General features: G+C 40.0%; 1 pseudogene; it reads left to right on the top strand.

The window, feature by feature from the left end:
• Nucleotides 1-44,245: 44,245 nt before the first annotated feature.
• On the top strand, nucleotides 44,246-67,049 carry LOC142180836 (photosystem II protein D1-like; annotated as a pseudogene).
• Nucleotides 67,050-72,089: the final 5,040 nt, after the last annotated feature.

Raw genomic sequence — 72,089 nt, 5'->3', positions numbered from 1 at the left:
TACAAAGATTTGTGTCTATTCCCGATATTCAACTGCAGGTGGGATTCAAGATACCTAAATTCGATCTATATGACGGGCACGGAGACCCAGTGGCCCATTTGAGGGGATTCTGCAGTAAAATGAGATGAGCCGGTGGGAAAAAGGAGCTATTGATGGCATACTTTAGCCTAAGTCTGAGCGGCGCATTGTTGGAGTGGTACACTCATCAGGATCACAATAGATGGTATACATGGGATGACTTGGCCCAAGCATTCGCTTGTTATTTCCAATACAACCTCGAGATTGTTCCAGATCGTTTGTCTCTGACTAAGATTGAGAAGAAGCCTAGTGAAAGTTTCAGGGAGTACGGTTTTCGTTGGAGAGAACAAGCGGCAAGAGTTGACCCTCCGATGAAGGAGAGCAAAATGGTGGATTATTGTCTGCAGGCTCTGAGCCTACTTACTTCGGCCATCTGGTATCGCCCATAGGCAAGTCCTTCAACGAGGTAGTGAAGATGGGTGGCATGGTGGAAGAAGTGCTTAAATCAAACAAAATCATGAGTTACTCGGCGATTAAGGCAACTACCCAAGCCATTCAGAATAGCACTGGGGGAGTGATCAGAAAGAAGAAGAAAGAAGATGTGGCAACAATTGATTCAGGATCATGGTTTGGACCCAGGGGCCTGTCACACCATTATACTCAGCCTCGACCCCACCACCAAACCTACGCCCAAACCCCATATAATTCACCCCAACACTACTTCCTATCACCAGACCCTCATATTTCTGTCCACCACGCCCAAACATATATTCAACCTTCTGCATACTCACAATGGCGTGCCCCAGCCCCACAAAACACCTACCCAGCTCCACAAAATGCTTACCCACACCCGTGAGCCTACCGAAACCCTGCCGGCCTAGGTTTCTGACCCAACCAAGCATTCAAAAATGAGAGGTTGTAGCGAAAGAAAATCTTCACCCCATTGGGGGAGTCTTATACCAGCTTATTCCATAGATTGAGGCAGTTAGATATGCTGATGCCAATTGAGTCGAAATTGCCAAACCCTCCTCTAAAGAATCTTGATTACTCCGTAAGCTGTGAATATTGTTCTGGTACCCTGAGGCATGATACTAAGAAGTGCTGGCACCTGAAAAATGCTATCTAGGAGCTCATTGACACAAACCGGATTGAAGTCCAAGCTCCAGAGGCACCCAACATCAACCAGAACCCATTATCAACCCATCAGGAAACAAACATGATTGAGATAGTACATAAGGGAGGAGAGCCCAAGAAGCCTTCACAGACCGTCATGATAATTCGATCCAGTGAGGTCAAGCCAGTTAAAAACCCAACAGTTGAAGGATCAGTGAACAAGTTGAGTAGGGCAAACAATGAATCATATGTGGTAGTCAAGAAAGGATCCCTAAGTGATGTTGCGACAAAGCAAGAAAAGTCAAAAGTGGTTGTGCTAGGAGTGGCAAACAAGCCTATCATAATTGTAGAAGGTGCCCGTGTGGATTCTATCATCATCAAGCCTGTAACCCAGTTGCCTATAATCAACACCAAGGCTATCCCGTGGAAATATGAACGGGTGATAGTGACCTACAAGGGAAAGGAAGTGAAAGAAAAAGTCAATGAGACCCAGGGATTAACTCGTTCGGGGAGATGTTTTGCCCCGAAAGAGTTAAGGAAAGCGAAAACATCCAAAGATAACCCAGTTTAGTGAAGAAAGTAGTAACTGAAGAAGAGGCGGAGAAGTTTCTGAGAAAAATGAAGGTACAAGATTATTCCATCGTAGAGCAGTTGAGAAAGACGTCTGCTCAGATTTCATTGTTGCCATTGTTAATCCACTCAGACAAGCATTGTCGGGCCTTGATAAAAATTTTGAACGAGGCTCATGTTCCCGAAAAAATTTCAGTGAACCATCTGGAAAAGATCGCCAATAAAATATTTGAAGTGAATAGGGTCACCTTCTCTGATGATGAGTTGCCTATGGAAGGTACTGAACACAACAGAGCTCTCTATCTTATGGTAAAATGTGAAGATTCTATGGTTACCAGGGTATTAGTTGACAATGGGTCCAGTGCAAACATCTTCCCACTCTCTACTCTGAACAAGTTGAAAGTGGATGATGAGAGGATTCACAAGAACAACATTTGCGTTAGGTGATTTGACGATGGAGGGAAAGATTCAGTTGGTGATATATTGCTTGAATTAACAATAGGGCCAGTGGAATTCACCATGGAGTTCCAGGTACTGGACGTGGCCATCTCCTATAATTTGCTATTAGGTCGACCTTGGATTCATGCCGCCAAAGCAGTCCCGTCCACCCTGCATCAGATGGTCAAGTTAGAATGGGATAGGTAGGAGATCGTCGTGCATGGCGAAGATAATTTGTGCGCTCACAGTGATGCCTCTCTCCCGTTCATTGAGGTTGAAGATGACAAAGGGCCTTGGGTCTATCAAGTTTTTGAAACAGTGCTGGTCGAGAAGGTTCCAGAGGGAAAATGTGTTCCAACTCCAAAGATAACCTCTGCATCAGTCATGGTGGCCTTTGAAATGCTGAAAAATGATTTTGTGCCCAGTAAAGGTCTGGGTGCATCTCTGCAGGGTATCATACAGCCAGTGTCCCTCCCTGAAAATTTGGGTACGTTCGGTCTTGGATTTAAACCTACAACGGCAGATGTGAAAAGGGCTAAAAGGTTGAAACAGAAGGCGTGGGCACTTCCAAAGCCTGTTTCGCGTCTCTCCTGGTCTTTTGTCAAGCACGGTGCCAGGAAACGCCCAGTGACAACAGTTCCAAGTTCTATGGTTGACGTTGATGAGGAGTTAGTTGAAAGGTTCCAGAGGTTGTTTGATAATGTGAACATGGTGGAAGGTGGACAAGGTTCTAGCAAAGCAGACGTGCAGTTCGTCTGGTCGAATGCAAAGCTTAACAATTGGAAGGCTACTCCTCTCCCTACCCGGAAGGAGTCTTGGTAGTTTGTTTTATTTTCCTTTCTATCTGGGTCATTCCAGTGTTGTGACCCAGACTTTTATTTTTCCGCTTATTTATGTACAAACCCTGTTGTCCTTTATTTTAATGAAATGCAATTTCCCTTTCCATCACTCCTGATAGTTTTATTTTTGTTTTCTTTTCTTCTCTGTACAGTTCTTTTTATGCTGATTTCACTGATATGACATGCATGAGGAATCTTCGACCCAGTCTTAAAAGTCAATCTAATTCTAAAATAATAATCCAAGTAATAGAGTGCGATGATGAATCAGAATATGATTAGGATGAGGCCTTTAAAGAGATTAGTAAGGAACTGAGTCATTTTGAAGAAAAACCCAAGCCTAATCTGAATGATATGGAAGCAATCAATCTAGGGGACCCAAATAATATCAGAGAAACTAAGATAAGTGTCCATCTTGAACCAAAAATCATGGAAGAAATAATTAAAGCATTGTTTGAGTATAAGGATATTTTTGCATGGTCGTATGATGACATGCCAAGCTTAAGTACCGATTTGGTGGTCCATAAATTGCCAATTGATCCAGCATTCCCTCCCGTCAAATAGAAGTTGAGAAAATTCAAAACTAATATAAGTGTGAAGATTAAAGAAGAGGTCACAAAGAAGTTTGATGCAAAGGTCATTCGGGTCACGCGGTATCCCACATGGTTAGCCAATGTTGTGCCTGTACCAAAGAAGGATGGCAAGACCAGAGTGTGTGTTGATTACCATGATCTCAACAAAGCAAGTCCAATGGACAACTTTCCACTGCCAAATATCCACATTTTGATCGATAATTGTGCCAAGCATGAGATTGGGTCTTTCATGGATTGCTATGCGGGCTATTATCAGATTTTAATGGATGAGAAAGATGCGGAAAATATGGCATTCATCACACCATAGGGAACATACTACTACCGGGTCATGCCTTTTGGTTTGAAAAATGTGGGGGCAACTTATATGAGGGCAATGACGACCATATTCCATGATATGATACACAAAGAGATTGAGGTTTACGTGGATGATGTGATCATAAAGTCCAGGAAGCAGTCTGACCACGTTAGAGATTTGAGAAAGTTCTTCTAAAGGCTCCGTAGGTACAATCTTAAACTCAACCCTACAAAGTGTGCATTTGGTGTCCCATCCGGAAAACTGTTGGGATTCATAGTCAACCGGCGGGGCATTGAATTGGATCCGTCAAAGATTAAAACTATTCAGGAATTGCCACCGCCAAAGAGCAAGACCGAGGTGATGAGTCTGTTAGGGAGGTTGAACTACATTAACAGGTTTATTGCTCAGCTCACAATAACTTGTGAGCCCATCTTTAAGCTGCTAAAGAAAGATGCTGCAGTCAAGTAGACTGATGAGTGTTAGGAAGCATTTGATAAGATAAAGGGGTATTTGTCAAAGCCACCTGTGTTGGTCCCACCAGAACCAGGAAGACCTTTGATTCTTTATTTGTCAGTCTTGGATAATTCATTTGGATGTGTATTGGGTCAACATGACATCACTGGAAGGAAAGAGCAAGCCATCTACTATCTCAACAAGAAGTTCACATCTTATGAGGTTAAGTATACTCCCCTTGAGAGGACGTGTTGTGCCCTGACTTGGGTGGTGCAGAAGTTGAAACATTACTTGTCATCCTACACTACTTACCTCATCTCTCATCTTGATCCTTTGAAGTATATCGTTCAGAAGCCCATGCCCACAGGAAGGCTCGCAAAGTGGCAAATCTTGCTCACAGAGTTTGACATCGTATATGTGACTCGGACTGCAATGAAAGCCCAAGCTTTGGCTGATCACTTGGCCGAGAACCCGGTGGATGAAGAATATGAACCTTTGAAGGCTTATTTTCCTGATGAATAGGTAATACACATTGTTGAGGTCGAGAAGTAGGAAAAACTCGGTTGGAAACTCTTCTTTGATGGGGACGGTAACATGAAAGGCGTTGGAATAGGAGATGTACTCATTTCTGAAACAAGGCATCACTACCCTGTCACTGCTCAGCTTCGTTTCTATTGTACCAACAACATGGCTGAGTACAAGGCATGCATTTTGGGTTTAAGGCTAGCTGTAGATATAGGAATCCAGGAGGTTTTGGTATTGGGAGACTCGAACCTTCTGGTGCACCAGATTCAAGGAGAATGGGAGACACGAGATTTAAAGCTTATACTGTATCGACAATGTCTACATGATCTTTGTCAACAGTTTCGATCTATAGAATTCAGGTACATTCCAAGGATCCATAATGAGGTTGCTGATGCCTTGGCTACTCTAGCGTCGATGTTACATAATCCAGATAAGGCTTATGTTGACCTTTTGCGTATTCAGGTCCGTGATCAGCATGCTTACTGCAATATTATTGAAGAGGAACTTGATGGTAAACCATGGTTCCACGATATTAAGGAGTACATCAGAATGGGGGTATATCCGGTACAGGCCACAGGGGATAAAAAAAGAACAATTCGTCGATTGGCAAGTGGATTTTTTTTCAGTGGGGAAGTTTTGTACAAAAGAACTCCAGATCTTGGATTGTTAAGATGCATAGATGCTAAACAAGCCACGACCATCATGACCGAAGTACATTCCGCGGTTTGCGGGACACATATTAGCGGGTATGTTCTGGCAAAGAAAATTCTCCGAGCAGGTTATTATTGGCTCACCATGGAGACAGATTGTATTAGTTTTGTGCGCAAGTGTCATCAATGCCAAGTACACAGAGATTTGATTCATTCTCCGCCATCTGAATTGCACACAATGTCTGCACCCTGGCCCTTTGTTGCTTGGGGTATGGATGTCATCGGACCAATTGAGCCAGTAGCATCGAAAGGACACAGGTTCATTCTGGTGGCCATTGACTATTTCACTAAGTGGGTGGAAGCTAAAACTTTCAAGTCTGTGACCAAGAAAGTAGTGGTTGATTTTGTTCATTCAAATATCATTTGTAGGTTCGGGATCCCAAAGGTGATCATCACAAATAATGGTGTCAATCTTAACAGTCATTTGATGAAAGAAATGTGTCAACAGTTTAAGATTACACATCAAAATTCCACCCCATACCGCCCTGAGGCGAATGGAGCAGTTGAGGCAGACTACAAGAACATAAAGAAGATACTTCAGAAAATGGTACAAGGTTCCAGGCAATGGCATGAGAAGTTGCTTTTTGCATTGTTGGGTTATCGCACTACTGTTCGCACTTCAGTAGGTGCAACTCCTTACTTGTTGGTATATGTCACAGAAGTAGTGATACCCGCGGAAGTTGAAATTCTATACCTTCGGATTGTTGCTGAGGCCGAAATTGATGATGATGAGTGGGTCAAAACTCGTTTGGAGCAGTTAAATTTGACTGATGAAAAAATATTGGTAGCAGTGTGTCATGGCCAGTTGTATCAAAAGAGAATGGCGAGAGCATACAATAAGAAGGTGTGTCCCCAGAAATTTGAAGTGGGTCAGCACGTATTGAAACGCATCCTTCCACATCAGGCTGCAGCAAAAGGCAAGTTCGCCCTAAATTGGTAGGGGCCGTTCATCGTAACGAGAGTGTTGTCCAATGGTGCTTTGTATTTAACAGATATAGAAGGAAAATGTGTAGACATGACTATTAATTCTGATGCAGTCAAAAGAATTTTTGTATGATTTCTGTGGTTTAAATTGTGTTTGTTTGTACTTGGCATGTTTTGAAGATTGGAATGACGAAAGCATTTTATTCTGCTATCTAAACACTTCATCCTTTGTTACCCCATTGAGCCTTATTTATTTCCTTCAGTAGTGAAATTCAGTAAAGAAGAAAAGAGAAAAAAAAGAAGAGAAAAGAGAAAAAAAAGAATGGAAAAGAGAAAGAAAAAGAAAAAGAAAGAAGAAAAGAAAGGAAAAAGAAGAAAGAAAAAGAAGAGAAAGAAAAAGAATCACAACAACAAAGTAATTCCTATGTCATGAACTACGTTCTACCTGATTCCTTTTAAGGATACGTAGGCAGCCTCACGGTTCGGTCCCATCAAAATAAAAATTCGAAAGTCCCTAGGCAAAGAAACTGGGGTAGAGTTGTAATTTTGAACCCATTCAAGTTGTTTTGAGCCTTCGTGATACCCTTTATTTCTAACCCTATCCAAAAGCCCACATTACGGTCCAAAGAAAGACCTTCCGACCAGTCTTCGAGAAATTCCAAGTCAAGCAACTAGAGTTGATTCATATTAGGAGCAACACTCCGTTCTGAACAAGAAAATAAAAAATGATAGAGTCTTATTGGTGAAAACCCTTACGGGCACCGTAAGGTGATGGAAAGCTGAGAGAAATTTAAAAATGAGAGAGTCTTATTGGTGAAAACCCTCATGGTCATAGTAAGGCGACGGTGAGTTGAGAAATGAACAAATGAGAGAGGTTTGTTGGTGAAAACCCTTCAGGGCACCGCAAGCCGAACAAGGTCAGTGATTTGGCGAAGAAATTGGGTTATGGAAATCCTAGGGCATAAAGTATGATAATTGAAAGGCGATTGGTTGAACAGGCTAGGCTGATTAATCCGAAATGCATGTCATGATCATTGGTGCCAGTTGTTCCGCTCAGATAAGTCTATTTTCTTTTTCCCCTCAAACAGTCATCCAGTTTTGGATTTTCTTCTTTATTCCTAACTCTCGAAGTCATTGCATTTTATTTCTTTTGGGTTTATTTCTCTAAGATTTTTCCAATATCAGTTTTGTTTGAGCAAGTGAGAAGGGATTTCAAAGCTTACTACCAATTTCCAAAATTACACAAAGCAAAGTGCGGCCAAAGCATACCAAAGATAGCATGGTGTAAAGTGGGAAATAAGGTGTCAGTGAAAGTTCCATTGGTCGAATGGTTTAGTAATCTTGTGGGAAATACAGAAGTTCAGGAAGAAAGGTCAGAAATGCAAACCAACGGTTTGGGTGTAGAACACTCAGGTCATCCAAGGTTCTGCGATTTAGAGTCAGTCAGAAAGTCAAACGGTTCTTAGCCAGTTCAAGGCAACCAGTTAAAGAAAAACACAGCATGGGAGAGGCCACCTTCATCAAGAATGCCACAAACTAACCACCACATTTTAAATTGACAAGATTTTTCTTTGATTTGAAACAGGGGCAGAAAATTCCATTTGTTTCGGAGAAACCTTCCGTAAAGAAAGCAAGTACCAGACATGTTCGACCGTAAATCCTTAGGACCCTCCTGGACAATGGGACCTAGTTAAAATGAAAAATATTCATGCGTAACAAGATATAGCATAAGTTTTACCTTGAGGAAATATAAGTTGGCCTTAAAGTTTCATGCTTAGGATAGGATTCAATTAGAAATTTTCAGGACCCTCCTGAATAATGGGACTTAGCTTTAAGACCTCCATTAGATAACAAGATTTAGCGTAAGTTCTGCCGTAGGGAAATATAATTTAGCCTTAAAGTTGTCACTCTTAAGATGAGATTTGATTTTAATTTTCAGGATCCTCCTAAACAATGGGACTTAGCTTTAAGACCTCTATTAGATAACAAGATTTAGCATAAGTTCTGCCATAGAAAAAAATAACTTAGCCTTAAAGTTGTCACTCTTAAGATGAGATTTGATTTTAATTTTCAGGACCCTCCTGGATAATGGGATCTAGTTTTTTAATTCTTAGAGATATTAGGTAACATTATTCAATTAACACTCACAGATGTGCCCAGCTACCAAACTGGGGTAGAAAAATTTCTTTGTTTTGCCTATTTTGTTGTAATTAGGCGCCCACCTGGAGAGCAAAGGAAAATAACACGAGTTTCGAGAATAGAAAGCAGTCCAGGTTCAAGCAATCAGGCACTCACTTGTAGAAACAAGGGAGGACAGTTCAAAGAAAAAGCAGTTTTAAGAAACAGACAATTCAGGTTCAAGCAATCAGGTACCCACCTGTAGAAACAAGAGAAGGTAGTTCAAAGGAAAAGGAATCGTAAGAGGAAGTAGTTCAAGTTCGGCAATCAGGAGCCCACCTGGAGAACAAAGGGAAAAACAAATCAACTTCCGAGGGAATACGATTAGAGTGTAGGTAATCAGGATCCCACCTAGAGAACAAAGGGAGAGCGATTCAAGTGTTGGGAATCAGGAGCCCACCTGGAGAACAAAGGGAGAAGCAATTCAAGTGTCGGTAATCAGGAGCCCACCTAGAGAACAAAGGGAAGCAACAATTCAAGTGTCGATAATCAGGAGCCCACCTGGAGAACAAAGGGAAGCATCAGTTCAAGTTCGGCAATCAGGCGCCCACCTGGAAAATAAAGGGAAAACAAGTCAAGTGTCGGAGGAAAGGAAGATAATTCAAATGTTGGTAGTCAGGCACCCACCTGGAGAACAAAGGGAAAGCAGCAATGTTCGAAGGAAGATGATTCAAGTTCAGCAATCAGGTGCCCGCCTGAAAAACAAAGGGAAAGAACCTCAGAATTCAATTCAAGTCAGCAACAAAGGAATTTCACCTAGAGAGTACGAGCCAACAGAGCAACAAGAACTGCAAGATCAAGTGTGAAGATGTAGATAGGATTTTTATAATTCATAGATCATAGTTTAGTCTAGCTTCTTTTATTTTGGCTTGGTGTAATAAGGGGTTCAACAAGCAGTAGCAGCAACAACAACAGTGAAATCACAACTTTTTGGTAGTCCCAACTACTGTTGATACCCAATTTTTCCTATATATTTTTTATGCTCAAAATACTTTCAAAATAGCATGTGTATGCATATATAAGAATGCCCAAGTATTTTGGTATTTTTCCCAAATTTTTAAAGATTTTCAAAACCAATTTATTGTCTATTTTAACAGTACAAAATCCAATAATTATTTTTGAAATTATCATTTTGGTGAATAATTTATTTCCATCCTCATAGTTACACCAAAACATAATTAACGTGGTTTTTGCATATTTTTACAAATTCATTTGATATTTTTAAGCTAAATTACATAAAATTGCAATTATGGCCTATATTACGATTAATAGCGTTTTGCAATCATAAAATCATTTCCAGCATTTTTAGATTAATGTTTATATATTATTAATTAGCTAGGTTCATTTAATTTGTTTTTTAAATCATTTTACTATTTTTTATAAATAAAAAAGGGTAAAACTGGTTATTTAACATGTAGCCTCAGTTCATTTCAATTATAGCCCCATTACATTTCAATTTTAGCCTAAAAGGTACCCAATTTCAAACTCAAATTCGGACGACCCAGTTCTTATTTTTACCCGACCCCTTAACCCGTTTTCAAACCCGTTCGGATTTCCTTTTAAATCCTGGCCGTTGATCATTTTGATCAACGACCCTGGTTCACCCTTTCCTTTTTTAATCCCCTAACCCCTCTAACCCTAACCCCATTTGCACTATGACGCCGCCTCAGAATCCCAAAACTCTCTCAAGACTCTCAAGGTCCTTCGGAACCCTATCCTCCTCCTACCTTGTTCCACCGTGTTTTCACTGGAGTCCATGGCTTCTCAGGCCATGGACAGCTTACACTCACCTCCTCCGGCTATGGCATGCCTGATGCTCGAAGGTTCGAGGCCAGACCTCGAAGGTCTTCACTCAGACCTTCACCGATTCGAAGATTCTGGCCATCTCCGGCCTTGCTCCGGCATACCATGGTGTTTTGAGCCTGATTCTGACCTCTCTGACTCAGATCGGTGACCTTTTCAAAGCTTTTTCTAGGGTTCTTCTGAAATCCTAACCCGTCAAGGTTTTCCCCGATTTTTCTTTTAGATCTGTTGTGTATCTATGCTCTACTTGAGTGTTCAAATGATTTCCCTAACTTTTCTTTCAAAAATTACTTTCCGAAGCCTCTTTTACCATCTAGGGTTTTCTGAAAATGCATAAGTGTTTATCTAACTTTCTTCTCCTTTTCTTTTGTATGTATTTGCCTCTACTGTGTTCTTATGTTTTCCTTCTACCACGTATGTTCCTATACCGTGCTTTCTATATTCCGTTCTTGTATGTTCTGCTATTGTGTTTTCTACACTAAGTCCTTGTATGATTTTCTACTATGTTCTACTATTTTCTTCTACTATGTTCTGGTATGTTTCACCTACTGTATTTTTATATCGTGTTCTTAAGTGCTCTTAGTATTTTTCCCTTCTACTGAACATTGTTTAAGCCTATTCTAAAAGGATCTTATTAAGCATGCTTCCTTCTACTGTTCTTATCAGTTTCTCATCACGTTTCGAATTAGTTTCTTTACTCTGTTGCTTTGAACTCTTCTAAACTCTGTTACTGGATTTTCCACTGATTTTGCGATGGCATGATAATTTTTCTTTCATACTTAACGTGTCTGTATGCTCTTTATATGTGATGAACCTTTCTGTAAAAGGGCTTTCCAACTTGTGATTGATTCGGAATCCCTTTTAATAGGCCTAATTGATTGCTACTAATTTTCCTTAAGTTAAAATCTTTCCTCTCTTTCTGACTTGGTTCATTGGTAATGTCGAATCCCTGATTCCTTGATTTACTAGGTACTAATTGATTTACTGTGTTCTTGCCTTATTTGGGCTAACCGTATATTTTAAAATTTTCTTTCCTTAGTTAAACCCCTATGTATTTACCCCTAATTTCCTACTTTACACAAGATGTTTACTTGATTCTCTTTCCTTAACTTATTGTTGTCCATTACCGTTTGAGTTTGAACTCCTTAATTAAAGGAAGTTCTTATGTTGATTGATTATAATTAATACATAGTTCCATAATTACTATGATTCTTCCCTTACTCTCTACCTGTTTTCCAAGCTATAAATACTCGACTCTTTTTCTTTTCACGACGGAATACATTTTCTGAGCTTCACTTAATTCTCACAACCCCTTCTAAAACTTTATGCACTTTGGCTTTCTCAAGACTTCTGCTTTCATTTGTTTTTCCTAAAACTGGCATGTCCTAGTTTTGATTCTAGCATCAACCCCAATGTGTTTACTTACCCGTTTTTATGTCCATGCCTACTTTACTGCTTTGTAGAGATCAACTTCAATGATAGTATGCTTATGTCTTGCTATCTGTTACTGCAATGAATACCATTCCCCATACCCCTTTATGTGCTTGAGCTGTGGTTTAAGACATGACAATACACAAAGTTATTGTCCATGTAATAAAGCTGGATCCTATGGATCCTAGGCTCTTTCAATTTCCCATACCCCATTCCCTCAGGTGTGTTGAGTTGAGGTATAGCCTGGCAGCATCCAAGTTGCTGTCCAGGGCTAAACCTGACCTTCAATAGGTCCTAACTCTCTAATTTTTAGCTGACAGGCTGGTCAGGGGTGTGCCAGCACTCCTAATTGTTGGGCATGACCACCAGCCTGCATTGGCATTCCCTAGTTCCCCTCTATTGCACCTACACCTATTCCTAGAACCTTAAGTTCTGCCCCTCTCTTTTGAGCCTTGCTTTGGGACCTTGAGTTTCCTCTGAACTTGGACATTTGAGGGCTGCCCCTTCCACACTGCACTATAATCTAAATCTGCAACATATTTGGGGTGTAAGCACTGCCTGGAGTTCCTGAAACTCCTTGGATCTCTGAAACACCCCAGATAAGAGAAGGCTTTGGAATCTGATCTTTGGAAGTTGGTTTATTTCATATTTTTCAGACCTGGGGTCTGAATTAGGCTCTCCATGGTTGGAATCTTTAATTTCTAATATATTTTTTCTTGTTCATTCTGGTCTGTAATAATCTTGTAATAAACACTTGGGGTCAGCTAGTGGAAAAGGGTAGGGAACTATGCATGCAATGGGTAGATACCATGTTCATAGGGAATTACTATACTTCTGAAATGCTGCACTCATATAGATACCATGTTCATAGGGAATTACTATACTTCTGAAATTCTACACTCATGTAGATACCATGTTCATAGGGATTACTTTTTTTTTCTAAAGTTCTGCAAATCACTGAAACTCTGCATTCTCATATAGATACCAGGTTCATAGGGAATTACTATACTTCTGAAATTCTGCATCTTCATATAGACACCATGCCTATAGGACTTTCTGCATTCTGCATCTGTCATTAGGCAAACCTATTATAGGATTTAAATACCTAATCAATTGCATGTAGACAACCTGCCTATAAGATTCCTGCATAAGCAATAACAGTGCTCAAATCAGAAACACCTAGAAAGCATGTCTATAGGAGTTGTTAAATTAACCTGAATCATCAACTCGCTTATAAGCCTAAAATCAGTAGCAATAATGTTTAACGCCTGCAGATCTTATGTCTCTGTAATTGACAATTCTTTTTCTGCAATCAGTTTACTTCTTTATTTCTGAAACTAATAGATATCATGCATATAGGTTCTGTTTAACGCCTAGGCAAGCCTTAGGGTAAAATTTTATAATTGCATCAGTTTTGATAATTACAACCAGCAGGAAGGCCTAATTCGGACTTCTTATCTAAAAAATATGTGATAAATTAGCCACCCTTCCAACGTTAAGTTTAATACAGACCAAACCAGTATTTGTAAGTCATACTAAATAATCTGCTGCTTTGAATGAGGACACCGACTTGAGCATTAACTGCTATTTGTTTCCTTTTTAACTACTATCTGTTATTGCTTGTCGCCTAGATTTTTATCCTTTTGAAAACTCCGCAAAAGCCCCAACTCCCTTCCCTTTAGTATTAGTAGTCTCATATGCCTCCAGGACTGATAGGATTGGGACGGGTAATAGCATTCAATAAGTAACGATACCATTTTGCGCTTTAACACCTTAATAGGGTGGGAAGGGTAGATATGGATATGATGACCGATGCGCTAATATCACGTGCGACCTCTCTTATGAGGAGTGATTGCTGGGTATTTCATTGAAGTGATCCATACTAATCATAAACTTAGGACCCCCCTCCCTTAATGTGCTTTCATCTTTTCTTGTAAAATTATTCAAATCTTTTTTTAAAAATTTCCGCACTCTCTACTTACCTTCGAAAGTTTTCAACCTGATTGCAATGTTATATGCGAATCCTTATTTGAGCCTTGATTGTTTACTTGTAAAGTCACAATTGTAACATGGCCGGGAACCACACTAGTGGATCTTGAGGGGTGCCTAACACCTTCCCCTCAAGATAATTTCTAGCCCTTACCCGAACACTGGTTTTCCAACTCAAACTCTTCTAATAAAAAAGTGTCCTAATGCACTATAATCATTAGGTGGCGACTCTTCAAATTTCGAAACCCAATTCTCGAAAGAGAATAGAGTTGTCCTTCCCAATGTCGTATTCCTGATTTCTGACCCCACGATTAGAGAAAAAGGGGGCGTCGACAGCTACCGAAACTTCCGTAACTACACTAACCTGATTCCTTTATAGCCAAGGATATGTAGGCAACCTCGGAAGCAGGGTGCAGTCTAATCTTTCTAAAATGCTTCCCACAAAGTATTCAAACGGGCAAAAATCGCTCGTATCCACTCACTCTATCTTTGCACAAAAACTCTTCATGTTTCCGAACAAAGAGGGGCAGCTGTGAGCACGTGATTTTTTCCCTATATGAATCGCTCCTATAAAACCAAAGAAAATAGATTTTTTCCAATTATTTGCCATTTTATAGGTTTTTTGTAGGATTTTTGTTTAATTGTTAGCATTTTTGTGCATGTTTAAGTTTTATTTAATTCATGAAAAATACAAAAAAATACTATGCACTTGCATTTAGGATTTATTTCTACATTTTTAGGTTAATTAGTAAATTAGTTATTTTATAAAAATAAAAAAATCACAAAAATAACTCACTTTGCACTTTAACTTTTTAATTTTAAATTTCATAGTTTTTCTTTTAATTTAGGATTTAATTAATTTTTGTAAATACTATAACGGGTAATTAGCTTAATTTTGGTTTAAGAGTTAATTTAGGTTTTGATCTAATTTGAAAAGAAAAAGAAAATTGAAAATTAAAAGGAAAAGAAAAGAATCAAAAGAAGTATGATTTTTGGGCTATTCCAATTGAATTTACCCAGGGTCAATCCATTTTCCCCAAAAACCTATTCAGTCTAGCCCACAACCCACGCCTTTACCCGGTTCAAACTATCCGGTGTTAAGACAATCCAAACGACGTAGTATAGGGCCAATACTACGCCGTTTGGAGTTTGTTTGTTTTAATTTAATCCTGGCCATCCATTTGACTTCATCTAACGGCCAATGAACCCCCCCATCTTAAATAAAATTATCCGAACCCCTTCAGTTTAATCTCGTACCCCTTCACTTCACCTTCTTCATCTCAGACCAAACCCTAGCGCCACCTCAAATTCCTCACCCTCTCCGGTGGCGGCGCTACCTCAAACCCCCACCAAATTTACACCCCATAACCCCTGACCTATCCTCTTCCCAAACCTGGAACAGTTTCCCTCGAATCCCTCTCCATACGCTCAAATTTTAAATCTAAGGTTGAACCCTAATTTGCTTCAGAAATTAAAGTGTTTTATGGTTTGGTTTGAGTTCAAGTTTATACTGATCAATTGTTCTTAATATTGAGTTTATCTCATTTCAAGCCTCATCGAAACCCTAAACCTGGTCGAGATGTCTTGCACTATTTGGTTCATGCATGTGAGGTTGATTTCACCGTTGTTTCTTCCTTTCTCTGGTGAGTCGGTTGTTTTCTCATTTTTGATTAATCCGTTAATTTAAGTATGTTCATCTGAGAGTCCTCCTTGTTCTAATCTTTTAATTAAGGTTAATTAGGATTTGTTTAAAATTGTTAATCTGGTTTAATTCTAGTTTATTTAGTTGTTTGTTCAGTCATGTTTTGATCTCGAAATCTTGTAATTCTGGATTTACTTCTTTCTTCTTTTTCTGAACCACTGAAGTTGACTTATGATTTGGGCAATGTCATTTGATTGGGATTTGGGGTAATTTCTGACCTGGTTTCAAGGGAAGCCCTTTCATTTTTTGGTTTGGGTCCTGGGTCAGATTTGACCCATTTGATCTTCTGAGGGTAAATAACAGGGTTTTAAAGGGTAGTTTGGGAATTTTAGACAAAAGAATCTTGTGTAACTGAATAGGAAATTGCTAGAAAGGTGGGGTTTGGGTTTTAGTTTGACAAGCAAGATGGAAAATCAGGTTTAAAGTGAACAAATTGGAAATCAAAGAAGGGGTAATGGGTAAAAATAGAAACCATTTCTGTTGCCCTAGAGGCTTTCTATAAAAAGTCTTGTTTCTTTCTTCTCAAGTCAGATTTTAGAGAATACACAAATTCAGAAACGACTGAAAAAACACTTTTAAAAGAGTACTGAACTTTCTGCTTTCTTGGTTCAAAATTAGTTTAGGGTATACTTTCATTCTCCTTAACTTGAAACCTTCAAGAATCTCTGGTTCATTCTGGGTTTAAAATGGCTTAAAAGGACTGAGTCTCACGGTTGTTTAGCTTGTGTTGGTGCTGCTGATACTTTGTTGCTGTTTTCTCAAACTTCAAGCTTATTTTTCCTTGTTGTTTTTGCTGCAACCAGGTACTTTTGGACCCTATGAGTGTATGAGATGCTTATTTGAAGCTATATGATCAACTTGAACACTTGTGGATGAGTGAGAATTTGCTGAATGTTAAGCTTTGCATTTTTTGAAGATCCTTCATGTTTTCTTTTCTTTCATTGAGTAGTTTACCATGGGATCTATTATATTTATGTTATTAGCAGCACCTTTTGGGGTTATGTTTAGAATCTAGTTTAGTCACTTTGGTTTTCATTGAGTTGAACTACTTTCTTCATGTATTTAATATGGACTGTTGCAGCATGGACTGATTTAGATGGGTAACATTTTTTTTGTGAGATTTGATTGAATTATTTCGAGCTAGCAATCAGTCAGTCCACAATGAGTTCTTGTCATAGTATTGCTATTTTAGGAGTTGATGTTAATATCCAAACAAATTTAGGAATTACTATTGTATTTTGATATTTAGTTGAATGTTTAAAGTATTCTCCTGTTAGATTCACTAAGTGTGTGAACTCAATTTTGATGAATAGTAGATCTGATTTCCAAATGCCAATGATTTGTGTGAGCATGAAATGTTCCGTTTTTTTGCAATTTAGATTTAAATGATATAGTAAGTCTATTATTTGGGTCTTTGATAAAATCAATTAATCTAATGTGAATTAAGGCTTGACTAATCTAAGTGTAATGGATGCTGAAAGGCTGGATCGTATCTTTAAACAGCTGGGCCCATTAAATGGCCCAAGACTGCCCAGCTAGATCAGGCTTGTCCGTTTCAGGCCTTTTCCCCAAATGCATAGTTCTTTGTCATTCTTTTATAATTTGGGTCGTCTGAGTTTCACAACTCCAAGAACTCGTACCTGGCCCAATTCTGAGTCCCATTATATGCGATGGTTTGTTAACACATATGATTTTATTTTTCTTGGTTAAATGGAGAAGGTTTTCAATGCTGGGTTTCATGCTGAGCCCAGTCGGCCCTTGTATTCCATTCCAGGAGTTTCAATTAGCAATTGGGCCTGCTTCTAGTCTAGACCCTTTCAAACAACCAAATACCTAGATTTCTTTTAATACTAGTCCTTTAATTATTAGGTTAGCTTGAACAATTTGGATAAAATAAATTCAATTTCCTTTAAGCCTTCTTTAATTAATTAGACCCTTTTAAGCTAGATTGGGGTGTGCCATGTTACCAAAACCAATAATATTATGGCCCTCAAAGATTAAATTAAGAAATCATTTTCAAAAGAAGTAATTTGAGGCGTGCCATGCCAAATAAAATCCCAAAACCCATGGCCCTCATTTTAATTAATTTTAACTCCTTAAAAATCAAGGTGTGACATCAATTGAATTTTCTACGGCCCTCGCAAACCTTCTTATTAATTTGAAATCTCGTAGTTTCTTTAGGTACGCTATTTAAATTGATTTCCTTTTATTTATTAAATTCGGGTGTGTATTTCATGTGACCCAATTTCAATTCTTAACAACGTTAAATAGAACGTGTCACGAACTGCGGGTGCATTTCATGTGGCGTGGTTCGAGGCATATTTTTTATAACGTTGAATATTCTTAAATCATTCTAAAATATTTAAAAGTGGTTAATAAGTTAAAAATGCACCGGATAATACGCTACTTGTAATAGTTTAAGCGACCGTGCTAGAACCCCGGAACCTGGAAATACCTAACACCTTCTCCCGGGTTAACAGAATTCCTTACCCGTATTTCTGTGTTCGCGAACTGTAAAACAGAGTCAATTTTTTCCTCGATTCGGGGTTTAAATCGGTGACTTGGGACACCATAAATTATCCCAAGTGGTGACTCGGAATTTTAAATAAATAATCCCGTTTCGATTGTCACTTAAATTGGAAAAAACTCCCTTATACCCCTTCCGGATGTAGTAAAAAGGAGGTGTGACAGAGGTCCTAAAATTCCTCCAGGACCATTGAGAAGGGAAATGTAACAGCACGCAATAGAGATCGCTGACTAACACTCACTTTAATGACCACTATGGGGTGGGAAGGATAGATATGGGATATGATGACTATGCGCTAATGTCACGTGTAGCCCCTCATTGAGGAGTGTTTACCGGACATTGTGTGGGGTAATCCCGTAGGATAACCAACCTAGGATCCCTCCTTTCCCAAAATTCCTTGTGTTTTAAACTTTCCTTTATGTATACAATTTGTTCAAAGCCTTTTTCTTATTATTTGAGTTATACAACGTTTAACGTGCTTTACTTATAAATTATTTAATTCAACTATTTATTTGTTAATGGACTAATTCGTAAATACAAGTTCGGTCGGGACCAACAGTTGTGGACCAAGAGGAGTGCCTAACACCTTCCCCTCGAGGTCATTTCGAGCCCTTACCCTGATCTCTGGTAATGCCCAAATTACCTGTTAGGTGGCGACTCTTCAAATACCCAAATTCCCAAAAGGAAATAAGTTATTACCCCCATGAATGTCGAAACCCGGACTTATCTCTCTGCGGAGGGAAAAAAGGGGCGCAATAATGTGTACCCGTTGTAACTTGGCGGTGAGTTGCCCCTTATGCTTTTGGGCCTTCAGCTCCTAGAGTCTCCTTCCAGGTTTTGGGGATTTTAGAAAGATGTTTATTGATGTATTGCTATTATGTCATTCGATTTATGTTTTCTTCATGCTTCGTATCTTGGCGAAGATGTTGGTATTGTATCATGATTTCTAAATCTACATCTGCTGATTTATTTTCATTAATTGATTTAAAAAGTGTTATAAGCGGTTAGTTACTATAATTATTTATTATTAGCTTACCTGATGGCAGAATTGGGAGCCATCATGGCCTATGGTGGGGATTTGGGTCGTGACAACATGGTATCAGAGCACTACGTTCACTTAGGTCTCACGAGTCATGAGCAAGCCTAGTAGAGTCTTGCGGATCGGTGCGGAGACGTCCGTACTTATCTTCAAGAGGCTACAGGGCTGTTAGGAGCACTTCCCTTCTTGATTCCTCATCGTGCGATTTGATTCCTTTAATGCTTATGCCTTCATTTCCTTCCTATTCAATCTTATGCGACGTGAAGCGCTTGTTACACCCCCGATCATTAGAGGTAGAGGCAGATGCAGAGGCAGAGGCCAAGGGAAGGCCAAACCTCCTGTTGGGGCATGAAGGCATCCTAGAGTAGCTCTAGTGGCACAACCAGTGCATCATGCAACCGAACACTAACACTAGCCTGCAAGACTGTAAGAGTACCAAAAGAGATATGCATTTACACAACTTGGTCGTGACAGGGCCTGACTGTACCCAAAATGATTAGAACACATTCTTCAGAACCTATAGACCCTTGAACAGCTACCCTAGAGGAGTGGATAGCAACAACCAACAGCTAAATCATGAACCTACTAGGGATGGGCGTCACCAGGTCTATCTGTATTTGTGGGTATGAACATAGCAGCCAAAAAGAACAGGCGTTTGCACGGAAAATGCAATGAGTATGCAATCCTAAGAAAGCATGTAAATCAGAGATGTAACATAAGTGTTATAGTTGTAGGCTTTCAACTTGGGTATCGAAGACAAGGCAACAAGTGGCATAAACTATAGAAGCCATAAACTTACAAGGATGCAACTATATGAAGAGTTAGGACATTCGTTAAGTCTGTGCATCAAATTCAACAAAATATTACTTATCCCACCCAGCCTCATAGAGGACTTAATAAAGTTTATTTCTTTTATCATTTTGTACCTTGCCTAAGGAGGTCCCGATTATACCTGGCCTCAAGATATTTCGGTCGTACCTGGAAACATGAATCTTAGTAGTGTCTTTTACCACATCATTCCATACCCGGCCTAATAGAGAGCTCGGTCGTACCTGGCTACATGAGGTCTCGGTAATGTATCATATTGTATATCTTCGTACCCAAGTGATCACTAGTTGCACAATAGGTTTCATACCTGAACATATATAGCACGACTCGATAAGGTAAACTAGATACATATACATATATAATTTCAATGAAATATTATTTTCAAGGTAAAACAAGTTTAGACTCAGAATGAATTATGAACTCCTACAATAGGATACCAATTCCAACATTTTAGACCTTGAAAGAAATGCTACCAACAAAATTGTACAAGGACAGAACAACGTTATAGAGAGGGGCATAGAACTACCCTACCTTTTAGTGCATGAATCATTTAGAAGGAAGATAGACATAGACTAACTCATGTCAAGAAAGAAATTGCCCTACATGCCTTGTTCAAGAACTAACTACGCTTCTATGGTGGTTAACTTTGGCTCTAATGAATCTTCAGAATCAATACTACCTGATGATAGATGTTAGAACAACGATTCCATGTTTCTTCAAGCTAAATCCTAATAGAACCATCTTCTGGTTCAATTTAGTCAATTTTGAAACTTCAAAGGAGATTTGAGAGCGCTTTGGGTGAGTTTTAGTGAGTGATACTCCTAAAAAATGAAGAGAATGATCCTCACTGCCTTTATATACATGTACCAAGCATAGGAAACTCCATAAGCTCCGTATGAATAAATGGGTTGCCCCGCCCTGGTTACAGCACCCAGCAAGCCAACTGTCGTTAGCCTACTAAAACATGTCATCATCTTTCGACCCCTCTACCTCTATATGTGTCACTGGCCGATTGGACGCATTAGAGGTCAAATTTACCAAGCTTCACTTTATGTGTGGGGTGTAACATCATCCCCCCCTTCGGAACATTCGTCCTCGAATATTGAATCGTGGCCTATCATGATGGTCTCATTGTTGTCTCCTATAGTTTGGAATAAATGCGGGTACCTAGATTTTATATCTTCTTCAGCTTTCCTTGTCATTTCTTCCTTACTTTTGTTCCAAATTACTTTAACTTAAGCCACTTCTTTAGTTTGTAGCTTACAGACTTGACGATTTAGAATAGCCACCAAAACTTCATCGTATGATAGATCTTCTCTAACTTTAATATCTTCAATGAGGGTGACGTGGTATGGATCACTTAAGAATATTCAATTATAGAATCGTGGAATACCGAATGTACTGTTTCTAGTTTCCAGGACAATTCAAGCTTATATGCCACTTGGTCGACCTTCTGAATAATTCTGTATGGTCTGATGTACCAGGGGCTGAGTTTTCCCTTCTTACCGAATCTCATCACGCCTTTCATAGGTGACACCTTCAAGAATGTCTAGTCTCTCACAGAGAACTCCAAATCTCGATGTTGGTTATTCGAGTAAGACTTCTACCTGCCTTAAGCAGTCAATAGTTGATTTCGAATTGTTTTCACCTTTTCCACAACATGTTGCATCAATCCAGGGCACAATAACTTGGTTTCACCAACTTCGAACCAGCCGATAGGAGATCTACACTTCCGTCCATATAGGGCCTCACTGCCTTTATATACATGTACCAAGCATAGGAAAGTCCATCAACTCTGTATGAAAAAATGGGTTGCCCTGCCCTGGTTACAGCACCCGGCAAGCCAACTATTGTTAGCCTACTAAAACATGTCATCCTCTTTCGACCCCTCTATCTCTTTATGTGTCACCGGCTGATTGGATGCGTTAGAGGTCAAATTTACAAACCTTCATTTTATGTGTGGGGTGTAACATCATCCCAGCCTTCGGAACATTCATCCTTGAATATTGAATCGTGGCCCATCATGATGGTCTCATTGTTGTCTTCCAAAGTTTGGAATAAATGAGGGTACCTAGATTTCATATCTTCTTCAGCTTCCCATGTCATTTCTTCCTTACTTTTGTTCCAAACTACTTTAACTGATGCCACTTCTTTAGTTCGCAACTTATAGAGAATAGCCACTAGAAATTCATCGTAGGATAGATGTTTTCTAACTTGAATATCTTCAACAAAAGTGATGCGGTATGGATCACTCAAGAACTTTCAAATCATAGATTCGTGGAATATCGGATGCACTGCTTCCAGTTCCGGGGATAGTTCAAGCTTAAATGCTACTTGGCCGACCTTCTGAATAATTCTGTATGGTTTGATGTACCGAGGGATGAGTTTTCCTTTCTTAGCGAATCTCATCACGCTTTTCATAGGGGATACCTTCAAGAATGTCTAGTCTTCATAGAGAACTCCAATTCTTGCTTGTTATTCGAGTAAGACTTCTGCCTGCTCTAAGTGGTCAATGATCGATTTCAAATTGTTTTCACCTATTTCACAACGTGTTGCACCAATCTAGGGCCCAATAACTTGGTTTCACCAACTTCGAACTAGCCGATAGGAGATCTACATTTCCGTCGATATAGGGCCTCATACGAGGCCATCTAAATGCTAGCATGCTAGCTATTGTTGTAAGAAAATTCGGTGAGTGGTAGATGATCCTCCAAATTTCCCTTAAAATATAAAATACAGTCTCATAACATGTCCATGAGCATTTTAATAGTGAGCTCTGCCTAACCGTTTATTTGTGGATGGAAAGATATGCTAAGGTTGATCCTTATTCCCAATCCTTTTTGGAATGATTTCCAGAAGTTAGCTGTAAACTGGGCACCTCTATCTAATATGATCGAAATCGGAATCCCGTGGAGTTGAACTAATTACTTAATATACAACTTAGCAGAATCTTTAGCCAAGAAAGTAGCCTTTATTGGTAGGAAATGAGCTGACTTGGTGAGTCGAACCACAATGACCCATATGGAATTGGATCTTTGACGTGGTTGTGGTAATCCTTTAACGAAATCCATATTGATTACTTCCCTTTTTTCTAGGTTGGAATTTCTATGTTTTGCAGCAACCTTACTGGTTTCTAATGTTAAACCTTAACTTATTGGCAATTTAGACACCGAGTGATGTATTCGGCAATGTACCGCTTCATGTCATTCCACAAATATAGCTATCAAAGATCATGGTATATCTTGGTTAACGCCGGATGAACAAAATACCAGGACTGATGGATTTCTACCATGTTCTATTCTCGGAGTCTTCCAGCATCAGGCACAAATAGCCGATCTCCATATCTAAGGACCCCATCCTCGGATAACTTGAACACTTGCTTCTTTTGGGAGAGAGTGTTTTCTCTTATCTTTACCAAAGTTGTTCATAGAACTACCGTGCTTTTACTTCAGCTACTAACGAGGACTCGACAGTATTTCAAACTGTGGCTCCTCCGTCACCAGTGTCAAGCAATCGTACACTTAGGTTTGTCAACTGGTACAAGTCTTTAATCATCTCTAACTTCTGCTCCTCCACATTCCGCTTACTGCCCATAGATTTCTGATTTAACGCATCAGCCACAACGTTTGCCATCCCGGGGTGGTATAAAATATCCACATCATAGTCTTTTAACAATTCAAGCCACCTCTGTTGCCTCAAATTCAACTCTTTTTGCTTGAATATGTACTGCAAGCTCTTGCGATCAGTGAATATGTCAACATGAACTCTAGTACAGATAGTGAAGCCATACATTTAAAGAGAAAATGACATATGCTAGCTCCAGATCATGGGCTGGATAGTTTTGCTTCCACAGCTATCTTGAAGCATATGCAATCACTTTCCCGTGTTGCATTAGTATGCTGACTAAGACCACTCTAGAGGCATCGCAATATATGACGTACCCCTCGGGTCGTTCAGGAAGAGTTAAGACTAGTGCATGTTAACCTGTCCTTCAATTCTTGGAATCTTTTCTTACAAATAGTGGTCCACCAGAATTTAGCTGCCTTGTGCATCATCTTTGTTAATGGAGCGGCTATAGATGAGAAATTTTCCACGAACCTTCACTAGTAACCGGCTAAGCCCAAGAAGCTGCGTACCTTAGTAGGGTTAATGGCCTTGGCCAATTCTTAACTGCTTCTATCTTTGGATTATCAACCTTGATACCCTCAACGGATATTATATGCCTAAGAAAGGTTACCGAGCTCAACCAGAACTCGCACATGGATAACTTGGCATACAACTTGTGATCCCAGATTGTGCGCATGACCTTCTACAAATGCTCTACGTGCTCTTCCCCTGATCAAGAGTACACCAAAATATCATGAATAAATACGATCACAAATATATCCAAGAATAGTCTGAATACTCGGCTCATCATATGACCAAACGCGTAAGAGCCACTATCACCAGCCTAAAATCTGAAAACTTGAGGGTCAAAACAAGCTCAGTCGTAACCCGATTCGGAGACTGGATCCAAAATAGTTAATCAAATATGCCTAAGTGCAAAAGCGTAAGAGCCACTGTTGCCAGCCCACGTACATTAAAAGACCGCATCAGCCCAAGGTGTAAGAGCCATTATTGCTAGCCCACATACACTAAAAGGTCGCATCGACCAAAAGCGTAATAGCTACTATCGACAGCCTAAAATTTGTCCATTCGAATGTCAAATAAGCTCGAGTCGAGCGCCTGATTCAGGGACTGAGCCCAAAACAGGTGGCTTAAATATGCCTAAGAGCGAAAGTACGTAAGAGCCTACGGGCCAGTCCAAAGAGCCCCAGGGCCACATCACTACTCTGAGGGAAAAATTCCTACCAATGTAAAAACCAGCTCGCCTGGTCAAAATGAAGACAGAAAAATATACGAAAGGAGTACAGTTGCAAGCTTTTCTTTCATACACATTCAAGAAATGCAACTTCCAGCTACAAACATGCTTTGAAATGCTACATGCAGATGACAAAATCTATGCCCTCCCCTTAGGGGTTACGGCTTGCCGTTCTTATCCTCGCTTTCCTCAGCATCATGCAAAAGCAACCAAGCATCAGGCTCATCCGCCCTTGCTAGTGCCAATTCTTCCGAGAGGGCGAAACCCCTATCACGGATCTCCTCGAGGGTCTTTCTTCGAGACTTGCAATGAGCATGTTCTTCAATCCTCCCTTTGCGTTCGAGGATCCTTCTCATATCGGCTTGAGCATCGGTAGCATCCTTTGAATAGATCGCCATCTCCTAGTCAGCCTTAGTCCGGCTCATTGCAGTTTCTGCCCAGGCATCAACGATCTCAGCCCTGACTTTTGAAAACTCGGACTCGAGCTTTGCAATCATTTCTGTCTAAACCAAAGCATTGCCATGAGCTAGGCAAAGTTGAGCTTCTAAAGCAGGAAATTTGGCTAGAGCATCCTTCCCCCTTAAAGCCTAAGCCTCCTCCCGAGCTTTCAATTCATCACGCTCACGCCTGGCCCGACAAACTTCATCTCGAAGGTGTTCTAGGGCCTCCATCGTTTTCTGCAACTGAAATAAACTAAGTATTAGCCCCAGGATCCAGGAGGCGAAATGCACACTCACCCGGGATAGAGAACTACCTGCTCCTTCAGGTGGTTTTCTTAATTCAAGCTCTAGCCCACCTCATACTGCAAATGTACCAACTCGACTTCTTTTTCACCACAAAGGAGCCTCAGGGATCTCTCCTCACCCAGAGCTTTCCATAGCCTGGCTGCACAACAAAGCAGTCTGGACTTAAGCTTGTCGAATGCCTGCAAAAGAAAACTTAATAAGGAAGGGAAGGTGCAAAGCTCGAAAAACCTGTGCCGAAACTCACCGCAAAATGAAGCCACTGGGTTTCCTCGAAGGCCAAATTCACACTTGCCAATCCAACCCCTTCGTCCTTGAAAGAGACTGCTCCGGTCGAAGTACGGTTGCTCGATGTATGTGACCCCGGGTTTCTAGTATCTCCCAAAACACTATCAACGGAAAAAGAAGCTGACAGCAACGGAGAAACCCTCTTTTCAGAACCGGGGGCTGCGGACACGACAGGATCGGATGATGCTTCTACTCCGAATCCCTAGTCTAGCTCTGCCTTACTTTGAGCGCCATTGCCCTGTAGAAACACCTCTCTTATTCATTGTTACCGTTCTTCGGCCCGGGAGTTGACAACCCTTTCCCCTCTCCAAAGGAGTGTGACCTCGCCTCAAAAGGCTTTCTGATGCCTACAACAGCAAGATTAATATGCGTAAAGGGGATATGCTTCTCCACATGAAAGAAGGGAAAGGAAAGAATAGCACAACACTCACCATGGTATTTTGCTTCCCATCTGCCCCGGAACAAAGCTCGCCATCTACGCTCATCACAGGTCGAGTGGTTCGCCAATTCTCAGACCAAATCCGGTAGATTAGGAACATCACCCGGCGCCCATAAAACTACTATAGAAGAAGAAAGGAAGGCATGGTTATGAAACCAAGTTCTCGCTATAGGCAAAACCGAGAAAGCGCGAGATGCACCACTTACGGGCGTAATTCCATTCCTCAGGGAATGACATAAGCTCCACGGGGATAATGTTAGTGGTCCGTACTCGGACGAAATGACTCATCCACCTCCGATCTCTATCTTCCTCGTCGTCAACAATGAAGGGCGTGGTCGATCGACATCGCAAGGTTAGCAAACCTCGATGGTGAAAAGGCTAGTACAACCTAATAAGATGACTGGGCAAAATTCAAGCCCCGCCTTCTCCGTGAAAAATCTCACCATCAACACCATTCGCCAAAACAATGGATGGACCTACGCCAAAGTAACCCGATACTCTAAGCAGAAGTCGAGCACAACCCTATCAAGGGGGTCCATTGTGAAAGGATGCATGTACACATTCAAGAACCCATTGGCACGATCCATGATGCCCTCACCTGGGAAAAATGCATGTAACATCACTTCCTCCCCCCATCCGCAGTCTTTTCTCACTAACTCAAGATGCTCTTCTTCTATCAATGAAGTGGTCTTCAAGGCATACTCTCGTTGGCCCTGATGGATAGAGGCAGAGCTCTCCCCTCTCCAGACCCCAACATAGTGGCCATGGCAGCGATGAAATTAAAAAACTAAAAAGCAGGAATATGTGCAAACGCGTTACTACTAAAGTGCCGAAAGGCTGGCACTGAAAAAGAAGGGCAATTGCTTAGAATGATGGAACCCCCGAAAAAGAAGAAACAACCCCATTTATATATGGGAAAAATGGTGATGGTTAGCCTGCCACAAAGCCGGTTAAGAATGCCTTCTCTAGTCTTGAGGTGGTACCCGACCTCGAGGACCTCCATCAGAACAAGGTTAGGCTCTAAGAAGCCAATAACACATTCTCCCGTCCCGAGGTGGTACCTGACCTCAAAGACCTCCATCAGAACAAGGTTAGGCTCTAGGATGCCAATAACACCTTTTCCAGTCCCGAGGTGGTACCCGACCTCAAGGACCTATATTAGAACAAACTTAGGCTCCAGGAAGCTAATAACACCTTCTCCAGTCCCGAGGTGGTACCCGACCTTGAGGACCTCCATCAGAACAAGGTTAGGCTCCAAGAAGCCAATAACACCTTCTCCAGTCCCGAGGTGGTACCCGACCTCGGGGACCTCCATCAGAACAAGGTTAGGCTTTGGGAAGCCAAAAATACCTTCTCTAGTCCCGAGGTAGTACCCGACTTTGAGGGCCTCCATCAGAACAAGGTTAGGCTCCAGGAGGCCAATAACAGCTTCTCTAGTCCCGAGGTGGTACCCAACCTCAAGGACCTCCATCAAAATATGTTAGACTCCAAGAAGCCTTAAATAACATTGCAGATATCATCCTAAACCGGGCAGTCCCTCTACCGGGACATATCTACAATGCCTTAAGATTGCATATATTAAGTTCAAGATAAGTCTCCAAATGCCCCGGATCAACCCTCACTCGGGAACTATTCTCGAAGGTCTAAAGGCTGAGTCTCAGTTTAGGGGTTCGAAGCCCTACTTCTTTTCGACTCAAAGTAAGGGTCCCGACATCCCGAGGTTATCAAATCAATCCAGGTTTGGCCCGAGGAACATCTAAAGATCCCTCGGGAAGCCGTTTTTATCAACCAAAGGCCGGAAGGAATACTCGCACCTGGGTTCAGTATTAGCAACAACAGACAGAGTCGTGCACGTAAAATCTCCACAAATGCAATAGAATACAACAAGCATCAAAGATAAAAATTGATGAAATATCTCTGTATTCATGAATATTCAGTTACAAAAGCCCTCAATGGGTCCTTACATATGATTACAAAAGCCCACGAGGGATCCTTACACAGAAACAAAGAAGCAGGAAGGTGTACATATAGTAAAAGCCTAGGAGCCTAGACTATTCTCAAAGGTGTGTCCTCGGCAGCAACATTTTCGGGCATCATCTCCTCAGGTACACGTCCTCAAAGATAATATCTTTCAAGCACAATCCCCTCGGGAGTCTTATCTCGATTCCCCAAAACGGCATCTTCAAAACGTGAGACGACGAAGAGGAAAGCGATGGAGTAGAGCAAAGTGACACGGAAGAGGCAGGAAGGAATGAAGAAGTGGCTGGGTGAAAAATCTAGCCAGTATGGATTTTTCCAGGCTATTATTGTAAAGCCACTTCTTGAGACTTTGCCCCAGTGCGGGATGCAATAGTTAGTAGATAGCACCACCTTACCCCATGGAAAGCAAAGGGAGTGAGGCGTCGCACCAGGTAAATATGGGAGTTGAGTAGCGGTATATAATCCGAGCCCCCTCTTGAGCAACAATGTATAATCCAAATATTTCCTTGGGTCGGAGGAAATCGTCCCTCTGTTTCGTCGTCTCGAGCCAACGGCGACAGCAACAACAACAACAAAAAAAAAGCAGCATAATCTCGCTCGACCAGAGAAGGTCCTGAAGATAGGCTATAGCATGCTTGATAAAAGTACCGCCATACAATCTTGAGGCCATAGGCCTCAAACATGGTGAACGACTAAGAATAGAGATAGCGAGAAAGGAGGAATGGATATGTACGGGGAGATGCTTGGGTAAAAGGCTGATCCCAGGAGGCCCCCATTTATAAAAAGGGGGCAACATAACTTACGACGCCATTATAGCCCTTGAAAAACGTAATGACAGGCACATCTAATGCGTCCTTGGGAGTTGAATCGATGGCAACATTATGGATCTGAAGAATGAGAAACCGCAACTCGATGAATGGTCTTGAAAAAGTGAAATGACGAAACATTTCGATAATCATGGAGGCTTGCATCATATGTATGATGTTAGCATGGGAAGCCCGAAGAGTGGGATGTCAAAATCGTTTCTTGTCTCTCCTCTATAAGAAACATGGGTACTATCTGTATACGGTAAATGAGAGGAACCAATTTCTCGTTGATAAGACATTACGGAAGATCACTTCGAAGGCTCGAGACCACGAATCGAGTACCCTCTCTTGAGGTCCATCGACACCTAACCTAGGGATAACGAGGCCGCGACCCCAACAAAGATGGGGAGTTTTCGAAGAGTGCAGTCAGGACCGGCAAAATTTTTCAAGCTAGTCTGAAGCTAGTCTAGACCTACATCATGAAGTTAGCCAGCTGTCCCATCCCGATTTCTTTATCATTAATGTATTTTGTTCTATGAAGGGATTCCCCTCCTATATAAAGGGGATCCTCCCCATTTTGTAAACCCGGTTGCTCCGTCTGTTCCATAGGAAACATAGAAGAACATTCTCTTTGCTCTCTCATACACTCTCTTGCTATTATTGCTTTTATTTATTATCTTCATATTTGTTAATCATTTATTATCTATCATTGGCCATAGAGAGCCTACGTTGATTATTTTATAACTGTAGGCCCTACCCCGATCACCCACGATAGCTCATGCCCGAGCCCTGGAATCGGCCTCGAAGCCCCAAATCGACAAGCCCGAGGCCCCGAGTAGCTAGCCTATCATTTTGATTGTAGCTCCCTCCTTAACTCCATTTCATTTTTAGATCTCATACACTTAACATCAGTTGTTTAACAAACTAGAATAAAAATAGATCACATATTTTTAGAGTCCCATCAACAAATTTAATTGTTATTATAATTTTCACGGTAAACAATGTCTGTAAGCCATATTTAGTGGAGTCTTATGTATGAGTATGTTGTGCACCATACTATAAACATGAGGCTACAAGATATCTAGGATGAATACCCTTCTTTATGATCTAGATCGTGAGATATAGATGGGTCGTAAGTATTAGTGAGTAAGCACTTGCTCAAGGATTGAATGAAGAAGCAGGAGAAGGTACCAGTCTGGTGCCACCTGCCTCCTATGGGTCAACATGGACTTCACGATGAGGTTGGAACTTAGGCTTAATAAACAAGACCATCACCCCTAGAATATCATAGAGAAGTTAATGTACCTCATATTCCTCCTCCGGTTGCTACTAACTAAGATTTATATATGAGAACTGCAGTGTAATTGTTAACTCGGTTGGTGGACTCTCAGGACCAACGTCAGGCCACTTTAGATAAAGCAATCAGTACGAGAGTTCGAGATTTCATAAATTTGGACCCCCCTCGTATTCATAGGAACAAATCCAAATGAAGATTCCCAGAACTTGTTAGATCAAATGCAACGAATTTTATGGGTGATACATGCCATTAATACTGAGTCAGTAGAGCTTGCCTCTTACAGGTTGCGGGATATAGCTGTTATGTGGTATTAGACTTGGAAACAGTCTAGGGGATCACTTGCCCCAACAGCAGGATGGAGGGAATTCTCTGAGGCATTCTTGTAGCAGCATTTGCCTGTTGAACTCTGCCGAGCTAGAAAAGATAGATTCTTGCGATTGGAGCAAGGTAATATTAGTGTCCGGGAATACATCATGCAATTTAACTCCTTGGCTAGGTATGCCCCATCGGTGGTGGCTAAGATGAGTGACCGGGTACATCAGTTTCGTGGTCGGTTTGGGCAACATCTGATAAACGAATGTACCACAGCTTCTCTGAACCCAATTATGGATATTGCTCATATTTAGGCCTATGCACATAAATTAGAGGATCACAAGAGGATACAACAAGCTGCTCGAGAACATGACCAGGGTCAATTTAAAAGTGCCCAGTCCACGGGAGAAACATGAGAGTTTCGAGGATGGTTTATGTTTAGATCCCCATTTCTTTGGTAGTCACCTAAATCGGTGGCTACCATTCCATCACAGTCTTATGTCTAGTATCGAGAACAGACCACTTATTCCAGTCAAGGCAAGAACTTCTGAGGGTAGAGTTCACAGAACAGTGGGGATCCTAGCAGAACGAACCCCCGATGCCACGTTGTGGCCGATGTGGTAGGAATCATTTTGGGAATTGTCACCATGATTTGGATTTGTGTTATTCTTGTGGACATCCCTTTCATATCATGCATTTTTTCTAGATGAAAAATTGGGGTGGCGTGATACCGATATGGGGTCGGTAGCAGCTTGTTCATCGACAACACATCCTCGTGAGTAAGGTATGTAACCAATGACGGGAAGAGGTAGAGGTGGAATTTCCAGCCCAGATGGGCAACAATAGAATCGTATCTATGCGTTGTTAGGTCGTCAAAATATAGAGTCTTCACCAGGCGTGGTCATAGGTATATTATTCATGTTTCTCATTAGAGTGTATACTTTGATAGACCAGGTTCTACCCTGTCGTATATTACTCCATTTATTGCTAGTAAATATGGTAAAGTATGTAAATTTTTATGACAACCATTTGAAGTGTCCACACCTGTGGGCGAGTTCGTAATAGTTAAATGAGTGTATCGAGGTTGCGATGTGATGATTCATGATTAGCATATCTTGGTTGATTTGAATAAATTATAAATGATAGAATTTAATATATTATGGGAATGGATTGGCTGACCTCTTGTTATGCTACAGTGGATTAGTGGAAGAAAGTTGTTCATTTCAACTTTCCAAGAGAGCCCGTTAGCGAATGGAAGGGCGGTGTTGCAGCGCCTAAAAGGAAGTTTATTTCTTACTTTAAGGCTCGTAAGATTATTTTGAAAGGATGTTTCTACCATTTAGTGGGGGTGAAAGAGTGGAGCCAAAACCACCCACCCTTCAGTCTGTTTCGGTTGTCAATGAATTTATTGATATGTTCCCTTATGAGCTCCCGGTTATTCCACCCGAGAGAAAGAAATTGAGTTTGCCATTGATGTTCCACCCGATACGCAGTCGATATTTATTCACACGTACATGATGGCTCTTGTTGAGTTAAAGCGTTTAAAAGATCAGTTGAAGGTCAAGGGTTTTATTCGACCCTGTACTTCCATGTGGGGATCCCTTTGCTATTTGTTCAAAAGAAAGATGGTTCATTGAGGATGTGTATTGATTATCGGCAACTGAATAAGGCGACCATTAAGAATAAGTATTTTCTTCCAATAATTGATGATTTTTGATCCATTGTAAGGCGCTAAGTTTTTTTCTAAGATCAATCTCAGATCTGGGTATCATCAATTAAGATCAAAGAAGAAGTCGTTCTAAAGACAGCCTTTCAGATCAGATGTGGCCATTATGAGTTTCTCGTTATGTCTTTTGGACTAACCAACGCACCAACGGCCTTTATGTAGGCTTTATTTTCCTCTCTTTAAGGACTTTTGAAGTAATTTTTGATTGACTAGTCGTCGTTCGGGAAGAACCTCGATTATGAGCAACTTGCGGCGATGTTCGAGCACCTCGGGAAGTTTGGCTTGGAGGCTGAGTAGCTTGAAGCCTATGATTTGGAGCTGACATGGTCGAAGCTCTTTTACCTATGCCGAGGGTAGCCTGTTTAACTAGTTTTTTTTGAAGTAGACTCGAAGTAATGGCCTGTGATTTTGTAGCGATGGTCGGGTGTCCCCGAGTCGCATTAGTTCGGCTAGTACAACCGTGTGACCGGAGTCACTTGTGTTTGGCTGGAGTCATTTTTTATCCCAAATGAGATAGTTTCGGCATCTATATCGAGGGTATTCCTTTTTAGGGGTCTTACAAGTTCGATATATAGCCAAAACTATGAGATCGGGTTTATGCCTTAAGTAAGGTCTTACAAGTTTCTCATGCCTTCGAGGTCTTACAGTTTTGGATATTTGGTACAAGTATTATTCATGCCTTGCTTGAGGTCTTACAGATATGATCGCTGCCTTATGTAGGTCTTACGAGATCGAGTCTGCCAACTCAGGGTCTTATGGCCTCGGGTTTTGATAAGTCGATGGAGGTGGTGCTTAATGGCAGTCCCCGAGTTGTCGAGAGTTTCTTGTCTCGGGAGCCATTTTTCACAAACTTTGCATTGCCTCGTCGAGGGCTTACGATTTTGGAGATCCCAACCCTGAGGTCGTGCATTGTTTTTGAGATTTTAATGTCAGTCCCCGAGTATTCGGGGTACTTTCGGCGTTAGATATGTTTCGCGTTTTCCGCGTTACCTTATCTGAGGGCTTATGATTTTGGAGCCCCGACCCGAAGGTCATTTAGGTGTTGAATTGTTGACGCTAGTCCCCGAGTGTTTGGGACGTTTTCGGTATATTCTTCAATTATTTTGAGCATGAGATGCTTTGATAAAATATTCTTCAATTATTTGGTATAAGTGTACACGTTTTCGCCATAGGGGCCCGGCTATACGGACACAATTCATTCGGTTTAGCCCGATACATCATTTTCCTATAGGGACCGGATTCGGCGTCTCTTGGCTTTTTCGAGCGGATGACCTTTGGGAGAGGGGGGGATACCCCTCAGTGTTCGAGGTTGATTGCAAAAGAAGCCTCAGACACTTGTTGAGTCTCCCTTAGGTAGCATGCGGATGTTGCCTCGTTAAAAACTTTGCGGGTAAAACCCTTTTCGGGATAAAAACTCGATTAAAGGAAAAGAGTGCAACAGATGCTTTAAAACCTCAAGGTCTTCGAGTTGGGTTATCGTTTTGATTGCTTCGATCGGGCGCCTTCATAAAGGTTAGTCTGGAATACAAAGTGAAAAGATGAATGGTTATACCTTAGTGTGAGACGCGACGACGATGTTTTGAGGACCGATATGTTCCAATCACTCGAGATGAGGAAGCGGTACAGTCCTTTATTTCGTTCAATTGGGCTTAATTGGGGGTGTGGCTTGATTACCTTTTAGCTCTTTTGCGAGCAGAGGTATGGGCACCGGTGCCACATCGTGCACCGCGAACATTTCCCTTACAGCATGTTGTTCCCCGTATACAGTTTTAATCCCATCCTTTGTCGGGAATTTCATCATTTGGTGTAGAATGGACGGTACTTCCCTCATGCAGTGTATCCACGGCCATCCGAATAAGGCGTTATACCTCATGTCTCCTTCGATGACATGGAATTTGGCGTTTTGGGTCGTGTCGGCCACGATGACTGGGAGGGTGATTTTTCCTTTTGTTGTTTCACTTGCCATGTTGAATCCATTAAGGATTCGAGTGGCGGGCACGATTTGGTCAAGCAGTCCGAGTTGCTCTATCATCCTCGACCTGATAATGTTGGCCGAACTACCTGGATCCACGAGTACATGTTTTATTTGAAACGAATTCACAAGGAAAGAGATTAATAGTGCATCATTGTGAGGTTGAGACAAGGTCTCGGTGTCCTCTTCTCTGAATGTGAGGGCGTCCTCAGGAATATATCCCCGGGTTCGCTTTTTTCTAGTGATGGATATTTTTGTCCTTCTCATTACGGGTTCCTGCGGGGCATCGACGCCAACCAAGATCATGTTGTGGCTCGTTTTCTTCGTTCTTATTAGATGCCTCTCTTTACAGGAATTGATTTTTGGCTCGGTCGCTAAGGAATTCCCGGAGATGACCTTTGTTAAGTAGTCGAGCTACCTCTTCTCGGAGTTGGTGGCAATCCTATGTCCTGTGGTCGTGCGTGTTGTGAAACTCGCACACTAAGTTATGATTCCTTTGTGAAGGATCCGATTGTAAAGGCCTGGGCCATTTGGCGTCTCTGATTTTACTGATGGCGAACACGATGTCTGATATATCAACGTTGAAGTTCTATTCTGACAAATTAGGTGCCCTAGTTAGCCCTGCGTTCCTATCGAATCTGGATCTGTTGGTGAGTCCCCGAGGATCCTGTCCTCGATCTATCATTCGATCATTGAGAGGTGGGTTACGTCTCGGGGCGTTCCTCCTATCTTCGATGTACGGTTGATATCTTTCTTTGTTTGGTTTTGGCTCCTTTTCCAGGAGCCGGCTTGGGTATACTGAGCCCGAGGGGACTCCTAACTAGTCATCCTCGACCCTGATTTTTGATTGGTACCATTTGTGGACGTCCGACCAGGTCACAGCTGGATACTCGATCAAATTCTGTTTCCACTATTTTGAAGCCACCGAGCTTCGTTCATTCAGACCTTGAGTGAAAACTTGCACTACCCAGTCGTAGGAGACTAGCGGTAGCTCCATCCGTTCCATTTGAAATCAAGATATGAATTCTCGTAGCATCTCGTTCTCCCTTTGCTTGATCATGAAGACGTCAGATTTCCTTGTTGCTACTTTGATGGCACCGACATGTGCTTTTATGAAGGAGTCTGCTAGCATGGCGAATAAGTCTATGGAGTTAGGAGTTAAGTTGTGATACCACATCATGGCCCCCTTTGAGAGTGTTTCCCCGAACTTATTTAGTAATACAGATTCGATCTAGTCATTCTTTATGTCGTTGCCCGTTACTACGCAAGTGTAGGTAGTGACGTGTTCATTGGTGTCTGAGGTCCCATTGTACTTTGGGAGTTCCGGCATTTTGAACTTCTTCGGAATGGTTTTTGGGGCCGCTTTCTCGGGGAACGACCTTTGTATGAACTTCTCCGAATCCATACCTTTCAGGATCGGGGGTGCGCCCGGAATTTGGTCGACCTTGGAGTTGTAGGTTTCAACCTTTTTGTCATTGGCTTCTATCATTTTCTCGCCTGATTCGATCATTTTGGTGAGGTCCTCGAGCATTTTTACGAAGACAGGGTCGTCTACCGACATGTTATTACTCGATCTCTCAGGTACCTGTTCGGTTGGGGGAGCTGTCCCTGGGGCCATTTTTAGCTGAGCAATAGCTAGTTGTTGTACCTACAACATTTCAAAAATAACATGAACGCTAACCTCACGTTCTTCCCTAGTTGGGGTTTTCTGTGCTTCTTGTTGATCCCCTTGGTGCACGCTCCTATCAGTGTGGGAGCTTATGTCGATGCGCTGGGCATTGCGTGAGACCGTGTCCATGGGGATTGGTGCATTCCCAGGGTTTTGTGGCGACACAACAACACCTGGAACAGCCACACCGTTTTCCCCATGGTCCTCAAGATTGTTGTTTTCATCTCCGTTAACCGAGTTAGACATTTCGACCTGAAATCGATGATCTTGGACAAGAAAAAGCGTGAAAGATAAATTACGTCATGTAGTAAAACCAGCAAGAAAATAATCACTATTATTTTTAGCCCCATGGTGGGCGCCAAACTGTTTACCGTGAAAATGGTAATAACAATTAAATTTGTTGATGGGACTCTAAAAATATGTGATATATTTTTATGCTAGTTTGTTAAGCAACTGATGTTAAGTTTATGAGATCTAAAGACGAAATGGAGTTAAGGAGGGAGTTACAATCAAACCGATAAGCTAGCTACTTGGGGCCTCAGGCTTGTCGATTTTGGGCTTCGAGGCCGATTCCGGGGCCCGGGCTCGAGCTATCATGAGTGATCGGGGTACGACCAACAGTTATGAAATAAGCAACGAAGTCTCTCTATGGCCAATGATAGATAATAAATGATTAACAAATATGAAGACAATAAATAAAAGCAATTATATCAAGAGAGTGTATGAGAGAGCAAACAAAATGTTCTTCTATGTTTCTTATGGAGCGGACGGAGCAACTAGGTTTACAAAATGGGGAGGATCCCCTTTATATAGGATTGGAATCCCTCATAGTACAAAATACATTAATGATAAAGAAATCGAGATGGGACAGCTGGCTAACTTCATGATGCAGGTTCAGACTAGCTTCAGACTAGCCTGACAAATTTTGTCAGTCCTGACTGCACTCTTCGGGAACTCCCCATATCTGTTGGGTTCGTGGCCTCGTTATCCCTAGGTTGGGTGTCGATGGACCTTGAGGGAGGGTACTCGGTCCGTGGTCTCGAGCCTTCGAAGTGATCTTCTGAAATGCCTTATCAACGAGAAATTGGTTCCTCCGATTTCACCGTATACAAACATCCTAGGATACAACCTGCCCTGTTACCTAGTTTGTCACACCCCAATCATGGGAGGTGTGATTGAAACATGATGATTGAAGGCCCATGCGAACCGACGTATGCTCTTATATCTCTGTATTCATAGAATATGGGCTATTAAGACCTCCAAGTAATAATCACTAGAATTAAGGTATGCATAGCTGATTAGCAAAAGAAACAATAGAATTTTATACGTATCATCATTGTCACCAACATAGTCATACCTAAGAATTATATGCAATAAAACACTAACACTAGCCTGCAAGCCTCTAGTTTTATCTTTTTTCCCACCTTCAGAAGAGAGTACAAAAAACAATATGTATTTACACAACTTAGTCCAGAAAGGGCCCCATCGTGCCCAAAATGATTATAACGCATGCTTCAACACCTACCGACCATTGAACAACTACTTTGGAGGAGTGGAGAGCAACAACCAATAGCTTAATCATGCACCTACTAGGGAGGGGCATCACCGTGTCTAGCTATACCTATCGGCATGAACACAACACCCAAAAAGAACGGGCGTCAGCACGAAAAATGTAATGAGTATGCAAGGATAAGAAAACATGTAAATTGGAGGTAACATAAGAGTTATAATTGCAGGATTTGAACCTGGGTACCGAAGACAAGCCATCAGGGACATAAACTATAGAAGCCATAAACTTAAAAGGATGCAACTATATAAAGGGTTAGGCCATTCGTTAAGTCTATGTATCAAATACAATACAATATTACTTAGCTCCTCGTTGGTGCATCGTACTCTGTATCGTACCTGACCTCACAGAGGACTTGGTAAAGTTTATTTCTTTTATCATATTGTACCCGGCCTAAGGAGGTCCCTATTATGCCCAGTGTCAAGAGATCTTGGTTGTACTAGGCCGCATGAGGGCTTGGTATTGTCTTTTTCCACATAATTCCATAGGGCTCGATAGTGTATAACATTATATCTCTTCATACCCAACTGATCAGTAGTTGCACATAGGTGTCGTACCCGGCCGTCTATAGTGCGACTCAATAAGGTAAAATAGATACATATACATAGATAGCTACAATGCAATGTTAGTTTCATGGTACAACAAGTTTAGACTCACAACGAATTATGCATTCCAACCACATGATACCAACTGGAACATTTTAGACCTTGAAAGAAATGCTACCAGCAAGATTGTATAAGGACAGAATATTGTCATTGATAGGGGCTTAGAACTACCCAACCTTATAGTGTAGGAATCATTTTTAAGGAAAGAGAGAGTTACATTAACTCATGCCAAGAAAGAAAGTTTCCCTACATACCTTGTTGAAGAACTAACTACGCTGCTATGATGGTCAACTTTGCCTCTAACGAATCTTCAGAATCAATACCACTAGGTGATAGATGTTACAGCAGAAATTCCAAGATTCTTTAATCTAAATCCTAATAGAATCATCTTCTAACTCGATTCAGCCTATTTTGAAACTTCAAAGAAGATCCGAGAGCACTTTGGGTGAGTTGTAGTGAGTGATACCCCTAAAAATGAAATCGAATTAGCCTCACTACCTTTATATACATGTACCAAGCATAGGAAACTCCATTGGCTCCGTATGCAAAAAAGGTCGCCCTGCCCCGGTTATAGCACCCGACAAGCTAGATGTCATTAGCCTACTAAAATGTGACATCCTCTTTCGACCCATCTATCTCCATATGTGTCAGTGGCCGATTGGCCACGTTAGAGGTCAAACTTACCAAGATTCATTTTATGTGTGGGGTGTAATAGGTGATATCTATGGGTGGAGTTCAATAGGTTCTAGTGGCTAGAGTAGAGGTTAGACCAGCCACGACCGTTGAGGAGCAGAAGCTGTTGGATAGATTTACTAGGATTCTTCCTCCCCACTTTGGAAGTAAGCCGTACAAGGACCCATAAGATTTTATTTACTGTTGTACGGATAGGGTGTCTAACTTGGGACTAGTGAAGTCCATTGGGGTTGACTTTACCATTTTCCAGTTCGAGGGGAAAGCCTGTAGATGGTGGAAGTCTTAGCTTCCAGGTAGGCTAGCAGGTTTACCTCCCTTGACTTGGGATAAGTTTAGGCACATCTTCTAGGAGATAGCTTGGGATCGAGCGTGTTTGTGTTCACAGTAGAGAGCCCACATCGAGGGACAAACAACCTCGATATTCTAGAGGGTTCAGCGGTGCCCCGCCTGGGGTGTAGGTCATTTTGGGATGGGCCATCCTAGCTGGCCTATGTATTCGACACCACAACCTATTCGGGATTTTCCTGTGCAACCATACTTTATCCACATTCCATAGAGTACCTACCATCTACCTGCTATTCGAGGTTCTTATAATGGGCATTCATGCTATCAGGGCCGGACAGAGTCAGAAGTTTCCCACAACCAGGGGTTGTTTCGAGTGCAGGGAGCTTAGTCACGTGAAGAGGTTTTATCCTAGACTTCAAGGCAAGGAAGTGTAGTAGGGCCATCATCCCATGGTTACCACACCATCAATCTCACCACTTGTTCTTCCGGGTAGAGGTGGGGGGAGGGCAGGAGGGTAGGGATCACCCTAGAGGTGGAGGCCAGTCAAGTGGCACTACGGCTAGATTCTATGCCTTCCAAGCTAGGCTAGAGGCGGTAGCCTCTGACGCTGTGATCGGAATTATTATTTATGTTTGTCATAGAGATCCATAGGTACTATTTGACCCATGGTCTACCTACTCCTATGTATCTTCTCATTTTTCTCCTTATCTGGATGTATCTCTAGAGTCCTTGATTATTTCTGTGTATATATCCATACTAGTGAGGTTATTCTGTTGTTGTGGATCAGGTTTACTCGTCCACATCCTTTTGTGGGTATGATACAAGAGTGCATCTTCAATTGCTCGAGATGATTGACATCAAGGTGAAACTTGACATGGATTGGTTGTCTCCACATCATGACACGCTTTATTGCCATGCCAAGATTGTTACATTGGTGAAGCTAGAGTTTCCTAGGCTGGAGCAGACGAGTTCAACTAGTAGTGCATCCAGTCGAGAGTATTTCCTTCCTGAAGGCTCAACATATGGTTGAGAAGGGTTGTTTTCCCTATCTAGCCTTTTCTCAAGATAATATTATGGAGACTCCTATGATAGATTCAGTGCTTGTAGTGAGGGAGTTTTTTGATTTATTTCCTACTAACCTACCAGGCATGCTGCCAGATTATGATATTGACTTCGGCATTGATTTGGCACTAGGCACCCAGACTATCTCTATTTATCGTTATCGTGTGGCTCCTGCGGAGTTGAAAGAGTTGAAGGAGTAGCTTCAGGAGTTGATCGAGAAGGGATTCATTAGGCCGAGTGTGTCGCCTTGGGGCACACATGTGTTGTTTGTGAAGAAGAACTAAGGGAGTATGCAGATATGCATTGATTACCGCTAGCTGAATACGGTCACCATCAAGAACAAGTAACCATTGATGCACATTGATAACTTATTTGATCACCTTCAGGGTGCTAGAGTGTTCTCTAAGATCAACTAGATAACTGGGTATCTTCAGTTAAGTATTCATGCTTCGGATATTCCGAGGATGGAGATTCGGACTGGATAGGGCAATATGAGTTTTTAGTGATGTCCTTCGGCTTGACTAATGCCCCAGCAATGTTGACATATTGATCTACTCACATAGAATGGAGGAGCACAAGCAACATCCGAGGTTAGTGCTTTAAAATTTGAGGGAACATAAGTTATATATTAACTTTTCCAAGTGCGAGTTCTGATATGATTTTGTGGCTTTCTTGAGCATGTTGTATTAGATAAGGGTATTAAGGCAGATCCTAGAAAGTTCGAGGTAGTTTAGAGATGGCCTCACCCTACCCCAGCAATAGATATTAGGAATTTCTTTGGGCTAATAGGTAATGATCGTCGATTTGTTAAGGGTTTCTCATCTATTGCAGCTCATTTGACTAGATTGACACAAAAGGTTGTTAATTTTAGATGGTCTAATGATTGCAAGATGAGTTTTCAAATGCTCAAGATCGCATTGACTACATCGTCGTCGTTGGGTTTGCCTTCCGACTTAGGGATGTACATTGTGTATTATGATGCTTCACGCATTGGGTTGGGTTTTGTAATGATGCAAGAGGAGCAATTGATTGCTTATTCTTATTTTTAATTGAAGCTCCATGAGACGACTTATCATGTGCACAATTTGGAGTTGGCCACGATAGTTCATGCTCTTAAGATTTGGAGGCATTATCTTAATGGCGTTTTGTGTGAGGTCTACACTGATCACTGCAGTTTACAATATCTGTTTAAGAAGAATGACCTTAATCTGAGGCAACACAGGGGGCACAGGATTATGATATCACCATTTTTTGTCATCCGAGCAATGCGAATGTGTTTGCGGATGCCTTGAGAAGAAAAGCCGAGAGTATGAGTAGTTTGGCATTAATTCTAGCAAAGGAGAGGTCATTGGCTTTGGACATTCAGTCCTTATGGGTAATCGAGATTTGGTCCTAATCTTGAATTTCGACCATGTTGGTCTGGGTTGACTTTTTATTGATTTTTTTTATTATGATCAATATTGAACATTTTTCATTCATGGGTAGTTTCTAAAGCTTCTTTTGAATTGTTTGATCGATATTTGGCTAGATTCGATTGGTTTGCGGGCTTGTTCCAAAGGAAAAGCCGTGGTTGATTATTGATTGTGCTCTGGAAGGAGATAAGTATCGTGGTTAACCTTGATTTGAGGGAATTAGGACTTGATTGGTCTATTTTCTACGTGATTTATGTGTGGGAATGACATATATGTAAGGTGACGAGTGTATATGCATTGTCATGGATTTAAACATGTGGGATGGACTATTTAATTGCATGTCTTGAATTATATCATTCCTTCATTTGTTTCATGTTATTACTTGTTACATGCCTTATTTGCTACATATCTTTACTTGTTAAATACATGCCTTCATTGTTATATGCTTCAATTTGCTACATGCTTCCTTGTATCTATGCCTTTATTTATTGTTGTCACGACCCAAAATCCTTCTGAAGGAGTTGTGATGATACCTAGTCTCTAAAACTAGGTAAGCCTAACACATATCAAAATGATAACAGGTTCTACTAAACTGCTATTAAACATAAATCAGAAATTTATAAATAAACCCATAATCTCCACATGATACTGCAACCCAAAACCCGTAGTACAAGTCATAAACCTTTTTAAGAGTAACTATATATAATCAATACATCACTGTTCCAGAGTAATAGAAAACAATGAATATGAATACAACAGATGGTGACTTTGGAGCATGCGAACGTCTAGTAGGTTTACCTTGAAGTCTCCAATTGTACAAGCATAAGTCTCAAAACCAACTCGATCCAAAGTATATGTTTTTGCATAAAAATGTGCAGAAGCATAGTATGAGTACACCACAGTGGTACCTAGTAAGTATCAAGCCTAACCTCCATAGAGTGGTGATCAGGCCACGTCAAGACACCTACCGGACATGTAAAACCTGTGCAGGATATGACAGAAAGCTAACAAGGAAGGAATATCAATGTAAGGCCAATAGTATAAAGAAATCAAATTACAATCAACAGTGAAGACATGGGGAACACGAATGGCAACGAGAAATAACCAAGTAATTAAGCAACAACATAGTCGAGGTACGGATGAAGTATGAATGTTTTCAAGTTGGAAAAATGATGAAAACTCAACCAATCAAATCATTCCTAATACACGAATTTCAACAATCCTAGTTCTCGTAATCTCATATCATAAATCACAACTTCCAAACCTTTAACACACATGGCACCTTGTGCCCACATTTTCCATATCACTTCGCACGACAAAATCCACGTGCTACCTGGTACATAGTATCCATGTGAAATGCTATAAATAATATTTGAAGGATCTTTTCATATACTCCCTTCGTTTCAGTTTATGTGAATCTATTTGATTGGGCACGGAGTTTAAGAAAAGAGAGAAGACTTTTGAACTTGTGGTGTAAAATGAAGCACATATATTTTGTGTGGCTATAAATCATTGCATAAAGGTAAATTGTTTCCAAATAGGGAAAGAGGTCATTCTTTTTGGCACGGACTAAAAAGGAAATAGGTTCACAAAAATTGAAACGGAGGGAGTATAATAAAGTAAAATTGCAGTTTCTGAAACAAACAGGAAATCAATGAGAAATGAATTTATTTTGAAAAACATTTTGGGTGAAGAAAATAATATTTTCAAATAAAATAAGGCGCCGAATAAGCTACTGATTTGAATATAGAACTTAAATAATTTAAAACATAATAGCAATTCCTTTTTTTAAGTAAAGTAGAAACATCAAATAGGGTAAGGAGATTATGTTGAGAAATCGATTAAAGTGTAATATGAAGACTATTAAAAATAGTGAGGTACCGAATGAAATGACGAGTTTTAACTTAAGAGTAACATAAGGTAAGCATATTGTTAATTATTTTATTTAAAACCATTGTGATAAGTTATGGTACTTTGAGTTTTGATGATTTGTCAAACAGCCTTGAGGAACCAGTTGTGATCAGCTCCTTAAGTTTGGTTCTCATGGGGAATATGGCTGATTCATAGGTGGAACAATGTGGAGATCTGGTTCTCAGGAGGAATATCAATTCTAAGTTTGTCATCATCCAAATGGGGGAAATTGATAGGTTACAAGTACCTTGGGCATAAGTACTTTACTTTATGTTTTGATGATCTAACAAACTTACCATCCAGAACCAGATAAGGAACCTGTTATATATTTACAAGGCCTTGAGATCACAAAGTTCCAGGTTGGGATACAGCGTGGGATATAACTCAAATCTTCAGAGTGGAATGAACAGCTGAGGGAATAGGTCCCTACCAATTCCCGAGGAGACTGTATGAAGTCAACTTCCAGCAGGAAAGTTGCTGCCTGCACACGCTACTGTACAGGAACAGTACATTAGTCAACTTTTTGTGGAAGGCTTTTTACCTACCTTACTTACATCATTGTAAGTGATGTCACACCCGTATAAATACAATCAAGGAAGGTAAAACAACTCACTTCAAGAGAGAACCAGCTAAAGGACCTGAAGTATGCCTAGTATAATCATTCAAGTTAATCTTGACTTCATTGATGCTTCTCTAATAGACATTGATGATACTCCGAAATCTATTTTACGGTCTCTACTTTACAGGAATTATATTATTTTCGGTGCCATTATTCCTACTTCTATAGCTAAATGTTTATATTTTATCCAATTTGGAAAGTGACATCCGTTGATGAATGATTAGACAATAGTGGTCCTTATGAGCTAATTATTTTATATTTCTTTCTTGGCATAACTTGTGGGTCGTAAGTGAGACCTTAGTTTTCATCTAGGTATGCAATCTTGGATTTCTATTGCATATTCAAATCCTACTGCAGTTGCTACCATAGTTTTCTTGATGTACCCAAATCGGTCAAAGAGGTTTTTTTGATGGTATGCCTCTAGGAATATTTGGTACTTTGAATTCAACAATAAAACTACAATAATCTAATAAAGTTTTATGAGTGGGATTTGGGGAGGGTACACTACTAGAAATCCTGGCAAAAATGTCAAAAAAAAAAATAACCAAAGTTGGTCGGTGTCACACCTCCTTTTTACATACCCGCGAGGGTACAAGGGAGTTTTTTCCAATTAAAGGACAATCGAAACGGGATTCGTTTATTTATTTCAGAGTCGCCACTTGGGAGATTTAGGGTGTCCCAAGTCACCAATTTTAATCCCGAATCGAGGAAAAGAATGACTCCATATTACAGTCTGCGCACCAGAAATCCGGATAAGGAATTCTGTTAACCCGGGAGAAGGTGTTAGGCATTCCCGAGTTCCGTGGTTCTAGCATGGTCGCTCAACTGTTATATTCGGCTTGATTATCTGATTTTATACAAATATGAACTTATGTGCAAAATTTTATCTTTTTACCGCTTTCTTACTTATTGTTATTATTTTACGAGAATTGCAACGTCGTGGAAACATATCTCGAACCACGTTACATCAATGCACCCGTAGTTGTTTGGCATATCTCGACTCGGTTGAGATTTGGATTTGGGTCACATAAATGTGCACCCGAGTTAAGGAAAATAAATTATTAAAGGCGCGCCTAAAGCAACTAGCGTCTTGTTATTTTGGGGAAGGCCGTAAAATTCGCTAAACGGCCTGTCCTCGAATTCTAAGTATTTTAATATATACATTTAGAGGGCCCCGCAGCTTGTGCATTTTTTGTTTGTCGAGGCTCGTCTCATTCATTATTAAAAAGAATTTGCAATGTCATGGAAATACATCTCAGACCACGTCACAATCAATGTACCCGTGATTAGAGACACATTTCGATTTCGTTGAGATTTGGATTTGGGTCACATAAATGTGCACCCGAGTTTAAGGAGATAACATTATTAAATACGCGCCTAAAGCGACTAGCGCAGGGTTATTTTGAGAAAAGGCCGTGAAGTTCGCTAAGCGGCCGATCCCGAGTTCTAAGTAATTAACACATACATTTGTGAGGGCCCCGCAATCTATATATTTTACTAGGCGAGGCTCATCTCATTTATTTTAAATGGACAAATCCTAAAGCGACTACATCTTTTCTATTAAAATTAGTCTCTAAAATAAATAAAGAAAATCCTAATTAATTACGAGCTTTTTTTTATTTAAGAAAGCATGGCATACTAATTGCTATATTAATACAAATATTGATGAACAAGAATTTTACTAAAAAAATTCGAAATTATAAATAAAATAAAAATTTGACAACTAATATTCAAAAGAATCAAATATAGTTAGATTGAAGCTCGCATTGTTATATATAAAAAAAAACTATTGGAATTAATTATTCACAACCATTTGAAACTGGATTTAACCATAATTACTAAAGCTTAATAGAAAGTTTATTAGACTTAAACGTTCTTCTAATTTTGTTTGAACTCAAATCATGCCTTAATACCTAATTCACGAAATTTAGTTCAAATTCATGCCTTAGCTAAATTTAAGTACTTGTTCACAATTAACCTACTGTTGATAATCTTAGAACCTTCATAGCTAGTGACCCGTTTTGCCAAGCCGATTCATTAAAGACTAACTTATGTTATTTTCTCTTATTCCAATTATTATTCAATAATACATAAAATAGCCTAAATACAATCAATAAAAGGAACAGAGAAAAAGCGAAATTAAAACTTCAAAATTCGATTCTTCATATGTATTCATGCTTCCACATTTTTAGCTTGCAATAACTAGTATTACATTCGTGTACCTGGTATTGGAAAACAAGAGAAGATGAAGCTGAGAAGCAGCAATAGTAGTAACAATGTAGCACAACAACGACAGTCCAGCAACACAGGAATAGACCAGTAACAGTAGGAATAGTAGAAAACCCAGGAGACTATAAACGACTCCAAGTATAGAGAAGAAGTAAAAGGCAGGAAGGTTCTGACTATTTCAGATCTTAAGCGAGGCAATGAAACAGTAACTATTCTTTTTCAACTTCAAAACTCTCCAAAATGAATTCTGCCCCTGTATATTCAGTGTATCCAGAATGTATATCGGGTGTATACTTCTCACTCCGCCCCCTCTTTTTTTCTTCTCTCTATCTAGTTTTTCCTCTTTTTTTTCCACCCCTTCTTCCTAAATTTTCTCTTCTATTTATAGCAAAATTTTCGAAATTTTCAGATTTGTTTTTTTATTATTTTATTATTTTTTTAATTAAAAGAAATCCCACTTACAAATTGCTTTTATTTTTTTAGAAAAAGAAATCCCACCTTTATTTACTTTTATTTTTAAAATTCCAACTTTAATTACTTTATCTTATTTAAAATCCCACTTTTTATTTTTTTAAAAGAGAATCTCACTTTATTTAACTTTTCTTTAAAAAACAAACCACTATCTTTTCTTTTTCTTTTAAAAATGCTACTTTCAATTACTTTAAATTTTTTAAATTTTCAGATACCTTTATATTTATTTTTTAATTCCAACCTTATTTTACTTTTAAATTTTTTAAAACTTTTTACTTTTTTTTAAATTTTCTACATTCTTTTACTTTTTTTTATTTTTTTATTTTTTATTTTTTTTAAATCATTTCCGAAATTACTATATATATATTCTTTTTAAAATAAAAATAATAAATAAAATAAAATATTTTCGGATTTTTTTTTATATATAAAAAAAACAAAAAATAAAACTATTAATAGTGATAATTCACTCTTTATTTTTTATTTTTTCGGTTTTGTTTTGTGTTGGACAAAAATGAAGAAGGGGTGTTGGGTTAATGGAGCGGACCGGATCGACCCGGTTTGAAACGGACCGGGTCATGGGGAAAGTTGGGCAATTATTTGGGCCTGTGGTTTGAAATTGAAGAAGTGGCCCAATTCGATTTTTCTTTGTATTTTTGTTCTCTTTTCTTCTTTTATTTTTCTAAAACTAAATTATAAAAGTACTTAAATTATTATTAAGAACTAAATTAAGTTATAAAAGCGCAAATTAACTTCCAATAACAATTAACGCACAATTAAGTAATAATTAAGCATAAAATTGTTCATTTCGACATTAAATGCTAAAAATGCAAAAGATGCCTATTTTTGTATTTTTTATTAATTTAACAAATAAACATGCATAGACAAACATACAAATAGTTACACAAAATATCACAAAAATTGCACAACAAGAAAAATTATTTTATTTTTGAATTTTTTGGGAGTAATTCTCATATAGGGCAAAAATCACGTGCTTATAGCTGCCCCTCTTTGCCCGAAGACGCGAATGGTTTTCGTGCAAAGATAAAGCGAGCGATTTTTGCCCATCCGAGTACTCCGTGTGAAGCATTTTTTTTTATTTTTTTTATTTTGAAAAAGATTTGACCGAACCTTTGCTTCAAAGGTTTCCTACATATCCTGGGCTAAACAGGAATCAAGTTAATGTAGTTCGGGAAGTTTTGGTAGCTGGGACTACCGTGGGACTGCAATGTTACTGTTGTTGCATGCTATTACCACTGTTTACCGATCTCTTTGTTACACAGTGCTTAAAAGAAAACAAGAAGCTAGGCTAGACTGCAACTTGTTCTTGTTGCCTTCCTTTCTTGTCGGCTTGTGTTTCCTCAGGTGCTTTTCTTCCGTGAATTTGGGGATGACACTGGCCCTTTGCTTTTCTGAATACCAGTTTTCATTATTTTGTTCGATCCGCTGGGGACATGACTTCCTTCATTAAGCTTTTTGGCGGTTCCTCTGGAGATACGGCTCTCTTCATCAGATCTGTTATGCTGGGCATAATTTAATGTTCACAGGCCGCTTCTTTCAAGACGCGTCTTTTCTTCCTTTTGACTCATGCGCTTGAACTTGTGTTGGGACCTCTTGTTGCAACTTTCTGTTTTCCGGTGCTGGGGATTTTTATTGTTTCCTGCTGGGGATTCCTGTTGTAACCTTCTACCTTCCGGTGGGTTACTGATTTCAAGATTTGCAGTATAAGACTCAAAAGTATTCCTCTTGTTATACAGGTGGGTGCCTGAATGCAAAAATATTAAATGTATGCCCGCATTATACTGGTGGGCGACCTAGAACAGAAATGAAAAGACAGAAATGTATTCCCGCATTATACTGGTGGGCGACCTAGAATAGAAATGAAGAGACAGAAAATGTATTCCCGCATTATACTGGTGGGCGACCTAGAACTGAAAGTATTCCCGCATTTTACTGGTGGGTGACCTAGAGCTGAAAAGTATTCCCGCATTTTACTGGTGGGCGACCTAGAACTGAAAAGTATTCCCGCATTTTACTGGTGGGCGACCTAGAGCTGAAAAGTATTCCCGCATTTTACTGGTGGGCGACCTAGAACTGAAAAGTATTCCCGCATTTTACTGGTGGGCGACCTAGAACTGAAAAGTATTCCCGCATTTTACTGGTGGGCGACCTAATTGGTAAAGAATAATTTGAATTTGTTTCCTGGTGGGCGGCCTAGAGCTGAAAAGTATTCCCGCATTTTACTGGTGGGCGACCTAGAGCTGAAAAGTATTCCCACATTTTACTGGTGGGCGACCTAGAGCTGAAAAGTATTCCCGCATTTTACTGGTGGGCGACCTAGAACTGAAAGTATTCCCGCATTTTACTGGTGGGCGACCTAGAACTGAAAAGTATTAAAATTGTTTCCTCGTTCTTCCGAGAAAATTTTTGACAATCGGCAGAAAATTTTCTGCCCCGGTTTTGGTGATTTCCCTGGCATCGCGTCCTGCTGCCATCATCAATCCTTCGCTTTCCTGCAGCAGACAAAAGGATTTAGTTAGTTTTAATCATGGTGGGAGGAGGTGCCTTTCCGGTGGATGATTTTTCCTCTCTTTCCCTTTTCTTGCTCTGTGCCCCCATAATTGGTTGGTGGACAAAGTTGCTTGCTGGGGGTTTCCGGCCTGCTGGGGATTGGTTTTCAATTTATCCCCTTTTCTGCTTTCTCTTTACAATACATGCCGTGGGAGTCTGCTTTTACTCCCGGAAACACTCCCTTTAGGAGTTTACTTCCTCCAAAACTGCAGGGCACAACATTGCATTGCCTGGGGCTAGCCTTTAGGACTGTTGGGGTTACCCTGCATCGGATGAATCCCTCTTCGGTCTCTGGTAGTAAGCTTTAAAAAATCCTTTTCAAGACAAATTTTTAGAAAGAGAAATAAAAAGATAGAAAAGGAGAAAATCTTTCTGAACCAATACTTGGCGGGAAAAGAAATTCAGAAGAACTTATCTGGATGACATGACTGGTCCCCGTGATCATGACGTGCACCATAGATTCCCGACCTAGTCTATTTGTATTAATCAACTTGCCCGATGGTCTTACTTGCTGGGGATAAATGAGTGTCCATTTCTTTGCGAATGTGGACCCTTTTGTTGATCTATCTTGTCGCCTCATAGTGCCCTTCGAGGGGTTTTCACTAATGAGACTCTCTCTTTTCTCTCAACTCCCGGCGCCTTATGGTGCCTGTGAAGGTTTTCACCGATAAGACTCTCTCATTTTATATCTCTCATCTTATGTCGCCTTTCGGTGCCTATGAAGGTTTTCACGGATAAGACACTCTCATTTTATTTCTTCATCGAGGAATCAGGGTGTTGTCGATGTGACTCTCTCTTCTGGAGATCCCTTTGGACTATCAATTCATTTCCAATTTCATGATCCTCTTTTTTGCTGGGGATCGGCGTATTATTCTCGGCTTTATTTGCATGACTTGGCACCTCTTGGATATTGATCGGGAGGTCTTTTGGACGTCGATGTTGGTTTTGGTGTGGGGCTAAAGCAAGTCTATCAAAATGAAATAATTTGATGGGTGATCTGCTACAACTTTTGGAATTTAACCTTTGTTGGAATTTTTAAAACATAACCTCTGCCCCAGTTTTCTTGCTTGGGGGATTTTATTTTTACTCTAGGTTGAGCTACGTGCGTTATGCACACTGTGCCTATTATGCATACTTATGGACATTATGCACACTATGACCGAGCCGTGAGGCGCCTACGTATCCTCTTCGAGGAATCAGGTCAAACGTAGTTCCCACGGTTTTGTATTTCTTATGATTTTTATCTTCTTTTTCTTTTCTTTCTCCTTCTTTTTTTTCATTTTCCTTTAATGATTTTTTCTCTTTTTTTTCCTTTTTCTTTCATATCTTTTCCATTAGTGATTCCAAAAGAGGGGTATGAAAGAATAACTTAAGGCTCAAAAAGGGGAAACAAGGGTTAAAAGTGTTTGGATAGAAGAAAGAACTGCCTCTGTCATTTCATTATCCAATAAGCACCAAGTACAAACAAACGAACCGATAATTACCATAATTAAAGAAATTACGCATAATATCTCTTGACTACATCAGAATTGATAGCCATGTCGACACATCTCCCCTCGATATCTGTCAAACACACGGCACCGTTGGACAACACTCTGGTCAAAATATAAGGCCCTTGCCAATTTGGGGCGAACTTGCCTTTTGCCTCGACCTGATGCGGGAGGATCTTCTTTAACACCTGCTGCCCTACTTCAAACTTCCTGGGGCGTACCTTCTTATTGTATGTTCTCGCCATTCTCTTCTGATACAGCTGACCATGGCACACTGCTGCCAATCTTTTCTCATCTATCAAGCTCAACTGTTCCAATCGAGCTCTGACCCATTCATCATCATCAATCTCGGCTTCAGCGACAATCCGGAGGGACGGAATTTCGACCTCCGCCGGTATTACGGCCTCAGTTCCGTACACCAACAAATAAGGAGTTGCACCTATGGAGGTCCGGACGGTAGTGCGATAACCCAACAGAGCAAAGGGTAATCTCTCGTGCCATTGTCTAGATCCTTCCACCATCTTTCGCAGTATCTTCTTGATGTTTTTATTGGCTGCTTCGACCGCTCCATTCGCCTTGGGACGATATGGGGTGGAATTGCGGTGTGTAATCTTGAATTGTTGGCATACCTCTCTCATCAGGCTGCTGTTAAGATTCGCACCGTTATCCGTGATGATTACTTTTGGGATCCCAAATCTGCAGATGATATGGGAGTGCACAAAATCCACCACCGCCTTTTTAGTTACCGACTTGAAGGTTTTAGCCTCAACCCATTTGGTGAAGTAGTCAATGGTTACTAAAATGAACCTATGACCGTTGGACGCTGCTGGCTCGATAGGTCCAATGACATCCATGCCCCATGCCACAAATGGCCAGGGTGCTGACATCGTATGTAACTCTGTTGGCGGAGAATGAATCAGATCTCCATGTATCTGACACTGATGGCATTTCCTTACGAAAGTGATACAGTCGTGTTCCATGGTGAGCCAATGATACCCTGCCCTGAGGATCTTCCTTGCCAATACATATCCGCTCATATGTGGCCCGCAAACTCCAGCATGTACCTCTGCCATAACCGTCGTGGCTTGACCGGCATCTATACATCTCAACAATCCCAAATCCGGGGTTCTTTTGTACAAAACTCCTCCGCTGAGGAAGAAACCATTCGACAAACGCCGAAGGGCTCTTTTTTGGTCTCCAGTGGCCTGTTCCGGATATATCCCCATTCTGAGGTATTCCTTGATATCATGAAACCAGGGCTCGTCATCTGCCTCCTTTTCTACGGCGTTGCAATAAGCGTGCTGATCACGGACCTGGATGTGCAAAGGATCAACATACATTTTGTCAGGGTGGTGCAACATTGATGCTAAGGTGGCCAATGCATCCGCTACCTCGTTATGAATTCTCGGGATATGTTTGAATTTCACCGATCGAAATCGCTTGCTCAAATCGTGCAAGCATTGTCGATAAGGTATGAGTTTCAGATCCCGTGTTTCCCATTCACCCTGAATCTGATGTACCAAGAGGTCCGAGTCTCCCAAGACCAAAACGTCTTGGACATACATGTCTGCAGCCAATCGCAGACCCAAAATACAAGCTTCATACTCAGCCATATTGTTGGTGCAATAGAAGCGTAGTTGAGCCGTAACAGGGTAATGGCGTCCTGTTTCAGAAATGAGTACTGCTCCTATTCCAACCCCTTTCGCGTTTGCAGCTCCATCGAAGAAAAGCTTCCAACCTGGTTCCTCGGGTAACTCCAGCTCATTTGTATGCATTACCTCTTCGTCGGGAAAATATGTTCTTAAAGGCTCGTATTTTTCATCAACTGGATTCTCTGCCAAATGGTCGGCCAGCGCCTGGGCTTTCATGGCTGTCCTGGTCACATAGACAATATCAAACTCTGTGAGCAGAATTTGCCATTTGGCCAACCTTCCTGTGGGCATAGGTTTCTGAAAGATATATTTCAATGGGTCCAAACGGGATATGAGATAAGTAGTATATGACGACAGGTAGTGTTTCAACTTCTGAGCTACCCAAGTTAGGGCGCAGCATGTTTTCTCGAGTTGAGTGTACTTGACTTCATATACTGTGAATTTCTTGCTAAGATAGTAGATGGCCTGCTCCTTCCTTCCTGTGTCATCATGTTGCCCTAGTACACAACCAAATGAATTTTCCAGGACCGTCAGATAAAGAATCAAGGGCTTCCCTGGCTTAGGCGGGACCAATACGGTTGGATTAGACAGATACCCTTTGATTTGGTCGAAAGCCTCTTGACACTCTGCCGTCCAACTTACCGCAGCATCCTTTCTCAGCAGCCGAAATATGGGCTCACAAGTTGCTGTGAGTTGAGCGATGAACCTGCTGATGTAATTGAGTCTATCCAGCAAACTCATTACCTCTGTTTTGTTCTTTGGCGGTGGCAAATCTCGGATGGATTCGATTTTGGATGGGTCTAACTCAATCCCCCATCGACTGACGATGAATCCTAACAGCTTTCCTGACGGAACCCCGAATGCGCATTTGGCCGGGTTAAGCTTGATATCATACCTTCGGAGTCTTTGGAAGAATCTTCTTAGGTCTGCTATATGGTCTTCCTGACGCCAAGACTTTATGATCACATCATCTACGTACACCTCAATTTCTTTGTGTATCATGTCGTGAAACACAACAGTCATTGCTCGCATGTACGTTGCCCCGGCATTCTTCAGTCCGAACGGCATTACCCGATAGCAGTAAGTTCCCCATGGCGTGATAAATGCTGTCTTTTCCGCATCTTCCTCGTCCATTAGGATCTGATGATATCCCGCATAGCAATCCACAAAGGATCCGATCTCGCGCCCAGCGCAATTATCGATCAGGATATGAATGTTGGGCAACGGAAAATTGTCCTTGGGACTTGCTTTGTTGAGGTTGCGGTAGTCGACGCACACCCTGATTTTTCCATCCTTCTTTGGAACTGGTACCACATTGGCCAACCACTCGGGATATCAAGTGACCCGAATGACCTTCGCCTGCAACTGTTTAATCACCTCTTCTTTGATCTTTACACTCATTTCTGTTTTAAATTTCCTTAGCTTTTGCTTGACCGGAGGGTATGCCGGGTCAGTGGGCAATTTGTGAACCACTAGATTGGTGCTTAATCCCGGCATATCGTCGTATGACCATGCAAAAACATCTTTGAATTCCACGAGGGTTTTGATCAATTCTTCCTTGACATTCGGCTCAATATGGATGCTGATTTTGGTTTCTCGGACATTATCAGTGTCTCCTAGATTCACAGCCTCAGTGTCATTTAGGTTAGGTTTGGATTTTTCTTCAAATTGGCACAGTTCTCGGTTTATCTCTTCGAAGGCTTTATCTTCGTCATATTCAGATTCATCGTCACAAACGACCTCTTGCATCATTGAGTCGGATTCAGATTGATTTATTAGACTAGGTCGAAGATTCGCTGTGTATGCCATGTCATTAAAATCAGTAAAAAGAGAACTGTTCAGAAAGAAAAAGAACAAAACAAAATTAAAATGGGACAAAATAAGAGAACTTTATTAAACTCGCGGGATAAAAGGGTTCACACTTTTACAAAACAAAAGTAAAATTTGGATTACACCCTGGAATAATCCGAACAAAACAAAACAAACAAAACATAAATCAAAGCCTACTACCAAGACTCCCCTCAGACAGGAAGAGGAGTAACTGTCCAATTGTTGGTTTTAGCCTCAGGCCCCACAAACTGTATCTCTGCTCTGCTGGAACCTTCTCCAGCTTCTACCATACTGACATCAGCGAATAGCCGCTCGAAACTCTGATTCAGGTCCCCATCCATACCAATCAATGGTCCTAGAATCTTTGGGACCGGTGGCCTTTTGGCGCTTGCTCTGACAAAAGATCTTGAGAGACGTGGCACGGGTTTGGGAAGATACCAGACTTTCTTCTTCATTTTCCGCGCTTGCTTTACATCTGCTGCGGTTGGTTTGAACCCCAATCCGAATGTTTCTAGATTTTTAGGCAGGGAGACAGGTTGGACAATCCCATGAAGCTCGACTCCCAGGCCCTTTCCCGGCACAAATCCATTACCCAGCATTTCCGAGACCATCATGACTGTCGCGGCGGCTACCCTAGGGTGCGGGATGATTTCTCCTTCAGAAATTTTGTTTGCCGACACTGTATCGAAAATCTGGTAGACCCAAGGACCTTTGTCATCATAGGTCTCTATGAAGGGCATAATGGCGCCACCCATGGTGCATGTCGTGTCCTCGCCGTGTAGTACGACCTCCTGCCTATCCCACTCGAACTTCACCATCTGATGTAGGGTGGAGGGCACTGCTTTGGCTGCATGAATCCATGGTCGTCCTAACAGAAGGTTATAAGATACTATAGCATCTAATACCTGGAACTCCATGGTGAACAGGACAGGACCGATGGTCAATTCAAGTACAACATCCCCTACAGTAGCTGTTCCATTTCCGTCAAATCCTCGGACACAAATGCTATTCTTGTGGATTCTTCCGTGGTCGATCTTTAACTGGTTCAGGGTGGATAATGGACAAATATTGGCACTTGACCCGTTATCCACTAATACCCGAGTAACTACCGCGTTTTCACATTTGACAGTCAGATAGAGAGCTTTATTATGCTCTGTACCTTCCACTGGCAGATCATCATCTGAGAATGTTACCCTGTTCACTTCGAAAATCTTGTTGGCAATGGTTTCCAGGTGGTTTACAGAAATCTCGTTGGGTACATGAGCTTCGTTCAGTATTTTCATCAGGGCCCGGCGATGTTCCTCAGAATGGATCAGTAATGATAGCAGCGAGATCTGTGCTGGTGTTTTCCTCAGCTGCTCGACCAGGAGTAGTTCTACACTTTCATCTTCCTCAAGAACTCCTCAGCCTCTTCTTCGGACATAGGTTTCTTGGTTGTAGCGGGGTTGGTTCTTCTTAGCTCCACTGGAGCAAAGCACCGACCTGATCGAGTCAGTCCTTGCGCTTCACAACTAACTTCCTCCACTTGTTTTCCTTTGTACATCACCACTGCTCTCTCGTATTTCCAAGGCACAGCCTTACTATCAACCATCGGCAACTGAACTGCGGGCTTTATTGTGACCAGTTCCCTGTATACCCCTTTTAACACAACTGCAGGTGTGGGCGGAGTCCCTGATATTACCAACTTGTTTGGCTCGGGTTTGCTTGTTATGGCGGACGGTCTCTTCCCCAATATCACTACCGGCTTGACGCCTTCTCCCTGGGACTGTACCCCTGTTCCTCCACTGGTCGGTCCTTCTTTCGGAGCGGCCTGGATCATCATCACTGTTTGTGAGGGTTTTCTCAATTCTCCTCCCTCATACACCAACTCAAACATGTGAGTCTCATGGTGCGCTGGCAATGGGTTCTGGTTGATGTTAGGAGCTTCCGGTGTCTGGACCTCGATCTTATTGGTATCAATAAGATCCGGTATGGCATGCCTCAATTTCCAACACTTTTCGGTATCATGCCCCAGCATCCCTGAGTAGTACTCACAACTTATTGATCGGTCCAAATTCTGGGGTGGGGGATTTGGTTCTCGAGTCTGGACAGGACTAACCAAACCCAACTGCCTCAATTTGTGGAACAAAACGGTGTAGGTTTCTCCCAACTCTGTGAAAGTTCTGTGCTTCCGCAGCCTATCATTCCTAGCATCTGGATTTCCCCGAAAGCCTGCCCCTGGAGGGTTTCTATATGCCCTTGGTGGAGGATAGGTGTTTTGGGGTGGTGCATATGTGTTCTGGGGAGCTGGCGCGCGCCATTGCGGGCGAACCGGAGGCTGAGTGTATGTCTGGGCTTGGTGTATGGAGAAATGTGGTTCTCGGTGTGGATAGTAGTGCTGTGGTAGGCTGTATGGGTAGTTTGGCTCGTGGGGCCTAGGTTGATTGTAGTGGGGTTTTCCAGACCTGGCCCAACTGCTTGCCTCAATCGTGGCAATTTCTTCTTTCTTTCTTCTTCCCAACGCACCTCCCGTGCCGCTCTGAATAGCCTGGGTCGTAGCCTTGAGTGCCGAGTAATTCAGGATTTTGTCAGACCTCAGACCCTCTTCTATCATGACCCCTATCTTCACTACCTCGTTGAAGGATTTTCCGACTGTTGTCACCAAGTGACCAAAGTAGGTTGGATCCAGTGTTTGCAAGAAGTGGTCCACCATTTCTCCCTCTCTCATGGGAGGATCCACTCTAGCTGCTTGCTCTCTCCAGCGGAACCCGTACTCGCGAAAACTTTCCCCGGGCTTCTTCCCGGTCCTCAATAATGTGAGACGGTCAGGGACTATCTCGAGATTGTATTGGAAATGACCTGCGAAAGCCTGCGCCAGGTCATCCCAAGTGTACCATCTGCTGGAATCCTGCCTGGTATACCATTCTAGCGCAGATCCGCTAAGACTTTGGCCGAAATAAGCTATCAGCAGCTCATCTTTGCCGCCTGCCCCTCTCATTTTGCTACAGAATCCCCGCAAATGCGCCATGGGATCACCGTGCCCTTCATATAAATCAAACTTAGGCATCTTGAACCCAGCCGGGAGTTGGATGTCCGGGAAAGGGCATAGATCTTTGTAAGCCACGCTGACTTGGTTGCCCAATCCGTGTAGGTTCCTGAAGGACTGCTCCAGGCTTTTGAACTTCCTCAATACCTCATCCTGTTCAGGGGCTTTAACCGGCTTTTCAATCTCTGCCGGTACCTCCAAGTGCGGGTTGTAGGCCTGTGGTTCGGGGGCATGGAATGTAGGCTCAGGGGGATAGTATTACGTATCGGGAGCCTGAAACAATGGCTCACTGGTTGATCTTTGCAGGGTGGCTGATGTGGGTCCCATAAAAGTGGGAACATTTGGTGTTGGGAGAGGTTGATGGGGTGGTGGAGCTTGGGAATCATGTGGGCTTCTTTCCTGATGATAACGGGGATTCGGGAGGCTTGTTGAAGGGCCGGAGTGAGGGTATTCCGGCATGTGCCCCAGTGGCTCAGGGCTCTTTTGTGCTTTGGCTAGAGCTAGCTGCATTGCATTCATCTCTAGTCTCATCCTTTCAATCTTTTCCATTGCTTCTTTTAACAACTGGCTCATCGGCCTTTCTTCCTCGTTACTATTCTCTGAAGTAGTCATGCTTGTTGCTACTGGTCCTTTGGATCTGGTTTGGTAAGAGTGTGTTGCCAGAATTCTTTAACAACTAACTTGTCTGGAAACAGACAACAACAAACTTTGTTAGCGTTAGATTTTAACAGATTTGATCACAACACATAGAGGATGCAATGTTCCTAGGCAGTTAACCGTTTCTACATGCTTTGCTTCAAACAACATGCGTCATCCCGGCTTACTCATTTGTCCCTTTTTTAAAGTACTTTGGGAAACCCTGTATTTTATTTTATTTCTCCTTTTTTTCTTTCTTAAAAGCGGTCGAATCTTATGGGGATTGCCTACGTATCACGTCCCCGCGCGAATCAGACCAGGCGTAGTTCTGCCATAAGGTAAAGACACACAAAATACTTTTTGGAATCATTAAGTTCATCATCAAAATTTGCTATTACAAATTACTTCCAATAAAGAATAGCAACAGTACAGACTCCACAGTTTTTAACTTGATTTGGCTAAAAGAAAAGAAAACAACACATGGGAAAGCACAAAGCCTGAACAGGACTCGACCGAAGATTAATTTCCCAACTTAGGGGCCCACGAGGCATCATTCGGCCTTTTCGCGGCTCTAGGTGTGAGGTCTCTCTGCAAGCTTTTCAATTCATTCATGATCCGATGGACGCAGCCCATGATGGAAACAAGGAGGGTTTTCCGAGGCATTTGCTCACATGCTAGGCATCTCATGTAGATGTAGTGCCCAATCTCGTCGATCCTTCCTCGAATGTTGTCCCTTTCAACGAACAATTGCCTTATTTGTCGGTTTTTTAATCCTAGTGCTTGCGCATTGTCGGCAAGCTGATCCTGGAACATCTCCATTTGTCTTTCCATGCAGGCCATTGCATCGTAACAACGTCTTCTGTCAGCCTGGGCATCTCGTGCTTGTTTGCTGATCCGATCATGCAGAGTGGAGTTCATTTTCCTTAATATCCCGATGCTCATTTCATAATCCCTTATGACTTGTTGCAGGTGCTGCCTCCGGGCCATGGTATTTTTTGCCCACTTGGTTCGTAATCTTGCTGTGCTAGCCTTGGCTCTTTCCAAGTCTTCCTGGCTTTCCGCAACCTGATTTTTTAACCCTGCTATCAATCTTTTATCCGCCCGGCTTCTCAGTTGGTTGTCGGCCTCCCTTTTCATCTTCCGGATCTGAGCTTTGAGGATCTCGCCTTCTCTGATTAATCTATTCTTTTCTCCCTTATGGGTAGCGGACTGTAATTGGCTTTCAAACTTCATATCCTGAACTTGTTGCTCCAGTTTGCCTGTCTCGGCAAGATATTCCCGCTCTTTGGCCAACCAGTCCCACTGCTCTTGTGAGGATCTGGAAAACTCTTGCAGGTGCGGTCTTTTAGCCGGCCTTGCGGATGACGTTTCCCCTTTGTACCAAGCCTGATATCCGGGCGAAACTTCCCCTTTTGTCCGATTCAATACACAAGTATTTGCCTCTAAGTATTGGCATTGGCCCCACATTTGGCGAACCCTTGCTTCAGGAAACTGGCCATCGGGACTGATCTCAATCACCTGGGTGCTTAAATCCTCGTCTTTTGGCACTATTTGACATCTCCCAAGTTGCCTTAAAATCCGATGCGGCGCATAAGGTTGAATGCTCTTAAGTCCCATTAAGAGAAAATGGGGCCTGGCTGCTGGCATGTATATAACTTCGTCGATCGGTAACCAACCCAGCGTCCACTGTATTTGACTGGCGTTGAGGGCACGAAAATATGAGGTCCATGCCGAAACTCCTTTAGGTAGGTAGGCCTCATTAACTCTGGTATAGAACTCCTCTATGCAGGTCCTGTCAGCGGATCCATGGCTCAGAAACTGAGCTCGGTGACATAGGTGTTCAGTCATCCACATTTGCAACAACAAGTTGCAACCTTCGAAAAAGTTTCCTCCGGCCTTGCAGGACGTGAGAGCCCGGAATATATCGGATACAATCATGGGCGCCAGCGTGCTATCTTTCTGTGTGAGCAAAGTACTGACGACCCCCGCTATCTTTATGTCGATATTCCCGTCTTTTCTTGGGAACACTAAGAGCCCTAAGAAAGTTATCATAAAAGCAACCCGTCTATGTTCATCCCACTTTCGACGGTTACTTTTGCTGCACAACTGGTTTTCTGGTTTGTCGAATCCTCCTATGTGACCATATCTTTGGTATATGAAACTCACAGTGCAAAAACCTTTTGCCAAGTCAGGGTTACGAATTGTTCTGACTATCTTTAATGAGTCCAGAAACCGGTATACTGCCACAGCTCTTGGAGCAACCAGGTATTTATGCCTCAATGGAGCCTCAGCACTGCCGATATACCCTGCTATTTATTCTAAAGTTGGGGTAAGTTCAAAGTCCGAGAAGTGGAAGACATTGTGCGCAGGATCCCAGTGAGGGACTAGTGCCCTTATGATATCTCCCCGTGGCCTGATATCCAACAAACTCGTGAGGCCTTTCAGATATTTCTTGATTTCGTCATGCCCTTCTTTGCCTAAATCATTCCACCAAAGCCGCAATTGGAGGGGAATTTTATTCATGATTGCAAAGGGTTCATTTGGAGTCGTGCTCATTCTGCACATTTATTAATAAGATTTTAACAAACAAAACTTATTTTGATCAAAACAAAAAAACATATGCTCACTTTCCTCAAGAGGATTTCTGAACACGACCTCTCAGCACTTCAGGGACGAAGATTTTTAAGGTTGTGTGAAAAAACAAGAGGTGGCCGTTTGTACAAAGGCAGCCTTCCGGGTTCCTTTTGGGAACATTTGGCTGTTTTTGATATAAATGGCGTCACCCGACCCTATGAAAGAAAAATACACTTTTGGCATTTTTGCTACTTTATTAATTTTCAAAAAAAATGGGAGGTTGGACCCGGCGGGGGTTGCCTACGTATCTCACATCCGGTGAGAATCAAACCCGCGTAGTTCGGGCAATCAAGAATAAGTAGATGAACTAACTTCCTTTTTTGAATTTGTGAAAGAACTACTTTAAAAGGAGAAAGGAAATATTTTTGATTGATTTTCTTTTTAAAAGAAAGACTTCTAAGATATATATATATTTTTTTAATTTCCATTTGTTTTTTTTTCTTATTCTAAAGGAAGAAGAAAATATTTTTCGAAATTTTACCTTTAATAAAAGAAATGCTTCTAAAAATATTTTTTTTTTAATTTTGAATTTTCTTTTCAATTTTGAAAGAAGAAAAATATTTTCGGATTTTTTTCTATCTTATTATACATTTTTTTAAAAAAAAAAAATAGTTAAAAGACTTTCTAAAGAAGTTAATAATGAAAAATATTTTTGGATTTTTTTTTTGTTTTTGAAAATTGGGGGTCTAAAAACCTTTCTAGACTTTTTGGCAAGACAAATATTTTTGCAACAAATAAAGACATATATATATTTTTTGGAAATAAAAACTTTTGGATATATATATATATATATATACATGTATATATTTGTGACAAATAATGAAATATATATATATATATATATATATACATGTATATATTTGTGACAAATAATGAAAGACTCTTTTTTTTATTATTATTATTATTATTTTTTGAATTTTCATAAAAAACCCATTTTAAAAAAGTAAGACTCTTTTTAATTTTTATTTTTATGACAAGACAAACTATATATTTCTATATATTTTTTTTTGAAAAACAAAACAGAACAACGATTTTTTTTTCTATTTTTCCTTTGCTTTTAATAAAACAAACTAATAAGACGTTTTTTTTTCGTTCCAAAATTTCGGCAGAGTTTTGACAGTATTTGGGTATTGGGTTTTTTCAAAAATAAACAATCAATTCCCTAACCGCTATTTCCTTTTTTTAAATTTCACAATATTCATAATATTCAAACACCGGTCAGCATGCGGGCATGAGACAAATAAATGCACGGAAAACAAATAGGATGCATCAGGATGACCTTTTCATATCAGGTTGCTAGTCCTAGACGGACCCAACCCCTGTGTTGAGTCCCCTAAGTCAAATGCAACGTGATGCAAATAAGCGTTCCTACTAGGGATCCGGCCTGAAGTCACGTTATTCTATGTTCAAAACCTGGGTCAGTGTTTTAGACAGTGTACCCGAGCGGACCACTCGAGTTGAGGAAGGAGCTCCTGTCCGGGAACCAAAAGGCCAACCGGCTTAGAAACTTTCCGAGCCTATTTTATTTAGGATATGACACTAACATAATAGGGAGTCTTAACCAGTAAGCACAACCCCGGAGGTAAGAAGAGTAGGTTTCGACATAGTTTATATACAGTTCAGATAATATCAAAGCGGTAAAGGCAACATTTAGCACATTAGGCTCAAAACATGTAAAAATCAGATAAAGCCAAATATAACAATTTATCTAAGCTCGAATTTCTAACCCTGAACCAGTGGTTCTGGGTCAAAGTATTCCCCAGCAGAGTCGCCAGAGCTGTCACACCTCCTTTTTACATACCCGCGAGGGTACAAGGGAGTTTTTTCCAATTAAAGGACAATCGAAACGGGATTCGTTTATTTATTTCAGAGTCGCCACTTAGGAGATTTAGGGTGTCCCAAGTCACCAATTTTAATCCCGAATCGAGGAAAAGAATGACTCCATATTACAGTCTGCGCACCAGAAATCCGGATAAGGAATTCTGTTAACCCGGGAGAAGGTGTTAGGCATTCCCGAGTTCCGTGGTTCTAGCACGGTCGCTCAACTGTTATATTCGGCTTGATTATCTGATTTTATACAAATATGAACTTATGTGCAAAATTTTATCTTTTTACCGCTTTCTTACTTATTGTTATTATTTTACGAGAATTGCAACGTCGTGGAAACATATCTCGAACCACGTTACATCAATGCACCCGTAGTTGTTTGGCATATCTCGACTCGGTTGAGATTTGGATTTGGGTCACATAAATGTGCACCCGAGTTAAGGAAAATAAATTATTAAAGGCGCGCCTAAAGCAACTAGCGTCTTGTTATTTTGGGGAAGGCCGTAAAATTCGCTAAACGGCATGTCCTCGAATTCTAAGTATTTTAATATATACATTTAGAGGGCCCCGCAGCTTGTGCATTTTTTGTTTGTCGAGGCTCGTCTCATTCATTATTAAAAAGAATTTGCAATGTCATGGAAATACATCTCAGACCACGTCACAATCAATGTACCCGTGATTAGAGACACATTTCGATTTCGTTGAGATTTGGATTTGGGTCACATAAATGTGCACCCGAGTTTAAGGAGATAACATTATTAAATACGCGCCTAAAGCGACTAGCGCAGGGTTATTTTGAGAAAAGGCCGTGAAGTTCGCTAAGCAGCCGATCCCGAGTTCTAAGTAATTAACACATATATTTGTGAGGGCCCCACAATCTATATATTTTACTAGGCGAGGCTCATCTCATTTATTTTAAATGGACAAATCCTAAAGCGACTACATCTTTTCTATTAAAATTAGTCTCTAAAATAAATAAAGAAAATCCTAATTAATTACGAGCTTTTTTTTATTTAAGAAAGCATGGCATACTAATTGCTATATTAATACAAATATTGATGAACAAGAATTTTACTAAAAAAATTCGAAATTATAAATAAAATAAAAATTTGACAACTAATATTCAAAAGAATCAAATATAGTTAGATTGAAGCTCGCATTGTTATATATAAAAAAAAACTATTGGAATTAATTATTCACAACCATTTGAAACTGGATTTAACCATAATTACTAAAGCTTAATAGAAAGTTTATTAGACTTAAACGTTCTTCTAATTTTGTTTGAACTCAAATCATGCCTTAATACCTAATTCACGAAATTTAGTTCAAATTCATGCCTTAGCTAAATTTAAGTACTTGTTCACAATTAACCTACTGTTGATAATCTTAGAACCTTCATAGCTAGTGAATTAACCCGTTTTGCCAAGCCGATTCATTAAAGACTAACTTATGTTATTTTCTCTTATTCCAATTATTATTCAATAATACATAAAATAGCCTAAATACAATCAATAAAAGGAACAGAGAAAAAGCGAAATTAAAACTTCAAAATTCGATTCTTCATATGTATTCATGCTTCCACATTTTTAGCTTGCAATAACTAGTATTACATTCGTGTACCTGGTATTGGAAAACAAGAGAAGATGAAGCTGAGAAGCAGCAACAGTAGTAACAATGTAGCACAACAACGACAGTCCAGCAACACAGGAATAGACCAGTAACAGTAGGAATAGTAGAAAACCCAGGAGACTATAAACGACTCCAAGTATAGAGAAGAAGTAAAAGGCAGGAAGGTTCTGACTATTTCAGATCTTAAGCGAGGCAATGAAACAGTAACTATTCTTTTTCAACTTCAAAACTCTCCAAAATGAATTCTGCCCCTGTATATTTAGTGTATCCAGAATGTATATCGGGTGTATACTTCTCATTCCGCCCCCTCTTTTTTTCTTCTCTCTATCTAGTTTTTCCTCTCTTTTTTTCCACCCCTTCTTCCTAAATTTTCTCTTCTATTTATAGCAAAATTTTCGAAATTTTCAGATTTGTTTTTTTATTATTTTATTATTTTTTTAATTAAAAGAAATCCCACTTACAAATTGCTTTTATTTTTTTAGAAAAAGAAATCCAACCTTTATTTACTTTTATTTTTAAAATTCCAACTTTAATTACTTTATCTTATTTAAAATCCCACTTTTTATTTTTTTAAAAGAGAATCTCACTTTATTTAACTTTTCTTTAAAAAACAAACCACTATCTTTTCTTTTTCTTTTAAAAATGCTACTTTCAATTACTTTAAATTTTTTAAATTTTCAAATACCTTTATATTTATTTTTTAATTCCAACCTTATTTTACTTTTAAATTTTTTAAAACTTTTTACTTTTTTAAAATTTTCTACATTCTTTTACTTTTTTTTATTTTTTTATTTTTTATTTTTTTAAAATCATTTCCGAAATTACTATATATATATATATTTTAAAATAAAAATAATAAATAAAATAAAATATTTTCGGATTTTTTTTATATATAAAAAAACAAAAAATAAAACTATTAATAGTGATAATTCACTTTTTATTTTTTATTTTTCGGTTTTGTTTTGTGTTGGACAAAAATGAAGAAGGGGTGTTGGGTTAATGGAGCGTACCGGATCGACCCGGTTTGAAACGGACCGGGTCATGGGGAAAGTTGGGCAATTATTTGGGCCTGTGGTTTGAAATTGAAGAAGTGACCCAATCCGTTTTTTCTTTGTATTTTTGTTCTCTTTTCTTCTTTTATTTTTCTAAAACTAAATTATAAAAGTACTTAAATTATTATTAAGAACTAAATTAAATTATAAAAGCGCAAATTAACTTCCAATAACAATTAACGCACAATTAAGTAATAATTAAGCATAAAATTGTTCATTTGGACATTAAATGTTAAAAATGCAAAAGATGCCTATTTTTGTATTTTTTATTAATTTAACAAATAAACATGCATAGACAAACATACAAATAGTTACACAAAATATCACAAAAATTGCACACCAAGAAAAATTATTTTATTTTTGAATTTTTTGGGAGTAATTCTCATATAGGGCAAAAATCACGTGCTTACAGTCGTAACATTTTCGGTCCAAAATACGATCATTTACATGTGGATGGCATTTTGAAGGTCGGAGGGGCATACCGACCAAAGTTGGTCGTAAATTACCGACCGGTCAGTTAAATTCAAAAAAAAAATATTGCCAAAAAAACCGACCAAAGTTGGTCGGTATTTTAATTATGTAATTAAAAAATACACCATCTGAAAATCGAATCGGGGTTTGTACTGTGGCTACCACTAGACCATTGGTGCATTTTATTTTAAGACTGTCTTTTATTTCATTATTACACTTTAATTGTATTTTCGCATGAAAATAACTTACCAAAGTTGATCGGTATTATTAAAAAATAAAATTACCGACCAAAGTTGGTTGGTTTTTTAATAGGACCGGCCGAATTAACCGACCAATTTTGGTCGACTTTTTTAATATTAATTTTAATTTATTTTAAATGAAAAACCGATCAAAGTTGGTCGGTTTCTTGAAAAATAAATATTGTGGGATTCAAAAATAGTTTTTCGCATTTTCGCGCCAAAGAAAACCGACCAAAGTTGGTCGGTTTCGTAAAAAAATTAAAAAATAAAATATTTTGGCCGATTTTTTGACCGACCAAAATTGGTCGGTCGATCGCGGTCGATTTTTGCTGAATTTTTAGTAGTGGTAGTATGTACGCAGACCTTACCCTTACCTCGTGAAGGTAGAGAGACTTTCGAGGCCGAAAAAAAATATAATAGTGGCAAAGTCATAAAAAAGAAGCAGCAATAACAACAAGAAAAAATAGGAAGTAGCAATAGCAAGAAGGTATCTTTCAATTTTATGATTGTATTTCAGGCTGAGCATAACATTCTTATGCACCCATTTCACATGTTAGGCGTAGTTGGTATATTCAGCAACTTCCTATCCAATGTTATGTATGGTTCTTTGGTAATTTCTAGTTTGATCAAGAAAATAACAAAAAATGAATCTGCTTATAGCGGTTACAGATTTGGTCAAGAGAAAGAAACTTATAATATCGTAGCCGCTCATGATTATTTTGGCCGTTTAATCTTCGAATATGCTAATTTCAACAACTCTCATTTGTTACACTTCTTCTTAGCTGCTTGGCATGTAGTAGGTATCTACTTTACAGCTTGAGGTATCAACACTAATGTCTTTCAACCCAAAATGGTTTTAATTTTAACCAACATGTAGTTGACGGTCAAGGCCATGTAATTAGTATTTGAGCTGATATTATTGACCGTGCTAACCTTGGTATGGAAGTTATGCATGGAAGTAATGTTTTTTATGATGTGCTAAACGGGTTTGAATTTTTATCTCTTGATAAGGAGCGTCTTATCTCCCATAGGTGGCTTATTCGAGGTGAATCAAGATTAATCAAGCCAGTAGCTTGAAATAACGAACGGTTAAACATAAATGATCCTATTGAACCGTTCAATCGTAATTCTCTCTTTTAACATATATCAAAATATCTAAAGCAATATTATTCAACCCTTACTACATGATATGTTGAAAAATTTATCGTATGATATGTAAAAGCAATCATCATTTAGATCACCCACAGTAACTTTAATTATTTTATTTAACATGCAATCTCGATATATATGTTCCTTTCATTTGTTTGGGAATCTAAGGAGATTTTATAAATTATTTTTAATATAATCAACAAGTATCACATCGTTAAACTAAGAGTTGACACTTCCCAAAAATATAACGGGTGACTAGAGAAAATAGAGAGAGTGATACTAAGGAGTCGTATCACGTTATCTTCTTTCTGGAGGAGTGATATATATAATTCAATAAGATTGAGTTAATTAATCTCTTGAGCATTGAAATAAAATTTATGCTAGTCGAAAATATTTAGGCTAAAATTAGTTAAGATTCGCACAAGATAGCCATTGTAAAAAAAAAAAAAAAAAAGGTTGACAAATGTTCATATGTTATATTTATCTTTCATCCTTTAATGAATTTTCAGCTTACACGAAAAGCATATTTTTAAAAATAATTTATCAATAATTAAATAATAAAAAAAAGTTCCACTATAGTTACCGTACTTGGCTTCGTCTAACATATCATAAACTATAAATCTCTAAAATATAATATGAGAAAACTTAAATTCTTCTAAAATATCATCAAATTAATTTTTTTTAACTGCTTCCCATAAATTATCAAAAAGGAAACAAGTTAATACGAGGGAGAACACTTTAATTCTTCTAAAATGTCAGCACAATCCATTCTCAAACCACTTCCCATAACTTTTCAAAAAGGAAACAAGTCATCTTTGCTCTATGGAAATTATATTATGACCAATAATCTCTACAATACAATCTGAGTAGTAGCACTTTTTTTTTGTTTGCTAATAAAAGTAACACTTTAATTCTTCTAAAATGTCATTACAATTAATTATCCAACCTACTTCATAACTTTTCAGAAATGAAATAAGTCGTCTTTGTTCTACGGAAAGCACTTTATAAACCATATATATTTGAGATACAATATAAGCTGTAATACTTTAATTCTTCTAAAATATCAACAGTAAATTTTTAATATTGCTTTCTATAACTTTTCAAAATGGAAATAAACCTAACAATTCGTCTATGCTCTACGAAAGAGCATATTATTAACTATTACCTCTGTAATACAATAGCTAGTCATCTCTATTTTTTGGAAAGTAAATTATATAGCTAGTTTAGTTTCCAAAATAAAATCCAGACAAGCCTAGCAAATTTGCACTATAAAAGGCTCTTTCACCTTGCACTAAAGCATGCCATTAACATTTGAGATCAACTTCAATAATGGCTAAGTTTTTGAACTCTATCATTTGTTTCTTTCTCATTCTTTCAGGTTTGGCCTTCTTTCTTAAAAATCCTTCGTCTATGTTTATTGTTTAATTTCTGATAAAAGAAAGCAATGCTAATTCTTCTTTCATTTGATATAATTTCTTTTCATTCAATTTGGGTGCAGTTGCATTGACAATTACTCAAGTAAATGCTCAAAAGAAATGTAAGGTAACATTGGAATATTTTCCAACGGGATGTGTTCTTGTTGGCTGTCAAAATACGTGCGCACAGAAATTAAATGGGAGTGGAGTTTGCACTCGCGGTAAAGCTGGCACATTAGATTGCGTCTGTGTTTACAATTGTAACTCCGATTAAACTCCATTTTTAATGTACCTTTGATCCAATATAGATACTGGTCTATTATGATTGAGTATCAATAAATATTTAGTATTCTTTTGTCTAAGAAATGTTTCATCCATTTTTATATGTCACGATCCAAAATTTCAACTACGGGCCGTGATGACGCCTAACCTCCACTTGCTAGGCAAGCCAATATTAGCTAAATAGTTAATCTATTTTATAATTTAAAAGCAAAACATTAAGAAATTAAGACCGAAACACTTTGTAATATAATAATCTGAAACAACTGTGTCCAGTCCAATCCCACAAATTGATGTCACAAGAACATGAACTGCTAGAACACTACAAATATTGTCTGAAATAAAATACAATTGTCCGATACAAATGAACAGTATTATAGATAAGAAGGGGACATCAGGATCTGCGAACGAGGTGCAGCTCTACCTCAAGTCTCTTGAAAGGACGAGTCTGAGCATTCTCCGCTACATGCCGCTGGGATCAACACCAGGATCTGCACTAGAAGTGCATAAGTATAGTATAAGTACAACCGACCCCATGTACTCAATAAGCGCCTAGCCTAACCTCGATGAAGTAGTGACAAAGGCTATGACAAGACACTTACTATAAACCTGTATGAGTATAAGGAGTAAACAATAACAGAATAGAGAAACAACCAATTAACATAACAATCGAAATAACAAATACATAACAAAGGGCCCCAAAATATCATCACTTTTCAGTCTCACAACACAATACGGTAACGGAAAGCAAAAGCAAAGAATAAGCATAACACAACCTCTTCATTGCAGCGTGTAATCCGATCCATATATGTATATATGATACCATTGCTGCATGCAACCCGATCCATATATATATATATATATATATATATATATATATACATTGTTGCAGTGTGCAACCCAATCCAAATATAATATTGCTGCAGCGTGCAACCCGATCCAGATATAATATTGTTGCAATGTGCAACCCGATCCACATATAATATTGTTGTGGCGTGCAACCCGATCCAAATATAATATTGTTGTAGCCTTTGCGGTATGCAACTCGATCCACATATATATTATATGAATACAACCAACTACGACGTATCTCACAACGCAACATAAAAGGGAACTAAAATGCATATATTTTCTTAAACAATCCAATACAAACATATTAAAGCAAAATAGAAAGCATGTAAGGCATGGGTCAGGTAATAACATCTATATAATAACATGTCGAGCATAGAACAAGTAAAGGCAGACAATAGTAACGATCCGGCTGGTCGTTTTGAACAATCACATCTGGTTCGGTCGTTTGAGGCCATGAGTAGTTCACCTAGTGTATTATGACTTGCATGCATCATCGGCTCGGGTTTTTTAGTGATTTGGAAATGATTTTAAGTGGTGACTCTCATTTGAGAAGCCCGAAGTTGAAGGAATTGACCAAGTTTGACTTTTTGGGTATTTATCTCGGATCGAAGATTTGATGGTTTCGATAGCTCCGAATGATGATTTTTGACATCGACGTATGCCCGGATTTGCATTTGGATAGTTTAGAGGGTTTCAGCGTTATTTGGTAAAAGTTAGCAATTTAAAGGTGTAGAATTTTTCTAAGTTTGACCATAGTTTGACTTTAAGGCTATGGGGTTCGGATTTTGGTTTCGAGACTTGGAATAGACTATCTCATTTCGTCATATGGACTTTCCTGCAAAATTCTATCTCATTTGGATTCGATTTGTTATGGTTCGGACGCTTGGTTGCGATTCTAAAAGTTTTTGAAGTTCATTGTGATTCTCATGCATTTTAGCATTCGATTCGTGCTTCTAGAGGTTATTTTGGTGATTCGATCACACAAACGAGTTTGTGTTATATTTTTGGACTAGTCTGGCTATTTGGTTTGGAGTCTCGGGGGCTAGGGTGAGTTTCAGATTGATTTTGTTAAATTATTGAGTGATGGTACTGGTTCTATTTTTGTCGTAAATGCGACTACCGCATTTGAGAGGTAGTCCTCGCATTTGTGAAGGCATCAAAATTGTTGAAGCTTCGCTTTTGAGAAGGATTCTTCGCTTTTGCGAGTTCACATTTGCAAATCAGTGTCACAAATGTGACATCTGCAACTTGCTTATAGCTGAGTATTCCGAAACTTAGTTTCATTTTATCACGTTTTTAAACCCTAACCTCGACGCGAGGCGATTTTGTGGAAGAACTTTCATACCAAACCAATGGGGTAAGTGCCTCTAATCAATTATCAATTATATTTTATGATTATACATTAGATTTAACATTAAATTCATGAGAATCTAAGGGAAAAATTTGGGGATTTTGTCAAAGTTTTAAAAAATAAAAATTTGGGATTTGAGAATCGAATTGGAGTCCAATTTGGAAACAAAATACGTATATGAACTCGTGGGGCTATGGGTAGTCAAGACCTACCCTTGGACCCGGGTTTTGACTGGGCAGGCCCGAAGTTGAATTTTTGTTGACTTTTTAGAAATTGTATAAAGATCATAGTTTTGTTGATTAAAAATATTTTTTCTTGCATTGTTTGATGTATTTAAGTCGTCTTTGGATAGATTGAGCCGAGCGGAGGTGAATTTGTAAAGTGAAAAGCTAATTTGAGCATTAATTTGGCCGAATTGAGGTAAGTGTCTTGCCTAAATTTGTGTGGGGGAAACTACCCCTTAGGATTCGAGTTGATTGTGCTAATTGTGTTATGTGAATGTTGTGTACGCAAGGTGACGAGTGGGTACACGGGCTATATGCTGTATTTGACCGGTTTATGTTATCTAGATTCTTTCCATGCCTTTAAATGAATTGTCATGACGTGTTATGTCTCTCATCGTTAATCTACAGTTATATACTTTATTTGACGTTGTTAGCACTCACAGTATTTGTTACTTGATAGTTTGGACTTATATGCTTTAGTTGGAGTTGTTGCCTTTCTTATTGTCTTGTGATCTCTTAATTGTTGCGTTCCTTCCATGACTACATGCTTATCTGCTACTTGTTTTAATTGTTGTAATTGCACGCCTTAGTTGTCTCGTGTTTTATTTGTCATGTTGCTTTTGTAATATTTGTTGCGTTCCTTGAATTTACGTGAATCCTTTATTGTCGTGTAGTTATACCTTATGATTGTAGAAATTTTTTAAATTGAGTATTGAATTGTTGATGTTATTGATTTATTTATGGATCAGGTTCCACGCCGCAACAGGAGGAATACATGAGGATTTATGTTGATATAGTGAGATCGTGTTACGCGCTGCAACAGGTGAAATAAGGGTGGATTGATATG

This window comes from Nicotiana tabacum, chromosome 5 (assembly GCF_000715075.1).
Source record: "Nicotiana tabacum cultivar K326 chromosome 5, ASM71507v2, whole genome shotgun sequence".
Classification (NCBI taxonomy): Eukaryota; Viridiplantae; Streptophyta; class Magnoliopsida; order Solanales; family Solanaceae; genus Nicotiana; species Nicotiana tabacum.
Note: the sequence above shows the minus strand (reverse complement) of the source record. Positions and strands in the feature narration are given on the sequence as shown.